This window comes from Danio rerio, chromosome 23 (genome assembly GCF_052040795.2).
Source record: "Danio rerio strain M-AB ecotype USA chromosome 23, GRCz13ab, whole genome shotgun sequence".
Taxonomy (NCBI): domain Eukaryota; kingdom Metazoa; phylum Chordata; class Actinopteri; order Cypriniformes; family Danionidae; genus Danio; species Danio rerio.
In genome coordinates this window covers 43,732,501-43,783,911 of record NC_141043.1, presented here as the reverse complement: position 1 = coordinate 43,783,911, position 51,411 = coordinate 43,732,501, and the positions used below count along the sequence as shown (strand labels likewise).

Below are 51,411 nucleotides of genomic sequence, written 5' to 3'. Positions count from 1 at the left end.
TACTGATGGAATGTGCAATCAATGAAGATTGGCCACCAGGCTGCTCAAATTTAGCCATGAATCCTCCAACACTAAATTGGCCAGTGTTTCAATGCAGTAGTGTAGACTTTGCTATCAGTATTGTAACACAAATAAAAACATAAATTTAATGATTTTAGATTTGTGGTGTGAACAGAAATTTAAACATCAACTTTAATAATAATGCTTGAATTTGCATATACAGTCTCCATGTGCTCTTAGCTTGTACTTATCTAAGATTGCACTGGATATATAAGGTAATGGGTTAAGCTTGAGTTCTGGTGTAGCTTAAGGGCACAGTTCTTGCTTAATACCCAGTTTATATAAGTACAATGATAAGTACAGAATATATAAATGTAATAACATGTACACTTAGAGTAAAAAGACAGAAGATGAGGTTGACATCCTGTTTATTTCATTCAGTCCTGTATCAGTTGATATAAATGTTTATTAAGAGGTACACTGACGTTGCAAATCACGAGAACATCCTGCGTATTTCCCATGTGAATTTAACAGTACTCGTAGAGAAAATATACAGCAGTTTTCAAACAGGATTTTAGAGCGGTCTACCACCTGTCCTGCGATTTCATAATCACAGGAAACTTCATAATGCAATATGTGTAGTGTAATGCAATATGACTTTTGCAAAAACTCAATATAAAGCTACATATATGTACACAAAGCAATACCCGGATAGACATTTAGGACGCGTGTGTGTGTACTTGTCTATGTGTATTACGAGGACACAAGTTGTATAATGACATCGGAAAGACCTAGTTGTACTCTATTAATCTGGTTTACAAGGACATACACTGTCCCCATAATTCAAAGCGCTTAAATTTAATATTTAATGAGGCCTTTTGACATTCAAACATTAATTTTCTCACTTTTCCTGTGAGGGTGGGGTTTAGGGGTAGGGTAAGGCCATATAACATGTAGTTTTTACAGTATAAAGTACATTACGTCTATGTAGAGTCCTCGTAAATCATATATACAAGTGTGTTTGTGAAACTACCTGAGTATGAAGCCGTGACACCATCATTACTGCATGCAATTTTAGCAATGCATTTGATACAAGAAATGAAATTAAACATGATCTATAAAGCCACCAAATGTTCTTTAGACTTTCTTTGGTACAATTGGATTCCCACTTTAAAAGTTGCCTATTCGTGCTAATAGTAACCAGGGCTTTTTAAACACTACTGTTTCGCTACGAATGAAGGATCAAACAGACAATAATACTAATAATTGTTTTAACAAAAACGAAATTAGAAAACAGAATTAGCGAAATAGTTTCGTATCTCGAATAACGAACATCGTTTGTTAGGATCCAAACGTGTCGAGAATTCTGACTGCCGCTGAAACAGGTGGAAAAACATCCAGACGAGCCATTTACTGAATGTAGGAATCTTTCAATAAATATAACATTAAATAAATGAAGCTAGGTTTGTGGAAAAAAGCATATGCAACTATGATTCTGTAGAAAAGTCCAACAAAGATGATAACTAAACATCGCCAAGTAATTAGCTTTCATGATTTGGAATACCATAAGGGACATTTTAGATTATAAAGATTGTCACGAGCAGCTCGATGACTTAGAAAATCACGTTGCATGTGGTTATTGTCCCAGAAATACAATCAGCATGTTTGTTTTGTTTTTACAACTACCAAACAGTCTGTAATGGTTTATCTCCATCCAAGATTCGTTTTAATCGTGCTTTCCTTTTCCTTTCTTCTGTTTCTTTCCATTTTCCGTGACCTCGGCTGTCTTGCTGGTGCCGTTGGTTGACATGGAGACGCCGTTAACTGCGGATTTGGCTGTCTTGAGACGTGGCTGGCGACGGTAGGTCTGGTAGTAAAAATTGGCGAACAGGATGATGAATGTAACGGCGTAGCCAATCAAAGCCCACTGCATCCATGCTGGGAATGGACAGCCCGTGTAGAGAGAGTGAGCAGCATGGCCAATGGTGACGTGGAACTGGATCTGAAAACAAAGCAAAATAGGTATGTAGCAGATGTGTGTGCAACTTTTCATGACTTTTACTTTTGCAATAAGTACAATACGCTGCTGTCGCTGCTTCCGGTCTGTGTGCTGTGGAAAGGCGGCTATAGTATTCGAACAAACGGTAGGAGAGAAATACATGAATGTCCTACTACTTCTGGTGAAACTCTGAAGTGTGCATCCGATGGATGCTACGCTATCCCATGGTTCCATGCGAGAGAATTCATGAATGGGGTGATGCAACTGACACGGATAGGTCAAATGATGTACGTCCGAGTTCCATTCATACTACTCACATTCATACTATATAGAACTGTCATGGTCCTGACCTGACAGTCTTGTCTGTCCTGTCAGTGTTTAATGTTTGCCTGTTTGTCCTGTCCTTATTTACATTGCTTATATTGCATGTCTTAAAGAGCCATGAAACCCCCTCGTTTCAGCAGGGTGTTTTCACACCTCTACTTTGGAAAAAGTCAGAAAAGTGGGCGTGTCCAGCTCTGTTTAGGGGGAGTGTCGGAGGAAGAAAAGTGGGATGGTGTGGGAGTGTCTATTTGGGCGCGCTGAGTTTCAGAGTCAAAATTCACACACACAGTAGAAAGTGATGGTGTTTAACCTACATGGACATCTGTAGTCGAATTATTTGCCAAATGATTAAATGGTGGACTTTAACTGCAGTTTGGCTCTTTCATTCAGGGAATTCATTCATGCCCCTCGTGACAAACGAGATATTTCATTCGAGGAACTGCTCTAAGCGTGTATTTTTCATGCAATGTTTGATACCGTACGGCGAATGAGAGAAAAAAAACCTCTGCATTTCCCAGAAACTTAGATACACACGGCAGGTAGCGTCAGAAAGCCGCGTGTGTTATTCCGGTCACTAAATGCGGTAAAACCCTACACGAGGTTAAAGTTTGGTTGTGGTGCTAACGTGTTTACACTCTGTGCAATAGTTTGTTAGATACGAACAAACTGAATAAACAAAGAGCACTGGTCGCTCACTTACCAAATCTGTAGAGACAGGACAATTACCAGCAACTAGAGCCGCGTCTTTATGAAGAGAATACTACAAGCGAATCCAGATCTCAGCGTTTGCAGATGAGAACAGCTCTCAGGTAAACAATGTTCCTCCTTAGACACGTAATTTATTGTTGTCGAGCGTCGCGTACACTGTTAATCCACACGTGACTCTGAGCTCTCACAGAGAGAAAATGAAAACGAAACTTAACTGCAGCAAACTATAAAAGCAACACTTCATGCTTGTTTTGCCAACACAACGTGGCGTCTCTGCCGTCTAAACACAGTAATGAATATTAATGAAGTTGCCCAATAGAGCGCGCTGATTGGTTTGAACCAAGCCTTACTCATGCATTAATGCATCACACTGTAAGACGTAATAAGACACACTCTGGCACAGACGTCCAGTCTGCACGCTGGAATACAACGCTATTATCTCATGACCGTGACGCAGCTTCAAAAATTCGTTTCAAACCAGAAGTACGAATTTGCTTGGAATAACGCAAAAACAACCAATTTACACTTTTTAGTGAAATATAGGTGTCCTAATAGTGTTTTTAGCAGTGTGGGACACATATACGACTGTCAACAGCTCAAAAAAATGTGTTATGGTGTTTCGTGACCCTTTAATTTGTGTTGGCCATGTGCTCCTCTTGTCTTTCCTCCTTGTTTTCAGTTACCCCGCCCTTTTATTTAGACCTTGTCATCCTGATTGTTTTCACCTGTCTCTCGTGTGCTTTGCTAATGTGCTGTGTGTTCTCATTTCTTTGCTGGTTCGTTCCATGTGAGCTTGTCTTGTCTCCTTGCAATGCATCTTCACTGAGCTTTTGGTCTTGTCTGTTCTAGTTCACTTGTCTATTTATTGTTTATTTGTAGCTACTACTTTCTTTTTTTTATCCTTAGATCCATTGTTCCATTTTCTGTAAGTCCCAGTCTTCTAAGTAGTTGATTATTAGTAATCGTTTGATTTGTTTAATTACTCTCTTTAAGATCCTCGAAGTCTTTATTCAGTTTTGTTTTTATCAGATTGCTCAAGTCAGTCTTTCTCTCTAGTATTTATATTTTATTTTATTTTTAGATTTAGTTTGATTATTTTATTGTATAATATTGCTGCTTGTTTGCTGTTTTGTCTTGTGTCTTGTAATTTTTCAGTCCTATCCCGTGTCCTGACCTCCCTGGTCTGCCAGTCTGGAGTTTATGTGGCTTGCTCCTGGATCTAGCTCTGGTTTGTTGCTCCTACTCCTGGCTGGCTGTTCATTTTAGTACCATCTTCAGTGGTCTCTACCACTGGCTTCACTGTGTTGTTACCCCTACCATTTGGACCTTGTCATCCTCTTGTGTGTCTATTTGTGCCTTACTCTGTCAATAAACCCCTTTTGTATAGTTCATTGCTGCAACTGGGTCCGTTTTCTTGCAATCATCCATGACAAGAACATAATTTTCTAAAGGTCGTGTAGTAAATTCAAATGTAGTACATACTTGAGTAGTAGGCGACTTCCGATGCAGCCTACGTGAATTTTGCCAAACAATGTTGTTATTTGGAAACTATAAAACTATAAAAACAAATGCATTTATAACCCAACAAGACCCCACCCCGTTTCGAAATGTCCACTGCCATATAATGGCTGCACGTGAAAGTATGTTGTGGGACTTCTTATATGGATTATAGATAGCGAAGATATAGATAGCATTTTTTTTCTAAAGGCTCCTACACACCGGGAAGCTTTTCGTTTGCTTTTATCTTCAGCATTTTACGAGACGTGTTTCCACATTCAAACCCAAGCGATTTTGAAAATCACTGCTTGACGTTAGATGTCGCTACACAACTTTAAGCTACTGACACCAGCTTGTAACACATAAGAAGTGGAGGAGAGGAAGTTCACACGCTTGTTGTTAAAGTTACTGGTGACTCGATCAAGTATAGATGGTTCAAGCAGCAGCTCTAGCGATGAAGAAATGATTATTGTTCACAGAGCAATAAGCAGCTAAACGTTCATATCGCCTCTGGGTATCTTCGACAATGTGCGCTCACATTGACAGTTTTGCCTCCAAGTGCTGTTTACTGTAACTTTAGCAGCTCGTTGCATTAAAACAAACAAAAAAAGAGCGTTTTTTTTTTTTAATTACGCTTTTGCGCCCGTTGTTTGGCGCGTTGGTGTGCACAATCACATTGACGCCTTTTATTCACGAGGCTTTAGATGTTGACAGAAAACGCAAGCAAAAAACGTGCAAAAACATGTGCACAGGCCTTAACTCTTTTTATAAATTTATTAAAACGTGCTTGTTTGTCGTAAAAATTCGTAATAATGCCAAAAAATACTAATTTGTGCATCTCCTGACTTCCGGGTGCAGCCATGCTGCTGTTATAGATGGTTTATTCAGGGAAATATTTGTACCCCTTGGTTTTAAGTGTGGTCCTGAAAGATCTACATTTCATGGGCTTTTTAGCCCTTCCCCTTAGCCCTATGCCTTGAAGCTAAATAGAATTAGGACACCCCTACGGATTCACGTAATGGCGCAAAACAAAGGGTAGGGTAAGTGGAAGGGCTAAAGGGTAGAATTGGGATTGGGCCGTAAATATATTTGAATGTTTCCAGACCATTGCTGTCTATGATGGATGAGAGAGCTAAAGGATTTCATCTAAAATATCTTAATTTGTGTTCCGAAGATGAACAAAGAAGATTTTAGGGTTTTAAATGACATTTAGTAATAGGGAATTTTCAAGACGTTTCTCATTTGCTTTTCATTTGATGCGATTTAGCTCAACCACTCTCACTGGCAGAGCTGTGATTAAAAACTAAACAACATTTAAAAGCTTTTTACTGTATCGTTAACCATTTTGCTGAAAATAATTAGTAAATGACTCGAACCTACGTTGCTCCTGCAGAGCTACCAACCAGGAAACTTGAACTCCCAAAAAAAAGAATTGAATTTAGCCTCTGTTGTGTCTGATAACTGCAGTTTGTGGCTATAATTTATCATCCATGTTTATTCCATATCCATGTTACAATGTAAAATGTATTTTACCTATATATTGCATTTTTAAAACATTCCTATAATTATTTATTCAAACTTCTGTACATTTCAATTTAACTGAAACAGAATAATTTGACTCGTGTATCTTGAGCTGTGTGAGCTAATAACAATAAAAATCAGTTGATTCAGCAATTTTTCCTGCAAAAATGTATTTCAGCTAGTCAGAGGTGTTTTCTGATATTCTAGTCTTATGAGCTAGTAGAGATTCATTCATTCATTCATTCATTCATTCATTCATTCATTCATTCATTCATTCATTCTCTTGTCAGCTTAGTCCCTTTATTAATCCGGGGTCGCCACAGCGGAATAAACCGCCAACTTAACCAGCAATTTTTTACGCAGTGGATGCCCTTCCAGCTGCAACCCATCTCTGGGAAACATCCACACACACATTCACACACACACTCATACACTACGAACAATTTAGCCTACCCTACCCAATTCACCTGTACCGCATATCTTTGGACTGTGGGGGAAACCGAAGCACACGGGGGAAACCGAAGCACACGGAGGAAACCCACGCGAAGGCAGGGAGAACATGCAAACTCCACACAGAAGCGCCAACTAAGCCGAGGTTCGAACCAGCAACCCAGCAACCTTCTTGCTGTGAGGCGACAGCACTACCTACTGCGCCACTGCCTCGCCCAGCTAGTAGAGATGTGTGTTGTTAATTTTACCATCTGAATAATAGTGAGGTATTTCTTCCACCACAGGTACTTCTGGATCTTCGGGCCAAACGCTGCCAGGCCGTAGTAGCCGTACATCAGCACATGAATGCCTGAGTTAATCGTTGCGCCAAAGAAAGCTGTGAAGAAAGAAGGAGATTTAATTAGATTAACATCAACAAATATGGTGGTCCAACAAGATAGTTCAAAATTAAGAAGATCATGGTATGTTTTAAGACAATGAGACTCTTTTATGAAACATGGACAACAGTCATATTTGTGTGGAGATTTATTGTAATCTTAAAAAGTTTTATGAATTACGTCAAGATGCCATTCACTTCATGCTTCATATTAATTAAAGAGACAGTTCACCCAAAAATTAAAAATGTTGTCATTAACTCACCCTTCACTTCAATTTGAGTTTCTTTATTCTGTTGAACACAAAAGAAGATACTTTGAAAAATGTTGGTTGCTAGCACCAATTGACTACCATAATAATTTTTTGTCCTACTATGGACGTCAATGGGTGCATCAACATTCTTTAAAATATCTTTTTTTGTGTTCATAAAGGATGAAAACCACATGACGGAATGAAAATGCTGAGGTAAATTTTATTTTTGGGTGAACTATCTCTGAGTCAACATGATTAAACACAGAGAAGCAAGTTTGAAATGTTTGGAAGCGTCAGCAACATTGGTTGAGACTCAGGATTACAGTTCCCCAGCCCAGTCCTCCACAGACCCATGTCAGATCATTATCCTCTGTTCACCTTTTCCTCCTTATTAACCCACTGACCATCTGTACCCAGGCAAACCTTTTGACCCCTTCCACATCCCCCTAAGCTCTTCTAACCTTTCCTCTCATTTCCTTAAATCTCCTCATCCTTTGTTTCAGGTTCTCTGCTTGGGCAGCAAAATACAGAACTCTTGTCTGTCTGTCTGTCTTTCTGTCTATCTATCCATTTATTTGTTTGTCTGTCTGTGTCGGTGTATCTATCTGGCAACCTTTTGTATCATTTTTTTCTATCTTTCATCTGTCTATCTTTTGTATCTTTTTTCTGTCTGTCTTTTGTATATTTTTTCAGTCTGTCATTCTGTCTCTTGATCATTTTTATAACCATGTCATTCTAACATATGTCTGTCTTTCATTTTCGTTCTATCTATCTATCTATCTATCTATCTATCTATCTATCTATCTATCTATCTATCTATCTATCTATCTGTCTATCTGTCTGTCTGTCTGTCTGTCTGTCGTTCTATCTATACATCTATCTGTCTAGGTTTTGTATAGTTTTTTCTATCAATCTGCCTGTCTGTATCTCTGTCTCAATCTGTCTGTCGTTCTATCTATACGTCTTATCTGTCTACCTTTTGTATCTATTTTTTTAACGGCCTATCGTTCTGCCTGTCTGTCGTTCTATTATATGTCTTTCTATCTTTTTATCATTTTTCTAACTCTCTGTCGTTCTATATATGTCTGTCTATCATTTTTTCAGTGTGTCGTTCAGTCTTTTTTAATCATTTTTCTAACTGTATGTCGTTCTATATATAATTTATCTATCTATCTATCTATCTATCTATCTATCTGTCTGTCTGTCTGTCTGTCTGTCTGTCTGTCTGTCTGTCTGTCTGTCTGTCTGTCTATCTATCTATCTATCTATCTATTTATCTGTCTGTCTGTCTTTTGTATATTTCTTCTATCTGTCATTCTGTCTATCTTTTGTGTTTTTTTGTCTGTCTGTTCTATATATGTCTGTCTATCATTTTTATCTGTCGTTCTATCTATCTATCTGTCCGTCCGTCCGTCCGTCCTTCATTCTATCTATCTATTCTTTTCCATCTGTCTGTCGATCTATTTATCTTTTGTATATATTTTTTCTAACTATCTGTCTGTCAATCTCTTAATATATATCTGTCTGTCTGCTGTTATATCTATCTGTCTGTCGTTCTATCTCTCTGTCTTTCTTTTGAATATTTTTGTGCCTGTGTTTGTCCTTCTATCCATCTTTTGTATCGTTTATCTATCTATTGTATAATTTTTTTCTATCTGTCGTTCTATCTATATATCTGTCTTGTCTGTAATTTTTATCCATTTATCTGTCTCTGTCATTCTATGGATCTGTCTATTTTTTTTTATTTTTTCTGTCTGTTGTTCTATCTCTATATCTGTCTGTCTATCTTTTTATCCATTTTTCTATCTGTTTTGTCTGTCTATTTTTTGTATTATGTCTTCTATCTGTGTCGTTCTATTTATCTGTCCCTTTGTCTGTTTTTCGGATCATTCTTTTTATATCTGTCTGTCATTCTGTCCATCTATCTGTCTGTCTTTTGTAGAATTGTTTTTCTGTCTGTGTGTCATTTTATCTATCTGTCTGTCTGTTTTTATATGTACATTGCACCTATAGGCCAAATATTTATGAACATATGTGAGCAAAATGTGGTAAAGTTAGAACCTGTAACTACTGTCGGGATTTACCAAAGACATTTCTAGAAATATTAGCAAAAATAATGCAGATTTGTGTGCTGATCTTATACCTAATGCACTTGTAGGAGTTGCTCTTCTAGATGCTAAATTATTCAGAGTATAGTATTTAAATAAATCACCTAATTGGTATTTGCTGAAAAAAGCATGTCTTAACCCATTTTGTATCTATGTTGTCAGTAGATTACATAGAGCTTATTATCTTCAGCTCTGCTTGTTAGCGACCTAATTTGCACTGGTTTATGCATCGCGTTAGACATTCTGAAAATTAGCTGCTGTGTCTGTGTGTAGCTCATTCACATATTGTCAGTGGATCTCTCACAAAAACTTTTTTTGTACTTTTAATTTGAGCTGTATAGCCAATTATTTATTTGTGACATATCAAGACACAAATCTGTGTAATGACATGACTAGGTAGTGAAATATGAGGACATGCTGATATCCTTATTTCTCAAAAAGCTTATAAACCAGACCAAACCAAAAGTAAAACCGCACACAGTTTCCTGTGGAGGTTGGTTTTAGGGTTATGGCAAGAGAAAATAGAGTTTGTACAGCATAAAAACAATGGAAACCTATGTAATGTCCCCGCAGTTCACAAAAACAAACGTGTGTGTGTCTATGTGTGTACTCACACTGTCCACCAGGAACCCACTTGATGCCGATCCACCACAGGATGAACATTGTGCAGTGGTGATAGACGTGCAGGAAGCTGACCTGATTAAACTTCTTCCTCATGATGAAGAAGACCGTGTCCAGAAACTCCACTCCCTTGGAGATGTAATACCACCACAGAGCAGATGCTATCTGCAGAAATACCAGATACATATCTATCAGTCATTATCTTAATTTCTTTTTACAGATCTGGGAACTCATTAATAAATGTGGCATATGCACAAAATGGGGGTTATATGATTATAAAAAACAAACTTGATGCAAGTAAATTTATTTAACTTAAATGTTGACTTCATTGAACCACTTTCTAGTGTTATAGCAGCATGATGTTAGCACACTGGTAAGACATGGTAGCAAAATGCCAATCTGTACATGCAGTACAAGTAGAAGCAAGTTAGCAAAATGTTTACCATGTGCTGAATTCTGTCAGAAGATTTTTAAATAGAAAGCATACAATTAAAGGGAATATGAGTTACAATTTGTTGCTAGTTTTCTTTTTATTAAGCTATGGATGATCTTCCATCGTGTGTTGTAAAAATCAAAAATCTATCTTGAATTCATTCCTTCTCTCGCTTTTCTTTTTCTTCTTCTTTTCCTTTCATACTTTTCCTTAATTTCATTCTTTTTATCTTTTCTTTTGCTTCCTTTCCATTATTTTCTTTCTTTCTTTCTTTCTTTCTTTCTTTCTTTCTTTCTTTCTTTCTTTCTGTTCCTTAATTTCTTTTTTCCTTCCTTTAATAATTTCTTTCTCTTTCTTTTTCTTGTTTTTTGTTTCGCCCTCTCCTTTTCATTATTCTTTTTCCTTTCCTTCCTTCTTTTCTTCTTTCTTTCTTTCTTTCTTTCCTTCTTCTTTTCTTTCTTTCATTCTTTCTTTCTTTTTTCTTCCTTTCTTTTTGTTCCTTAATTTCTTTTTTCCTTCCTTTAATAATTTCTTTCCCCCTTTCTCTTTCTTTTTTTTCCTCCCTCTCCTTTTCATCCTTCTTTTTCTTTTTCCTTTCCTTCCTTCATTCTTTCTTTACTTCCTTCCTTCCTTTCTTTTTGTTCTTTAATTTCTTTCTTCATTCCTTTAATAATTTCTTTCTCCCTTTCTCTTTCTTTTTTACCTTTTTCCCCTCTCCTTTTCATCCTTCCTTTTCGTTTTCCTTTCCTTAGTTCTTTCTTTACTCCTTTTCATTATTCTTTTTCCTTTCCTTCCTTCCTTTCTCTCTTTCTTTCTTTCTTTCTTTCTTTCTTTTTTTCTTTCTTTCTTTTGTTCCTTAATTTCTTTCTTCCTTCCTTTAATAATTTCTTTCTCCCTTTCTCTTTCTTTTTCTTGTTTTTTTTCTTTCTCCCTCTCCTTTTCATCCTTCTTTTTCTTTTTCCTTTCCTTCCTTCATTCTTTCTTTTCATTTTTTGATTTCCCCCTTTCTTTCTTTCTTTCTTTCTTTCTTTCTTTCTTTCTTTCTTTCTTTCTTTCTTTCTTTCTTTCTTTCTTTCTTTCTTTCTTTCAGGGTGCTTTCACACTTGGTTCAGTTGCCTAGACCAAACCCAAATTTGAATGTACCCCTTGCCACCTTCTTTATTGGTTTGTGTTCACACTATCTTTTTTCCTTCTGAACCCTGGTAGTCTTGCATCATCACGCTACTGTTTTGTGTACAACTGTTGCTAGGTGACGGCCACATTCTGCTTTTACTGAATCGTTGGGTTTTGTTACCAAAACCCAAATACAAAGATCCACTTGCGTTTGTCTGACACAAAAACATTAAAAATGTAGTTTTTGGTGGAGACAAGCAGACATTTTCACTGTTTGCACAGAGTCAGTCCCGTTTGTCACCAAGGTAGGTGATACACAGACACACACACACACACACACACACGAATGAACGTTATAAAAACTAAAGTTTGTTGTACAGTTGTCGGTCCACCTCTTTTATTTAATACGATTGCATTTATACTAGAAGTAAACCGTACCCCAGACCACCTCTTTCAGGCGGACTCGGGTACGATTGAGTTAAGAAGACACGTTCTCACTAGCTAAACATACCATACTTTGGCGTCAAATGAACCCGGGTGCGGATCAAAAGTGCTAGTGTGAAAGCACCCTTAATTTCTTTCTTCCTTTTAATTTTTTCTTTCTCCCTATTTTCTTTCTCTATTTCTCTCTCCCTTTCCTTTTCTTTCTTCTTTTTTAGTGTTGCTTACTAAAAATATTACTTCTTACCTATAAAGCTTTAAATAATCTAGCTCCTGTTTATCTAACCAACCTTCTCCCTCGCTACAGTCCAACCCACTCTAAGATCTCAAACCTCAGGGCTTCTGGTATTACCTAGAAAAGCAAAGTCTACTAAAGGAGGTTGATTCTTTTCATTTAAGGCTCCTAAACTTTAAAATGGCCTTCCTGATAATGTCCGAGGCTCAGACACACTCTCCCAATTCAAAACTAGATTAAAGACCTATCTTTTTAGTAAAGCAATGCATCACATTACAGCATGATGCATGAGTATGCTTCATGCAGGTGAGCAGGCTTAACAACCAACTGTAGGACACACTCCTCCTGTCTTAATGCATATGCTCATATGCTTTGCATGTTCGTTTATATAACTACTAGTTTCATTTATAACACTTCATTTCTGCATCTCGTTTAAATACACTGAACAGCAGCTACACTCATTTTCTTTATTCTCTTTTTCCACCTGAAGATACCCCTCCCGAGGCCCATAGAGTTTATGCAGCGCCACTGATGCGATCCCAGACCTGTGAAGAAATGATGCCAAGGTATCCATAATTCTGGACCATGATTCCTGAAAACCCCTAGTGACAGACGATTCTACGCATTGATCCTGTAGGCCAGCCTGAACACCTGCCGGTGACCTACTCAGACCTGCAGTTCTCCACGATGGATATCCAGCGTTCTCCAGCCTCCGGCATGTAGACTGCAGCTCTGCACAAGAAGTTTGGCCAGAGGAGAAATGGTCTTGCCCAACTGAGCCTGGTTTCTCTCCAGGTTTTTTCCTTCACTTTTGTCAATTTGGGGAAGTTTTGTTTCTCTCCGCTGTCACCACTGGCTTGCTTGGTTTGGGACTCGTGGAGCTGCACAGCAATGGATTTGCTCTTCAGTGTTTGGACTTTCAGCAGTGAATATTAAACCACACTGAACTGCACTAAACTGAATTTCAACTCTGAATACTGGACTGACACTGTTTCAGTTTACTATAATCTTCTATGTTAAGCTGCTTTAACACAATCCACACTGTAAAAATGCTATAGAATTAAAGATTAATTCAATTTAATTCTTTTTTCTTTCTCCCTTTCTTTTCCTCTTTCTTTCTTTCTTTCTTTCCATTTTTCTTTCTCCCTTTCCTTCCTCTTTTCCTTTCTTCCAATTTACAAAGCCGTTTCGGACATCACGTTAAGTTTTTCTCAAGCCAACAGGACAGTTTGTCCCAACAATCTGTACTATGCAGTTGCATTTAATTAGCTCTTTCCATCCATTTCCTGCAGCACCGTGAGGATGGAGGCGTGGCCTGCGGGTGGTGAGAGTCCTGACCTCATCACTGTCCTCATGCAAACCAGCCAAAACCCAGCCGGCCAATGAGGGTGAGGGTTCATGCCAACACAACAGCATGAGGAAACTCTAACCCACGTCACTGGACGCGTTTCTGGGGATTCAGCCATCCAGCCATCTGATTACAGTTAAGCCTTGATCTCAACTTTCTCCCTTTTCCTTACAGCTGTAAAATACCTGCTGAGCACTAATGGTCTTTAAGATCGTTTTAGTGAGCTAGTCTGTACAGTCATTGGAATTAGAATGTGTACAGTCTTGTTAGAGATCGCACACCCTATTGAATTTCATGATTTCCCATATTTTTTCTCAGAAAACTTATTTCTAAAGGTGCCGTTCACTTGAAACTGTTGACTTCACCAGATGTTGGTTACAACCAGAGAAATACATAAATGCAAAGAAAGCAAATCTAATTAGTTTACAAACAAAGTTGTGTAATAAAATGAAATGATGCAGGCAAAAAATATTTACCTGTATAAATATGGATATATATATATATATATATATATATATATATATATATATATATATATATATATATATATATATATATATATATGCGTGTGTGTGTGTTGGTGTGTGTGTGTGTGTGTGTGTGTGTGTGTGTGTGTATATATATATATATAGTCCTTGGCAGGTTTTAAAACCTGGAAGACTTTACTTCAGATGAACAAAATCACATCTTTCAGAGGTAAAGAGGTAAAAAAAAAAAAGAATCATAGAGTTAAATTCAATACCTTTAAAAAAAAATTAAGACTCCTTCCTAACCTCATCAACTCCAAGTTTCAGCTGGTGACATTTTAACTCGAGTATTTATTACTTAACTCTAACTGTACGAAGGCACATCTAAAGAGTCTTAAGGCTGATTTATACTTCTGCGTCAAGCGCACTCGTATGCTTTGGTGCAGCCTATGTGTGGACACATAGCCCTCGCCGTGGCCTCTCACCTCTCACAATATTTAACTACACAACGCAACGATGCGTAGTGCAAGCTCTGTGATTGGTCAGCTTGGTACTGATGGAGCGAGTGTTTACAAGTGTCGAGTCCCGTGAAGGAGCTCCAGAAGAAGACTTTTGTTTTGTGTTTACCTTATGATTTAATTTGTTGCACGTTCGCGGATTCACGCCTCAAAATGAGCAAATTTAAGCCACTTAAACATTAAGGTAGCGTTCAGAAAAAACAAAACACCAGCGAAAAAACTCGACACAGAGGAACATAAATACTTACTGCCAGCTAGTGTTTCGGAAGTGTTATTGCAGAAGAACACAAACAGCGTGCAGAAGTATAAACCAGGCTTCAGTTTCTGATAACTCCTTATCAATGCAACAAAATTCAGAATGATGGAAACAAAGAAAACTGTATATAAAGTTCTGTCATGAAACTCTGTTGGGCGTTAAGTTAAATCGAACCTCCTACTACATTACCTGACAAAAGTCTTGTCGCCTATCTAAGTTTTAGGAACAACAAATAATAACTTGACTACTAGTTAATCATTTCTCTCTCAGATGTGGTTTAAATGAAAGGCAAAGGCCTCTAGATTACACTTATTTTACTGAAATAAAATATGATCATGCCTTGATTTTTAATTAATTCATTAGGACAGTAAGTCTGACTTTGCTTAGACAAAAATCTAGTCTCTTAAAAGTAATAATGTCCAGTATAGAATATAAAGTCATGCTGCAGTGGAAACAGAATGAATATTGTGTCTGACTCCATCATGAGCTTGGAGGACTGCATCCATACATCTCTGCAATGACTCAAATCACTGATTAATAAAGTCATCTGGAATGGCAAAGAAAGCGTTTACAAGACTCCCAGAGTTCATCAAGATCCCTTGGGTTCATCTTTATTGCCTCCTCCTTCATCTTAGCTGAGTCATGCACCATAATGTTCATGTCTGGTGACTGGGCTGGCCAATCCCGGACCACCTTGACCTTCTTTGCTTTAAGGAACTTTGATGTGGAGGCTGAAGTATGAGGAGCGCTGTCCTGCTGAAGAATTTGCCCTCTCCTGTGGTTTGTAATGTAATGGGCAGCACAAATGTCTTGATGCCTCAGGCTGTTGATGTTGCCATCCACTCTGCAGATCTCTCGCACTCCCCCATACTGAATGTAACCCCAAACCATGATTTTTCCTTCACCAAACTTGACTGATTTCTATGAGAATCTCGGGTCCATGCTGGTTCCAGTAGGTGTTCTGCAGTATTTGTGATGACTGGGATGCAGATCAACAGATGATTCAGCAGAAAAATTGACCTTCTGCTACTTTTTCAAATGATCAACTAGAAGTCAAGTTATTATTTGTTGATCTTACAACTGGGATTGACGACAAGACTTGTCAGGTAGTGTATGTCATGGCTTAGGTAATTGGCTGCTGTCGCCACAAGCAGGAGTTTATCGATTAGCATCCGAATATTCTCAAAACAAGTTCTGGCAGACTTTACAATGCAACTATACATTGTATATTTAAAAATGATGTAAAATTGTAATACCTTGTAAAATTTTGGTTTTAAGTACTTTAAAAGGGCCTTTAGTTTCTCTAAATTAGTCTATCGACTTTTAATACTTTGAAAGACCCTGTAAAAGTTATGTCCTCATCCGGATAGCTAAGGGAAGACAGCATACTGTGTTTCTTACCCTGACTTCATTAACATCATTGGAGTAGTTGACAGGCTGGCAGAGGTAGCTGTATCCGGCTGCTCTGGAGCCCAGGAGCAGCTGCACAGAAAAACACACAGACATTATTCAGATGTGCTGAAGCCAAGGTTAGTCTGTCTGTGATAAAGTGGTTCATTTCACACAGTTGATCAGCTTTTGGAAAACACAATCTGTGCATTTCTATGGCCCTGTTTACACGGTCAGGTCTTGATGCCCAATTTTGATTTGTTGCCTATATCTGTTTTGTTTTTTTTCTGTCCGTTTACATGTTATTTTAATTGTGACCCATATCCTATTCATGTGTTTACTCTTGCCATACAATTTACGATGTCGCGCATACATAAAGGCTAGTTTTTAGCTCTGCGAAATATGCGAAGTGTAGTATAAGCAGTGAATGGTTTAGTTCAGATTTACCCCCACGCAGTTTATGTAATGGTATGGCCATGATGTGTGTGTGTGTGTGTAGTTGAAGATGTAGCCTTTGCCTGTGTGCGCAGCACTGGTGTTGTTAGGGAGAATAAAGTTGTTCTATGTGTAGCTTAGCCCACAGTGCGTGTATTAATAGCGACAAAAAGTTACAACACGAAGTTCGCCCCACTTTAAAATGATTTTGAGGCGGAGGAGGTAGGAAAGCGCCGTCATCGTAGCTTGCGCTTTTGGTTTGTATGCTGTATGATGTCCCCAACCATTCAGAGGAATTTGTGGGTACGAGAGAGATCTTAGGTCTGGTGGGAGCAAATTGTGGCGACTGACCACTTTCCTCCATGTTTCCTCTGTTGTTGTTTACCGCGTCGGTATCTCCACACACTCTCTTCCTTCTACGACGTACCACATTGTAGCTAGTTTAATGATGTACAGAATTGAACGCCTTAATAAATCCGATCTGCCTGTTTACATGATAGTCGCATTGTCACATATCAGATTTATATCTGATTTATTTCCACATATGAAGGAGGCCTGAAACCGATCTCTGAATATCCGAATGCATGCGTTTTTTTCTCGTGTTTACACGGTCATAGAACAGATCTGATCTGTGTCACATATGAGCAAAAAATCTGAATTGGGTCACATTTAACTGGCAGTGTAAACGGGGCCTATGTGTCTCTTCATAACTTCTGTTTGTCAACTATTTAATATAAACAGTTGTGTTGTGTGTTGTAGTATAATGTATTAGTTTTTGGGTAATTTGTTTATATTATTACTATAGTTGTTGTATTACTAATAATTATTAATTCAGGCAAAATTACTAGTCCTCTCTCTCTCTCTACATATATATATATATATATATATATATATATATATATATATATATATATATATATATATATATATATATATATATATATATATATATATATATATATATATATATATGAGCAATATCACACTTGTAGCAGTGCGATATGGCTGTATATCAGCACTGGTGGGAGGCGTGCGTTGGCACGAGGCCGCAGGCCGATATACAGCCATATCGCACTGCTACAAGTGTGATATTGCGTTTATACAACAGTTTAACGGCATAATTGTGTATATAAAAACATTATCAATCATGGAGAGTCTCAAAAACCCTTTTGTATGAGGAACTATTTTCTTCCGCGTTGGATTCAAATCATAAGCTGACAGTTGAACAGCTGAGCAAGCATCATTTAAACTTTAGATCTGTAGTGTCTGCTTTTTGCTGGCTGTATTTGGGTGGAATAATACACAAAGGGTAAAGAGGCTTTACGGGTGCTGATATTACTTAAATATATCATGGCTATCAGCCAATCAGATTCAAGAACCAGACATAACTGTTGTATATATGTGTGTGTGTGTATATATATATATATATATATATATATATATATATATATATATATATATATATATATATATATATATATATATATATATATATATATATATATATACATACACACACACATACATACATACATACACACACATATATATATAAATATATATATAAATAAATTTACATGTCCACCCCTATAATGGTTCAAATATATAGAGACAGAGACAAAGAGAGAGAGAGATCTATATCTATATTTATTTTATGCTGGACAAAAAAAATTGCAAACAATAGTAATAAGTTTACTATTAGTTGCAGACAGGGTGCGAATTCCAGGGGGGTTTGGGGAGATTGACCCCCCTAATTAATGCTTGATTCCCCTTGAAGGACATTAAAACAACATGTATAGGGGGTGTCAGCTTTAATACTGAGAAACAATTTGCTCTGCTTTGTATTTTTCTTAATAATGATAATAATAAAATTAATATAAATAATCTAATTAATAAAAATGTGTGGAAAAAAAAGAGTACACTTTAATGCATTACGACTTCTCAATTACTTGGTTCCATACATTTTTTAGTATTTTAGTCCACCTGTATTACCACTAGTATTTTCTAGTGCCACAATGCTTCTATTCAGCTACTGTATGTCTGACTGGTTTAAGTCTGAGTGGTTGAAATGGATTGACAAGAAGGAAATGAACTGACCTCTTTGCAGATGTAGAAGTTAAGCAGCACCATGCTGAAGTTGTACACAATGAGTGTTTTCCTGAGCTGGAAAGGCTCGCGGTTCTGCATGTAAAGAGGGCCGGCCCAAAGGAAGAGCAGGTACAAAACACTGATCCCCAGAGTGGGCAGAGGAGATGACATCATCGGCCATTTCTCCACACGCTTGTCTGACATTCAAACAGAGAGATGTTCAGATTGCAATTTTTACTGTTCTTACTATTTTTACTAAACTTATGGTTGCCAAGAAGTTACCTTTTAAAAAAACAGTAGAAACCATAAAAAATACAAATAAATAAATAAAAAAAAAAAAAATATATATATATATATATATATATATATATATATATATATATATATATATATATATATATATATAATTATTTTTTATGTAAATTAATGTAATGTAATTAATGTAAATTAATATGTGTGTGTATATATATATATATATATATATATATATATTTATATATATATATATACATATACACACACACACACACACACACATTAATTTACATTAATTACATTACATTACATACATTTTTATGGTAAACTACCGCATTTCGGTCGTTATTTGCCACATTTATAGGGTTATTGTTTACCAATGTTTTCAAATCCTAACATCTACACATTCCAATGCTCATCACAAACAACTCAATAATGGTAACACACATAAAACCAAGTTACGCAATAAACATTATCAAAATTAGATACACAAACATAAAAATCTAATGTACATAATTGAGGAGGGGAAAAAAAGCCTAAAAATAACCATAGTAATATCAACAAAAAAATAAATTCTGGGAAAGTTAATGTACGGTTATCCACCCTATTATTTAAAGAAACTTAAACATGATACTGATTTTTACTGTAACATCTTTACATTTTTTTAACCATTAAAATTAGTGCTGCACGATACTCGCATACAATGCGATATTACTGTTGAGTGTTGCCTTAATGATATTTCTTCCTCTATAGCTAACTTGCTAAGCTATTTTATCAACAATTTTAAACAAAAAGTATGTAATGATCAAACTAAAACAAACAGGTAGTTAGATTTTTTCTGAGAAAAAAAAAATGATGTCAAGATTCAAACATTGAGACTTTAAAACACCCTGAATTACTGACAGCTATTGGTTGTCATTTTCCTTTTTTAGCCCCTTTCACAAATACAGACCTTTCTGGAAAATTACTGCCAATTTTCCGCAAAGGTCTGTATGTGTGAACTGGCCCTTTTTGAAAACACCGGTAAATTCGTTCCGTCTATTTTCCGGAAAGAGAAGTTGTAATATTACCGGTAATTTGCCGGAATGCTGCGCTGTGTGAACGCAGATGAAATATTGCATTCACATACGCGCTGACGTAAGACATCTACTTTAGCCAATCAGAACATTCAGACACATTCACATCTGCGCTCTTTATGAAAATAAAAGCCTTTGAATATTTTTCCAGACACATTTAGCTGCTAGATGTTAGTCAGATAATGTTTTTATATTCCTTCTTAATGCCAGCTGTGTTAAAAATTATCAATAAAATGCTTACGATAAACCGCTGTTAGTTTACCTTCAAGCTCTGACATGTGTGCACGTGAAGCAGCTGGTAAGCGCCAACACACACACACACACACATATTATGTACATCTCGATATGCGAGTGTTTCTCTATATGTTTTCATCAAAGTAGTTCACAAAACTTTTCCAAACAGAGTTTGTTATGTAGTCAAGTGTTTACAAATACAAGCGCAGCTGCTTAGAGCTCATTTCTGGTTAATGATGTCAGAATTTACCGCTATTTTGGAATGGATGTGTGAATGGAAAAGTTCCGTAACGTCCTGCCTGTGTGAACAGCACTTTTTTTAATTTACCGGTAAAGTCGTTCCGGTAATTTTACGGATATTTACCGGTATCACTGTGTGAAAGGTGAAAGGGGCTTTTGTCTCCTAGCATTAGTATTTATTTTCAGCTCTAGGTTCACCTGACAGCACCTACTGGAGAGGCAGGGATCAAGATAGTAAAGGCCCATCTCACTGGTCAGATTTGGATAAACAATCTATGCATGCAGCACACAAATGCTTGGCACAATTAATTTCCTTTAACGCACTTCCCAGTGAAATGGATATTGTATATATTGTGATAACGATAGGTTTTTATAAATTGTGCAGCCCTAATTGAAATTTGCAGTGTAATGTACACTCTCCTTACCTGCTATGGTAAGGCTCCATTTGTAAAACTCTACAGAGTCATTCATCAGGTGAACGACCGTCTCCATGGCGCTAGTTCTAAGATGATTATCCTGTGAAGCAGAAAACACAACAGAAGCAGTTTTAAAAAGTGCTCGACTTAGACTCTCACTTACACACAGTGCGAAATTAATCTATCTATCTATCTATCTGTCTATCTGTCTATCTATCTATCTATCTATCTATCTATCTATCTATCTATCTATCTATCTATCTATCTATCTATCTATCTATCTATCTATCTATCTATCTATCTACCTGTCTGTCTGTCTGTCTGTCTGTCTGTCTATCTGTCTGTCTCTCTGTCTGTCTGTCTGTCTGGGTAATTGGTATGAATTTGTACAATCTCAGTTGTTCATTTTGTTATAATTTGCTCATCTCCCAATGACAGTTGGGTTGGGGGGGGGGGTTGCCTCCTTTTTAAGATTTTACATTTTCATACAATTTAATTTGTACAAATTAGCCACTTTTTTCTGCTAATATGTAAAATATTTAGATTTCTTTGTGAGGTCAGGCTGGTCTGTATTCATTTAATAGTGTAATAATTTTGTTAAATCAGTTTTCATTTAATTTAATCTTTATTTAATATAGCTGAACTATAATTAAGCAACATCGATTAAAGTTGTACTATACTAATATGCTATATATTAATATATTAAATAAGACTGACAATGACACATGTATTCTGAAAAATGTATTTCTCATAATAAATAAACTGTATATTTTTTACATGTAAGGTATATATTATATTTACATGTAAATATGTGAAATATTTGTTTCCCTGTGAGATCAGGCTGGTCTGTATTAATAATTATTATTAGTCTCTATTATTCTCAAAATCATGTAGTTTAATGTAAACTAAAATGAAGTAACAATGATTCAATGTGTTGTTAATATACCAATAAATACATATTTTATTTATTTATTATATTATTATATATATTATTTATTTTAAATACAAGTTATTTAATATATAATTATATACAAATATATTGTATGATGAATATATTCTGTAAGAAATGCATTTTTCATTGTTAATGTGAGTTAATGCATTGACAAATAACAAAACCATTGTGTTTTCAGTGTGTCATGTTTCCATATTTTATATTACACTATTTATACCTTTTCTTCCAGATTTAAAGGGACAGTTTGCCTAAAACTGACACTTACATCATTGTTTACTCACTCTTTACTAGCCACAAACTTAGTTTCTTTTTTCTGTTGAACACAAAAGAAGTTGTGTAACTATTCACTTCCATGTTTTTTTCCCCACAATGGAAATCAATGGTTACCGGTTTCTAACATTCCTCTAAACATCTTATTTTGTGTTCAATAGAAAAAAGAAACACATAAAGGCTCGGAACCACTTGAGGAGGACTAAATAGTAAGTACATTTTCAATTCATTTTTTTTGGGGCTTTTGAACAACCTCTTTATTTTGTTTAAACTTTTATTTTACTTTTTATTTTAAAATGAATCAATACAAAACACAATTCATCTAATACACCATATAAATGTACCACCAAAGCATATCCAGGCAAGATAGTGAATTATTTTTTACCATAATACACACAATATTTTATAGTAGTTTAAAACAAAATATACTCAAATTCAGAGCAACTACCATAACATCAGGAGCTAATAGATGATAAATGTAAATCTTTATTGACTGGTGACTGAAGTTTGAATTCCCTTTAATGCACCAAACAGAGACCCGACAACTCTTTGACAGATGCGTATGTTTATTCTTATGCTATTCTTTCAGCTCAGCGAGAAGCATCTCTAAAGCATATTCCACACCTGAGTGCAAGGCAAGCAGAATTAATATAAGTCAGTTCACCAGTGGCGTTGCATAATCAGCCTGTCTGAAGAGGCCCTGCTTACGTCTGTGCATTATTTAGAGGCCCTATCGTTTTGCACCGAGACAAACTTAGGAAAAACAGGACAGTTGTATGCGGGACTGGTCCCACATGTAATATGTATAATGACATAAGCTATGCTAAAGGAACTATTATAACTGATATAAGAACATTGTATGTAATTTTCGCCACTAGAGGGCGTGTATTCATAACAAACAAAGAATATTTTTTTTTATATTAATTTAATTAACAGCATTAGACACGTTGGCTCAGTGGTTAGCACTGTCGCCTCACAGCAATAAAGTTAGTGGTTTGAGGCCCGGCTGGGCCAGTTGGCTTTTCTGTGTGGAGTTTGCATGTTCTCCCCGTGTTGATGTAGGTTTCTTCCGAGTTCTCCAGTTTCCCCCACAGTCCAAACACAAGCGCTATAGGTAAATTGGATTAGCATATGCTGGAATAGTTGGCGGTTCATTCCACTGTGGCGACCCCTGATAAATAAGGGACTAAGCCCCTAAGGAAAATGAATGAATGAAAATGAATGAATGGATGAATGAACAGCATATAACGTCTTACAAACAAAAGTGTAGTTTGATGATGGAGTGGAATCAAAGGAGTTGTGGTCTTTATGAATGGGTAATTAAATATTAATGTTTTTATTGAATAGGCTGACAATAAGTACACAAAAGCAAATCAACTTGAATCGTTCTATTTCTGAAAATAGCAATATTAATTACCATGCATTGACAAATATAACCAACGCTGATCTCCTTGGTGTATTTAATAAAACCTTTTTAATAATAATCATTTTTAAAATAAAAACCAAGCTACTTTTTTGCATGAAAATAGTGTATGTGGGCTATCTTAATAGGTTTTTTTAAAGTGCTAGTTCACCCAAAAAAAGAAGATAGTTTGAAGAATGTTGGAAACCTGTAGCTATTGACTTCCATAGTATTTGTATTGTTTACTACTAAGTCAATGGTTTCATTAAGGTAAAGTTGGTCTTATATTTCCATATTCAGACTTTCTCCTTCATTCATTCATTCATTCATTTTCTTGTCGGCTTAGTCCCTTTATTAATCCAGGGTCGCCACAGCGGAATGAACTGCTAACTTATCCAGCAAGTTTTTTACACAGCAGATGCCCTTCCAGCCACAACCCATCTGGCACCTTTCTCCTTAATAATATAATTTCAGAAGCGCAAAATCATCTGCGGCCTCTGCACATGTTAAATAGTCTCGAAACATATTTGGAGCGCAAATAAGCCATCTAAATATTTTTAAATGAACTATGTAATTAAAGAATGATGTCAAAAATGACAATTCTGCTGCCATCATTTACTCACCCTTGACTTGTTCTGTTGAACACAAAAGGAGTTGTGTAACCATTCATTTCCATGTGTTTTTTTCTACAATGAAAGTGAATGGTTACCGGTTTATAACATTCCTCTAACATTTTGAAGAATGTTGGAAACCTGAAACCATTATTGAGGAAAAGTTGGTTTTAGAATTTGCACATTTATTCATATTTAACTGTGACAACTTGTGACATGGTCCCTTTATTGTACTTTGGATATTCAGTCTAAAAATCACATTTAAGTATGACTTCAAAACAATATTAATATATACAGTTGAGGTTAGAATTATTAGCCCCCCTATGATTTTTTTTTTACTCTTTTTTTTATTTTATTTTTTTATATATTTCCAAAATGATGTTTAACAGAGCAAGGACATTTTCAAAGTGTGTCTGATAATATTTTTTGTTCTGGATAAAGTCTTATTTGTTTTATTTCGACTTGAATAAAAGCAGTTTTTAAATTTTTAAAATCCATTTTAAGGACAAAATTATTAGCCCCTTTAAGATTTTTTCTTCCAACAGTCAACAGAACAAATTATTGTCCCACAATAACTTGCCTAATTACTCTAACCTGCCAAGTTAACCTAATTAACCTAGTGAAGCCTTTAAATGTCACTTTAAGCTGTATAGAAGTGTCTTGAAAAATATCTAGTCAAATATTATTTACTGTCATCATGGCAAAGATAAAATAAATCAGTTATTAGAAATGAGTTATTAAAACTATTATGTTAAGAAATGTTGAAAAAATCTGCTCTTCGTTAATCAGAAAATGGGGTAAAAAATAAACAGACGGGCTTATAATTCAGGGGGGCTAATAATTCTGACTTCAACTGTATATGTATATATTGATAAACATTGGCTGCTAATATGATTTCCCTATGTAGAATTAGCAAAGACTACTTCAGTTAGCAAAGAAAGTCTGAATGCTCTATAATATAAAAGCAACTTTACCTCAATGAAACCACTAACTTCATAGTAGGAAAAAACAAATACAATGGTTGCAGGTTTCCAACATTCTTCAAAATATCTTCTTTTTAGTTCAACAGAATAGTACAACTCAGATTGGTTTGGAAAGAGTCAAGGGTGAGTAAATGATGGCAGAATTGTCATTTTTGGCCTATTATACCTTTAATTACATAGTTAATTTAAAGATTTTTAGATGGCTTACTTGCTCTCCAAATATGTTTTGAGTCCATTTACCCTGCAAAGAGGCTGCAGATGATTTTATGCTTCTGAAATCATTAATGAGAAAGTCAGAACATGCAAATATTCAAAGGTAAACCAACTTTACCTCAATGAAACCATTGAATTAGTAAAAAAAATACAAATACTATGGACGTCAATGGTTACAGGTTTCCAACATTCTTCAAAATATCTTCTTTTGTGTTCAACAGAATAATACAACTTAAATTGGTTTGGAACAAGTCAAGGATGAATAAATGATGGCAGTACTGTCATTGTTGGCCTATTATACCTTTAATAACATAGTTAATTTAAAGATATTTAGATGGCTTATTTGCTCTCCAAATATGTTTTGAGTCTATTTAACATGTGCAAAGAGGCCACAGATGATTTTGTGCTTCTGAAATTATATTCTTCAGAAGAAAGTCTGAATATGCAAATATTAAAAACCAACTTTACCTCAATGAAACCATTGACTTAGTAAAAATACAAATACTATGGACGTCAATGGTTAAAGCTTTCCAACATTCTTCAAAATATCTTCTTTTGTGTTCAACAGAATAATACAACTCAAATTGGTTTGGAAAGAGTCAAGGGTGAGTAAATGATGGCAGAATTTTCATTTTTGACCTTTTATACATTTAATTAAGCCTACATAGTTAATTTAAAGATATTTAGATGGCTTATTTGCTCTCCAAATACGTTTCGAGTATATTTAACATGTGCAAAGAGGCCGCAGATGATTTTGTGCTTCTGAAATAATATTATTAAGGTGAAATCTGAATATGTGAATATAAAATCAACTTTATGTCAATGAAGCCATTGCATTCATAATAGAAACAAATACTACTATGGAAGTCAATGGTTACAGGTTTTCAACATTCTTCAAAATATCTTCTTTTGTTTTCAACAGACCAAAACAGCTTAGATTGGTTTGGAACAAGTCAAGGGTGAGTAAATGATGGCAAAATTGTCATTTTTGGCATATTACACCTTAAATTAGACAGTTAACGATATTTTGATGGCTTATTTGTGGTCCAAATGAGTCTATTTAACATGTGCAAAGAGGCCGCAGATGATTTTGCACATATGAAATTATATTATCAAGCAGAAAGTCAGAATATGCAAATAAAAAAACAACTTTACGTCCATGAAGCCATTGAATTTACAGTAAAAAAAAAATACTATGCAAGTCAATGGTTACAGGTTTCCAACATTCTTCAAAATATCTTAATTTGTGTCCAACAGAACAATACAACACAAATTGGTTTTGAACAAGTCAAGGGTGAGTAAATGATAGCAGAGTTGTCATTTTTTTGCCTATTATATCTTGAAATAAGCCTACATGGTTAATTTAAAGATATTTAGATGGCTTATTTGCTCTCCAAATATGTTTTGAGACTATTTAACATGTGCAAAGAGGCCACAGAAGATTTTGCGCCTCTGAAAGAATATTATTAAGGAGAAAGTCAGAAGATGCAAATATAAGAACAAATTTCCCTCAATAAAACCATTGACTTAATAATAAGAAAAAATACAAATACTATGGAAGTCAATGGTTACAGGTTTCCAACATTCTTTAAAATATCTTCATTTGTGTTCAACAGAACAATACAACTCAAATTGGTTTGGAACAAGTCACGGGTTAGTTAATGATGGCAGAATTGTAATTTCGATCCTACTATATCTTTAATTAGATAGTTATTTAAATATATTTAGATGTTTTGAGGCTATTTAACATATGCAACGAGGCCACAGATGATTTTGCAGCACAAAATGGAAGAGATGAAGCTCTGGTAAAATAAACAGCGCAAAGTTCCTGTGAGTCCCCGGTGAAGACAAAAGCCTCCGTGCGCGTGTGTCAGCAGGTTTCACCAGCATTTGTCCGTCAGGCTTTAATTCCTTTTGATCTACGAGCTTAAAGTGTAAGTACAAATGCCCATCGACCCACATCTGAGGCCGCAGCACTCAAACGGATGATCACCATCAAGGTTATCACCACCAGATGCTTCAACTATAAGATACACCAAGTTATAAAACTTTCAAAACGCTGCCCATTAGTCCACTGTATAGTCTGACAATTATGAGTGATATAAATACATTGAGCATGTATTGTAAACTGTAAAAAAATGCTGGGTTTCACGCTATTCCTTCATGTTGTCCAACACAATTAGGTTTAGACTTAACTGTTTGTACAAATTTAACTTAATTGAACATAAAACAATTAAGTTGTCCCCAAAATTATCAAAAATTGTGTTGTTTCAGTGCATATTACACACATTGTTTGAACAAAAAGCTGATTTTTTTGAATGTATGTAGATCTAAATTATAATAAACAAGAAGATCTAGTATAATTAGTCATATAATTTGCGATTCCATTGTTTTTAGTTGCAAATTAAGGTATTCCGCAGCTATTTTTCTAGCATATGTACAGATTAAAATACTTTCTTAGCAGTATCTTAAGGTTTATCTTTAAAAAATCTATTATAAATTCTATCTTAAGGTTTTAAAATAGCCTGAATATACTTTATATTGAACATTTGCTATATTAGTTACACATAATAAATAAATTACATTATTTATTGATCATTCAGTACAATAATGAAAGACACAGTAATAGTTATTATCATGCACAAACACACACACACAACTAATTATGTGTGTAATTATATAATTAAACATAAAAATTCCCTAAATTTGTATAGAATGTAATGTATTCTTTAATATAATTACTGCACGATTTTAAATAGAATAAAATACATTTATTTTAGAGCAGCATAGACACTTAAATGCCTTTAAACAAGTGGCTAATCTCCATTAAAGCGATTAAACCGGAACTGACATATTGAAGTAACATTTCAATTGCATTAAAATGCATGAGGATTTCCGAGACAAGCACATCTAGATTGAAGTAAAATGCATTAGACATATTAAACACACACGATCTTACCTTACGAGCGCGTGCCTATGTCGACATCAGGTGTGCTGCAGCCCAGGTAAAATATGCGAGTGAATAATTGTCTATATTTAAATCTACAGCGTACGTTTAAACGCATCAACCCCGCAGTTTTTTGGCAATAATAACGCGAAGGCAAACGGAGTGTAACTAACGGGACCGGAGCATATGAGGCAAACGCTTCTGAGCGGTGCGTCTGACGGTGACTGGACACCGGTCTGTCCGCAACTGAGCATGCGCAGTCGCGCCATGTGGGGCTCATGCCGGTGCGCTCGGATAACTCCTTTGTTAGAGCGTTAAAGCGTTATCTTATCCGGGGGAGACGAGAGATGCACGAGCAGCACTTATTATTTTTACATTAATGCTGGCTATTTGGGACCCATCAAAACATGTATCTCATATGACGTAATTATAGCGTATAATTAGCTAGTTTCGCGCGTTTCATTTAGGTTGGAGTTGCTGTTTTAATGTGTTTAATTGTAGGCTCCTCCATTTTGTGCATATAACAGTTTCTATCTTCAGTAATTTTATATTTAATATTTATGTTATGATACAGTGGCTGCTACATATGTTTTTTTCATGCGTTTATTAATTTTATCTTGACTTTTTAAAGCTAAAAATATATTACTTTCACATTGTTTTTATTTATGCACGTTGTAAACAAACATACATACATACAATGTTTACAATAGACAGGGTTGTCTTATTCATTCATTCATTTTCCTTTGGCTTAGTCCCTTTATTCATCAGGGGTCACCACAGTGGAATGAACCGCCAACTAATCCAGCATATGTTTTACACAGCGGATGCCCTTCCAGCTGCAACCCAGAACTGGCAAACATCCATACACACTAATTCACACACATTCATTCATTTTCTTACCGGCTTAGTCCCTTTATTAATCTAGGGTCGCCACAGTGGAATGAACCGCCAACTAATACAGCATATGTTTTACACAGCATGCCCTTCCAACTGCAAACTACTGGCAAACATCCATACACACTCAGTCACACTCATACATTTATTCATTTTTTTATCGGCTTAGTACCTTTATTAATCCGGGGTCGCCACAGTGAAATGAACCGCCAACCTATCCAGCATATGTTTTACACAGCAGATGCACTTCCAGCTGCAACCTAGTACTGGCAAACAGCCATAGACACTCATTCACACTCATACACTATGGCCAATTTCATTGATTCATTTTCTTTTTTTGCTTAGTCCCTTTATTAATCTGGGGTCGCCACAGCGGAATGAACCGCCAACTTATCCAGCATGTTTTACACGGCGGATGCCCTTCTAGCTGTAACCCAGTACTGGGAAACATCCATACACGCACATTCACACTCTGGCCAAGTTAGTTTATTTAATTCAGGCATTTCTTTCCGCTGAGCCGGAGCATTCGTAGGAAACCCATGTGAACGTGGGGAGTACATGCAAACTCCACACAGTAATCCCCAGATAAGCACTGAGCCACCGTGCTAACCAGGATTGTGTTATGTATTCAGCTCATTAGATTATATTTTACTGTAGTTTATATAATGTCTTGGACTATATATAGGCTACAATATTTTTCTACTTACAGAAATATTGTTTTTATGAAGATCTTTATTCCCAGTGATGGATTGCGACTAGAAGGGCATTCGCTGCATAAAACATATGCTGGATAAGTTGGTGGTTCATTCCGCTGTGGTGAACCCTGATTAATAAAGGGACTTAACCGAAAAGAAAATGAATGAATGTAGTTATTTATATATATTTTTCTTATTTAGTTTATTTAACTACAGCAGTTTTACATATACAGTTGAAGACAGAATTATTAGCTCCTCTTTAATTTTTCAAGTTCAAGTTCTATTTATTTATATAGCACGCTTCCAACTGCCACAGGGCTTTACAGAGAGAAAAGAAACACATGATATGAGCATAAAACAGTAAAAACAGCAATAAGCACATAATAGGAAAGAACAGAAAAATTATCAATAAAAGAGCAAAAATAAAAATAAAAAATAGTAATAATAATAAAATATTTTTTTCCTAATTAAAAGATGCTACCACAGTTGACCAACACTAAACACAATAGAGAACATGACCGTTTTGATCCCCCTCCCCACTCCCAAAAAATTTTCTCTTTTTTAAAATATTTCTTGAATGATGTTTAACAGAGCAAGGACATTTTCACAGTATGTCTGATAATATTTTTTTTCTGATAATATTAGTCTTATGTGTTTTATTCCGGCTAGAATAAAAGCAGTTTTTAATTTTTAAACACCATTTTATGGACAAAATTATTAGCCCCTTTACGCTATTTTTTTCCTCTCTCGATAGTCTACAACAGGGGTCACCAATCTCGGTCCTGGAGGGCCGGTGTCACTGCAGGGTTTAGCTCCAACTTGCCTCAACACACCTGCCTGGATGTTTCAAGTATACCTAGTAAGACCTTGATTAGCTTGTTCAGGTGTGTTTGATTAGGGTTGGAGCTAAAATCTGCAGGACACCGGCCCTCCAGGAACAAGTTTGGTGACCCCTGGTCTACGATGTCACTTTAAGCTGTATAGAAGTGTCTTGAAAAATATCTAGTCAAATATTATTTACTGTCATCATGGCAAAGATAAAATAAATCCTATTTAGTTATTAGAAATGAGATATTAAAACAATTATGTTTAGAAATGTGTTGAAAAAATCTGTCCATTAAATAGAAATTGAGAAAAAAATAAACAGGGGGGCTAATAATTCTGACTTCAACTCTAAATCTAATGTGCTATTTTTTTATTTGGTTAATATTATGTTCTTTTGCATCAATAATTAGCACGCAATGACGTTCATTAACTAATGTTATACTGTGTAACATTATTAACTGATTGACCTGTTGCTGAAATATTAAGTCTTACTGTGAGGACTCGGTGTAAACACAAGAGGGCAGCAAACCCTAAAACAACGTGAATTATTTCTTATCCGAGTCGAAATAACGTTTATGTATCAATGAAATTCATACAGTCTGTATATTTATATCCCTAAACCTTATACATTCCATTAGCCTATTTAAAAAGACTAAAAAAGTAGGCCTGCAACTTAAATGTGCTAGGACTTCCGGTTTCATATATTATGATTTGCTGTAAGTTTCAACGCTCGTTAAGCAGCTTGATTGCTTAGTTAACTTATAGCGTATAGCGCAAATAATTTATGCATTTCCTGTCATTTTATGATTATATACGGCTAATGAAATGTGTCATACATGTTACAAAATGGGAAAATACTGAATTGCCGAGCTGGCTTCCGGTTTCAGTGGAGTATACTAAATTTAGCTCCACAAAACAGGTAAGTTAGGCCTTAATGTCACTTGATATTGTTATCGTATTATTTAAAAGCTTTGTCCAACTTATGCTTACTGTGATGTAGAGTATCTAGTTTTAACCGTACCTTTCCATATTTACATTTTCCTCATGAATAAAACAGCTTAAACTAGCCTAAACTGGTTGGCTGGTTTTAGCTGGTTCACCAGCTGGTTTTGGCTATTTCCAGTCTGATTTCCAGCCTGGTCTGACCATTTCCAGCCATTCCAGCCTGGTCTGGGCTGAAAAATGACCAGCTAAAACCAACCTGACCAGCCTGGTTAAGCTGGACATTACTGGTTTTGGCTGGTCAAGCTGGTTTTAGCTGTTTTTTTTCAGTAGGGTTAATTTCGCACCAACACCACAAACAATTTTGTACGTCCATGTTGCCAAAAAGTGGATTAAAAACAAAGTCAAAACCTGTTTTAAAGCCGTATGTTAATTTGAATTGGATGAATGTAGAAACAACAATGAAATGAAAAATAATTTCCATTTTGAAAGCAGACATGATCACACATACGAGATGCACTTTCATATTTATTGAATATGTATTTATCTGTGACTTGTGTAAGAATATTTTGATGACAAAACATATTTTAATAGAATGTGTATATGATATTAGAGAACGTTTTTATTTAGGAGATATTTTAAGGGAAATGTTTGAAAAGGCGTCTTATAGAAAAATTGTAGAACATTTATCTTTAATCAAACTAATATATTGTATATGACTCTCCAATGTGTGTTTGTGAAGAAGCTGATATGACTGTTTTACAGGGTGGGCTATTTATATGGATACACTTTAATAAACTTATTTTGAATTTCACAAGAAAAACAATGGTGTGCTTGGTTTTAAACGTAACTTTATTCTTTCATGAGTCATATACAAGCCCCCTCACATATACTAATGTGCCACAAACAGGACCTTAACATCACCAGCCATTCCCATTTTATTAAGGTGTATCTATATAGATGGCCCACCCTGTATATTGTTTATTTAGCATAGGTTTTGCCATGAATATAGCCAATGCTGCTAATGTGACATTGAAAATATAAATAAAAAAAGAAGTAAAGACAGAACTGAAGACTTAAAAGCACAGTTCACCCAAAAATTTAATTTCTACCATCATTTTTAGACTTCAATGTGGCGATGTCACAGTCCCATAAACTTTCCTGCTTGTTGCCTAACTATTTCAACAATTAACACAAGGCAATTTAATCAAATCTTGATGTTAAATGGCTGCCATAACATTATTGATCAATATGTGGACTTTTTTGAATTCTTGAAGGCTTTTGCAATTAAAAATGTAACACAGGAAATACATTAGGACCATTGATATTGTTTACATCCTTCAAAATGGTCTATTTACTCTTCTGTTTCGAACCTGTTGGAGTTTCTTTCTAGGAGATAAACTGAAGAACGTTGATAAAAACAGCCACTGACTTACATAACACTTATTATTTCTCTACAATATGGCTGCTAATTTTAGCATTCTTCAGTACATCTTCCTTTATGTTCAACAGTAGAAAGAAATTTATAAACATTTTGAGTGTGCATAGATGAAGAAATTTTAATTTTTCAGTAAACAAACCCCTTTAATATTGTTAAATTGGAGCTATGTAAGCGAGTATGTCTTTATTTTAGTATGTGAATTAGTATGCATTAACAACATGTCTCATATTTGTTGTTATTACCTCGGTTTGTTGCTTTAAAGCTCAAATGTTGTATTTATGTTGCTATTTAGACTGTTTCATCAAATAATGGATAAAATAACTAGTATGACATTATGTTGGAAGGCATGGTGTCTCAGTGGTTAACACTGTCACCTCAGAGCTACAAGGTTACTGATTCGAGTCCCGGCTGGGCCAGTTGGAATTTCTGTGTTTGCATGTCTCATATTTGTTGATATTACTTCAGTTTGTTGCTTAATTTAATTATTTAAGTATTAATTTGGTTTTCTTTAAATTGAAGCTAACATGTTGTATTTATGTTGGCATTTTGACTGTGTTTCATCAAATAATGGATAAAATAATTAGTATGACATTAAGTTGAGTGGCACGGTGGCTCACAGCAAGAAGGTTGCTGCTTGAGTCCCGGCTGGGCCAGTTGGCATTTCTGTGTGGAGTTTGCATGTTCTTCCAGTGTTGGCATGGGTTTCCTCCGGGTGATTTGTCTTCCCCCACAGTCCAAAGGCATGCGCTCTTGGTGAATTAAATAAACTAAATTGTCTGAAGTGTATGTGTGTGAATCAGTGTTTAGAAAATAAACTTTTTGAGCAAGAAATAGGAAGAAAATCTGATTTATTTTTTAAGTCAAGACATAATGAGATTGCTTAAGATGCTGCATTGGACACGCAAGACTCACTTGAACATTTTTTCAAAGGAGAAGAACCCATAAAATGTCTATATTGCAACAAAAACCAAACTGTTAAACATATTCTTGTGGAATGCCCTATTTTTTAATGTTATTAGACAATTTTTATCTGGAGAGACTTTAAAAGAAATATTTTTAAATGTGAATCCTAAAATTGTAAAGTTTTTATCAAAAGGAAACCTTAAAAAATGTTTTAGATTTATAACATATTATTATTATTATTATTATTTATGCATTTTACCTTGTATATTATTCATTGCTGTTGATGACTTTTAAATGTTAGAATATTTGGCAATAATATTAACGCCCCCCCCCCCCCCCCCCTCTTTCTCTCTCTCTGTATGTGTGTGAATGAAAGAGTGTATGGGTGTTTCCCATTGTTGGGTCGCGGCTGGAAGGGCATCTGCTGAGTAAAACATATTCTAGGTAAGTCGGTGGTTTATTCCACTGTGGTGACCCCTGGTTAATCGCCTTACTGCACGATCACCTTACAGCAACAAGGTTGCTGGTTTGAGCCCTGGCTGGGCCAGTTTTCATGTTCTCCCCGTGTTGGCGTGGGTTTCCTCCGGGTGCTCCGGTTTCCCCCACAAGTCCAAAGACATGTGGTACAGGTGAATTGGATACACTAAATTACTAAATTGTATGTGTGTGAATGAGAGAGTGTATGGGTGTTTCCTAGTGTTGGGTTGCGGCTGGAAGGTCATCTGCTGTGTAAAACATATTCTGGATAAGTTGGTGGTTCATTCCACTGTGGTGACCCCTGATTAATAAAGGGACTAAGCTGAAAAGAAAATTAATGAATAAGTTAAATATGAAGGTGTCACGGTGGCGCAGTGGGTAGCACGATCACCTCACAGCAAGAAGGTTGCTGGTTTGAGCCCCGGCTGGGCCAGTCTGCATTTCTGTGTGGAGTCTTCATGTTCTCCCCGTGTTCACGTGGGTTTCCTCCAGGTGCTCTGGTTTCCCCCACAGTCCAAACACGCGTGCTATAGGTGAATTGAATGAACCAAATTGGCCGTAGTGTGTGAATGTGAGAGTGTATGGGTGTTTCCCAGTGTTGAGTAGCGGCTGGAAGGGCATCCGCTGCATGTGTAAAACATATGCTGGGTAAGTTGGTGGTTCATTCCGCTGTGGTGACCCCTGATTAATAAAGGGACTAAGCCGAAAAGACAATGAATGTATGAAGGTAAATATGTTTAGTTATTATGTTTGCTTGAGAAAGCCAACTGTTATACTACTCTGTCCTTGAAAACAAACGTATCTCCTCCTAGGGCGTTCATGCCACAAGGCCCAAATGTGGTCAAAATGTGCCTTCTGCATTCAAGATTGTTGCTATATCTCCTCATGCCTGTAAGACTTATCATTTTTTTAATGAAAAATGTTAAATATTAAATTTTTTATAATCCGGGCATATAAAAAAAAATTATACAAGCCCCAAATTTGGCCAAAAGCTGTATTTAGATGTTGTAGATTTTGTTGCTATATCTTAAGGTTTATCAGACTTATAGTTTTCCAATAAATAATTTTTAAGCATTATTTTTCTCAAAATATGGCAAGCTATTTTTGACTTAAACTCCATATTTTTTACTGATACGACAAGCCATTTTTGCATGTATCACCTTCACACTTATTAAGCATTGTATTTTCAAAACAATACAGCAAGCCATTTTTACATAATGTTCATTCCCTTAGTCCCTTTATTAATCAGGGGTCGCCACAATGGAATGAACCGCCAACTTATCCAGCATTTGTTTTACACAGCGAATGCCCTTCCAGCCGCAACCCAACACCAGGAATACTTAATGTTCAAGTCCAGTTTTTGACACTCATAAAGACTGTCATAGAAACATCGGGGTTGATTAAGATCACTCATATTGCCAAGAAGCTTTGATGTATCATCATCACTAACCTGTCAAATGTCCCCATAGCAATAAAACAGTATAACCTAGCAACCATTTAAAAATAGCAATATCTCTACATCAGAACATCGTAGGGACCTGGGCATTGGCTTGTTTGACTCATGCTAGCAAATGGGACTTCCTGTGTACTATGCATGGTAACAATGATAATGGAAGCCAAGTGCTAATAACGATTAGCTACATGCTATGAATGATTATCTAAATGCAATAACATATGCTAGAAATGCCTACTAAGTACTAGCATTTGATCAAACATGTACACGAGCATTGCCATTTAGCAACTGCTTAGCAACCACCTAACAATGCCATAAACGTTTGACTTTCTCAAGCCAACATCAAAGTTTATCAATGAACTTTAGGTTCTAGTTATAATTGGTATCAGTTAATAGAATGAATTCATGAGCAATATAGATACTCAAATGGTTTGGTATTTCTTCTAGCATTAGAGTTTACAGAAAAAAATTTAATTACTTAATTCATAACTAACTTGGCTTGAGTTCTGCTTAATATATTCAGGTTATGAGTTACAGTAACTTTTTTTTTCCATTAAGTCAAAGTAACTTTTAGTTAAACTAATATATTTCGTTAAGTGACTGATGATTTGTCGGTCCTCTTTCCACTAGTGGTATTCAGACAGCAGGCTGAAGGCTGATTGTTCGTGACGGTTAATCTCTGTGTTTTTATGTGTCTCACAGGTGTTTGGTTAACAGTGGTTCGTCCACGATCCGTCTCAGCAGGAACGCAGCGCTGCAGGAGCAGATGTGCAGACTGAGTAGCAGGAGGTGATGAAGGAGTTCAGGCTAAAACACATGATCTCACCTGTGTGTCACGCTGACGGCTGAACCACAAACACAACACTGTACTCACGGCAGAACACCATGAACAGGTTTGCTTGCTTTCCTTTTGGAACAGAACATTTGCGATTGCGTCTGTGTTTTTGCTATTCTCTTTATTTTAGAACTTGAACTGTGCATGGATACTCATAAACTACTTCAATTTTAACTAATACTGTCTGGGAGACTAATAAGGAGTCGTTCTGTATGCCTTCATTTGTAAATAATATCCACATTTGTTATTTCAAATGATAGTTCACCCAGAATAAAAACTATCATCATTTACTCACTCTACACTTCTTTAAAACCTATTTTACTTAATTTCTTCTGTTGAACTTAAAAAGCAGATATTTTGAAGAATGGTAAAAAACAGTAACTAATGACTTTCATAGTATTTGTGTTTCCTAATATGTCAGTTACAAGTTAAAGGTTTCTTGGTTTTTTTGAAGAACGCTGAAAACCGGTAACTATTGACTTTCATTGTATTTGCTTTTCCTACTATGGAAGTCAATGGTTACAGGTTTCTCGCTTATCTTGAAGAAAGCTGAAAACCAGTAACCATTGACTTCCATAGTATTTTATTTATTTTGCTATGGAAGTTAATGGTTACAGGTCTCTTGTAAACCAGTAACCATTGACTTCCATAGTATTTATTTTTCTACTATGGAAGTCAATGGTTACAGGTTTCTCACTTTTAAAAACAGGTAACCATTGACTTCCATAATATATATATATATATATATATATATATATATATATTTTTTTTTTATTACTATGGAGGTTAATGGTTACAGGTCTCTTGCTTCTCTTGAAGAACACTAAAACCAGTTACTATTGACTTCCATAGTATTTGTTTTCCTACTATGAAAGTCAATGGTTACAGGTTTCTCGCTTATCTTGAAGAAAGCTGAAAACCAGTAACCATTGACTTCCTTAGTATTTGTTTTCCTACTATGGAAGTCAATGGTTAAAGGTTTCTTGCTTATCTTGAAGAATGCTGGGAACCTGTAACCATTGACTTTCATGGTATTTATTTTCCTACTATGTAAGTCAATGGTTACAGGTTTCTTGTTTCTCTTGAAAAACACTAAAAAACAGTAACCATTGACTTCCATGGTATTTGTTTTTCCTACTATGAAAGTCTATGGTCATAGGTTTGTTGATTTGTTTAAAGAAAGCTGAAAACCTGTAATCATCAACTTCCATTGTATTTGTTTTTTGTTTTTCCAACTATGGAAGTCAATGGTTACAGGTTTCTTGCTTCTCTTGAAGAATGCTGAAAACCTATAACCATTGACGTCCATGGTATTTGTGTTTCCCACTATACAAGTCAATGGTTACAGGTTTTTTGATTCTCTTGAAGAAGGCTGAAAACCGGTAACCATTGATTTCCATAGCATTTAGTATTTGTTTTTATTATTATAGAAGTCAATGATTACAGGTGTCTTGCTTCTTTTGATGAATGCTGAAAACCTGTAACTATTGACTTCCATAGTATTTGTTTTTTGCACTATGGAAGTCAATGGTTACAGGTTTTCAGCTATATTCAAGAGAGCAAAGAAACTCATGAAGTTGGAAAACAACACAAGGGGGAATAAATAAGTATATTTTCATTTTTGGGTGAGCTATCCCTATTTTTTTAATAAAAGGAATAATAAAGTGACATTTTCAGGCTATTTTTGATACATGAACCCATATTCAATGTCTGTGGTGTAATGGTTAATTTTCAATATTTAATTTAGGTATTAGTGCATGATTTTTCATGCAACTCTCATTATAAAGTGTTGGATATGATTGAAATATGCTGTAATTCATAAGTATAGCGTTTTTTTTATTATTATTCATCGAGCACACATTTAATTGATCAAAACTGACAGAGTAAAGACTATTTTAATGCTGCAATCAGTTCAATAATAATTACTTTAATAAAAAAAAAAAATTAAAATAATAATAATAATAAAATTAGCACATTAGAATGATTTCTGAAGGATCTTGTGACACTGAAGAAGACTGGATTAATGAATCATTTATACATTTTTTATAATTAAATAACAATAGTTAATTAATTCATTCATTTTCCTTCGGCTTAGTCTCTTTATTCCTTAGGGGTCGCCACAGCGGAATAAACTTCCAACTTATCCAGCTTATGTTTTACACATCGAATGCCCTTTCAGCTGCAACCCAGTTCTGGGAAACACTCATTCTCACACTCACACACTATGGCCAATTTAGTTTATTCACTTCACCTATAGACCATGTGTATGGACTGTGGGGGAAACCAGAGCACCTGGAGGAAACCCACGCCAACACGGGGAGAATGTGTAACCTCCACACAGAAATGCCAAGTAGCCCGGCTGGGACTCGAACCAGTGACCTTCTTGCTGTGAGGTGACAGTGCTAACCACTGAGCCACAGTGCCGTCCAAAAAAATAATAACAAATGAACATTGTAATGAGCATGAGAGGCTTCTTTAATAAAAAATCAAGTAATCCTTCTGATGCCAAATATTTAAATGTTACTGCATTTCCTTGCTTCCTTATATTCCCTCGTTTTATTTCTTGTTCGGTTTCTTTTTCAGATTCATTCACTTGTTATTGTTGTCAAGTTAAATGAAGCTGTTTCCCTCTTCGTGTCTCTGTTGTGTTTGGCTCAAGCATTTGTTGAAGATAAATTCAGCATCTGTGCTGTTTTTCATCTGCAATTGTTGCTTGCTTACATTGGGACAGAAGTGCATTCTGAGTCATATAACCATAAATAAAAGCTGCACATGTACAGAGGAGGAAGCACACACGCAGAACATAGATGTTTTTGCCAATCTCGTTTCATTCAAAGTTTGGTTTTTAGCGGTTGGAATGAACTCTTATAGATAGGGTGTTGAGCTCTGTCACCCGGGAGGAGCTCTTTGAGAGAAGTCAACATAGGTGGCTCGGGCAACTGTTACGAGTGCCTCTTTGATGCCTACCCAGGGAGGTGTTCCAGGCATGTCCCACCAGGAGGAGGCCTAGTATGGAGTGTTTGCAGCAAACATGCCAGCCTGTGGTAAAAACACTACTGTGATATGTCTGTGTAAGGTTAGTACGCCTGCACAGGAACAACACTGGGAGAAGGCTATGCTGAAGAATGACTGATTATGTAGAATGACTGAATATGTAAAGCACTGATTATATATGTTAAATTCAATTCAATTCAATTCAATTCAGCTTTATTTGTATGGCGCTTTTACAATGTAGATTGTGTCAAAGCAGCTTCACATAAATGGTCATAGTAACAGTGTGGAACAGTGTGGTTCAGGTTTTAGTGTTTAAGTTCAGTTCAGTTTAGCTCAGTTCAGTGTGATTTAATCATTACTGAGAGTTCAAACACTGAAGAGCAAATTCATCAATGCGTAGCTCTACCAATCCTGAACCATGCGAGGCAGTGGCAACAGCGGAGAGGGAAAAAAACTTCACCTGATGGGAGTGAAGAAAAAAAACCTTGAGAGAACCAGACTCAGTTGGGCATACTCATATGAAGCTGTATGTGTCAGAATCTAAAGTGAGTAACATATTATCAAGTTACTGTACCATCATAACAATGGTTGTAAACCCTCAGGGCTCTATTTTAAGGTCCATGCGCAAAACGTAGGGTGCAAACGCTTTCAGGGCGTGTCAGAATCCACTTTTGCTAATTTAAGGATGGGAAAATCCGCTTTGCGCCATGGCGCATAGTCTAAAAGGGTTGAGTTTATTTTCTTAATGAGTTATAGGTGTGTTTTGAGAATAAACTAATCAGAGTCTCATCTCCCATTCCCTTTTAGAGCCAGTTGCGTCGCGACATAAGCGCATTTACTATTTACATGATGTAAAGTAAGTGTAAGTGAAAAAACTAAGCATTTCACAAGTGAGAAAACAGTTAAACAGAGCATCTACCAAGCAAGAATGAGAGATAAAGTATCTCATAATCTAGTTTCACTTTCGCTCTCGTGGATAGGGAAACCTGTATGCACAGACATCAATTAGCCTATAAATATATATTTTTTTTTTTGTTAAGCGCAAAGATTTGTTTCAAAACTATTTCTAAATCCAGTTCTAATTTGCAGCAAACGAATAAATGAACAAAAATGAAGTGTGGTCAAAAAACTGAGTCATATCCAAATACACATGCTGTGGCCCATATGGTCTAAAACCTGACAGGTGGACAAATCTAAGCTTGTTTTTAATAAAACAAATATAAATATGAATATAATAAATAATACTGCTAATAATGAAAACATACAAAAGCAAATTGAATGAACTGAAAAAGCCTCCCGAGATGAAGAAAGTATGAAGGCGGTAGTTTTTAAATTCATGTAGGCTAGAAAATAATATGTTTTGTAATATTTTAATCCTTTATATTTATATACTATTTATATATCCTTATTATATCCTATATATATCCTTAATATTTTATATCTTTTTCATATGTAAAGATGCATATTTTGCGTATTGCTCTACATCTTGTGTGTATTTAACAGTGTGTAAGCCAGGCACACTCTGCGCCAGACAATAGACCGGCTTTGTTCTGGTCTAAAGAACAGACTATTGCAGTTTCTCAAAATAGCAACGCACCAAAACATATGAGCGCAAATGCATTTGCTACTTAAAAAGCGTTAAAAAAACTAAAAATGACTCTTGCGCCGAGCTGAAAGCAGCAAATAACAATTGCGTCGCGCCTTGCACCACATCGCGTCGGGTGTATGATAGGGCCCTTAATCCTTTTGCAAAAGTTGCATCTATGGAGAGAGAACTTTGGTTTTAAAACAGTTGCTGACATAGACCTGTGACATCTCTGGTGACCGTAGCAAGCTGGCAGAGAGCCAAGAATAACAGGACCACCTAGAGTAAAAACCTATCCTAAAATGATTAAAAGTTAAAATGAGACGCATAGGGGTGTGTCAAATAACCTGTATAAAGTTTCAAGAGTTCACACTTAGCTGATGATTGATAATAAAGCTAGTTTGGCGTGCTGTCCCGGGACAGAGCCCTGAGCTTATAAGATCCTCGAGCCCTGGGCTCCCTCCCGTTGCAAGGCGAGAGGGGAGTTTGAGCTCAGGTAGATCTCGATGACTCCCCCTCTTGGTTGTTGTAGCTAAGTCTCAGATATGGATGCTGAAAGGTGTACTCAGAGTTTAGCTAAAGTATTTTGTATTAATTGTTTAGAGTGCTTGTTTTTGAACTGTGGGAGGAAACCGGAGGACCCGGGGAAAACCCACGCGACCACGGGGAGAACGAGCAAACTCCGCACAGAAATGCCATCTGGTTTGGAAAGGAATTAAACCAGGTGCATTCTTGCTGTGAGGCAACAGCGCTAATCGCTTGCCACCGTGACACCCGTTTGAAAGGAGGGAAAGTAGGGTTGGGTGGGGGGGTTTCTTCAAGGCGAAGATATTGAGATGAGAAAAGTCTGGTTATTTATAGTGAGTTAAGGATCATCTTATAGGATAATCAGTCGTTAGCTAAAGTTGGAACAGCTGTGAACAATCATAAGCACGTGATCCTCTCGAAATTTGTTTATAAATAAACTTCACTTGTGGAAAACACAGAGACATTAGAAAGAGGAGAAAAAGAAAAGGAGAAAGAGAAAAGTCTGCTCTGTTCTTTCTCGGCTTTATTATGGAGAATAAGGTCTATTTTCTGATTTTCAAAACCTCCTGTCTGATAATTTCTAATTGATAAGAAGTTGGTATACGACACTATGTCTCTCGGCTGGCCTGGGAATGCCTCGGGTTGCCGCCCTGGCGACCCGGCCCAAGATATGCGGAAGAAAGCGAATGAATGACTGTTAACTCTTTTGCAGATTCTGTTTTAACAGTATGTCCTTCCAACTGCAACCTAGTACAAGGAAAAACCCATACACTCTCACATTCCTACACTAAGGAGAATTTCTGTTTACCCAATTCACCTATAGCCGGAGCTCTGTCACCTGAGAGGAGCTCGGAGTAGAGTTGCTGCCCCTCCACATCGAGAGAAGTCAGCTGAGATGGCTCCTGTTTCGGATGCCTCCTGGACACCTACCTAAGGAGGTGTTCCATGCATGTCCCACCGGGAGAAGTGGACGATCCAGAACACACTGGAGGGACTATGTCTCTTGGCTGATCTGGAAACATCTCGGGATCCCCCTGGAAGAGCTGGAGGAAGTGTCTGGGGAGAGGGAAGTCTGGGATTATCTCTTGAGACTGCTGCCCCTGCGACCCGGCCCCAGATAAGCGGATGAAAATGAATGAATGACTGTAAAGTCTTTTGCAGATTCTATTTTAATGTTATGCCCTTCAAGCTGCAACCTAGTACTGGGAAATACCCATGCACTTTCACATTCCTACACTATGGACAATTTTTAATAACATAAAAACATGCAAATTCCACACAGAAATGCAAACTGAGCCAGCCGGGACTTGAGCCAGCGACCTTGCCGTGAGGCGACAGTGCTCATCATTGAACCACCGTGCCACCTTTTACAGAGTTAAATTATTATTATTTTTTTACATAACACACCTGCAGGTTATTTTGGAGGTACTATTTCATGGCTATAGTTTACATTTGTGTAACTTCATCCAGACAAAGAGTCTTTCCTGAGTGTGAATATTAAGCTCCGTCTGTCTGCGGCCTGCTTCTCATTCTCAAACTCTACTCATTTTGTATCTCTGAGGTCTTTTCACTCTCCGTTTCATAAAGCTTCACCAAGATCATCCAAACAAACTTGAAGGATTCTCTCTTTTCAGCTTGTGGGAGTTTAATGCACTTCTGTTGTTTTTGAGTGAGATGAAAAGAGAACGGGCCTGTTCTCTATTATAAAGCGTAGAGGTGATGAGTCTCCTGAAAGCAATGCTGATTTGTTTAGTGTGTGCACTTCATTAAATTTAAGCTGTTCTGCTTGTGTCCTGATCCAGATTTCCCTCTGACACTGACAAATGGAACTGGAGAAACACCCTGGATGGCATGAAGAAAGAAGCAAAGAAAAAAGGAGTGATTGATAGCGAGAAAAAGACTTTCATTGTGAGAGAGCTCAGTTTATAGCCACATAAAAATATGAATCTAGTTCATGAGTACTGTACATTGCCAGCTGATCATCGTTTTTATTTTATTTTCAATTTAAAAAATGTTTCTTCGTCTCAATTATGGCAATAATTTTACCAGAAATACAGTAACATAGTGAAAATATTATTACAAAACTATTATTCATTCATTCTCATTCATCCTCTTATCAGTTGTCACCACAGCGAAATGAACCACCAACTATTCCAGCATATGTTTCATGTAGCAAATGCCCTTCTAGCCGCAACCCAGTACTGTGAAACACCCACATACTCTCATTCACACACACTCATACACTACAGCCAGTTTAATTTATTCAGTTCACCTAAAGAGCATGCAGGAATCACAGGGCTGATTTTTCTAATCCCCATAGACCAGTGGTTCTCAAACTGTGGTACTTGTACAACTAGTGGGACGCGGACTTACTTCTAGTGGTATGTGGAGGAATCACTGAGTAATGAAAGAAAAAATGAATGCAATTTTAATCATTTGATGCTTACGAGAACACCAATGTGATCAGCATTGGCTGTTCCCTAAAGCCTACGATCAAAGCGATGTGTTTAAAATGTTTACTTTAGTGTAGAGGTCTGCATTCCTGCGGCTGTCCCGCGGTAGCAGCGTCACCTGAACAGATTTAATCGGCGCGGGAATAAATTTCTGAATCAATCACGGGAACGGTCGGTAACTGGTTTAATTTTGGACAGGAGCGGGCCGTTTAGCAATATCACTCCCTGCTCCCGAGCTAGCGAGCTGGGTATGTATGTGTGTGAACGAGACTGTGTGATGCTTGTTTGTTGCTCTGTGTGTGTGTGTGTGTGTGCGTGTGTGGGCATGTGCGTGTGTGCGTGCTCACGAATGAGAGCTTTGTGTGTGTGTGTGTGTGTGTGTTTACACAGACAGCTTGTTAAAGGCTGTCTGGACTCTGTAAAACTGGGTGGTTTTCGGTTTTGTTCTCCCCCGCTCTTTAGTGGGATTAGGTGCCGCGGGTAGAAAACGGGGCGGGTCAGGCAGCGGTACAAATGCTGAATATAAGCGGGAGTGGTCGGGTTCGGGCTAAAACCTGGCGGGAGCGGGTGTCAAAATTTAGTCCCGCGCAGATGTCTACTTTAGTGCATCACGTTATCAGCTGGTAGAAATCAATTAAATTGGGGCAGAACTAGAGAAAGAGGTGCGTGGTGCTTGCAGAGCAGATACATGCTAGAGCAGTGGTCCCCAACCCCCGGGCCACAGACCGGCACCGGTCTAAAGATCAATTGGTAGCCGGCCGCACAAAAAAATCATGAATTTCCGTTTTTTTTGTTACATCTCGGTCTCTTGAGTGCCAAAATTTAACCCACAGGCTAGGAAAATGAGTAAGAACTGCAGCGCGACGCGCTTGTGTATTCCAGGCATGCGCAGTTGAAAACATCTTAAATTTTCAGAATGCTGCACCGCGAATCACGTGATGATAACCGACTGAGCGGCTTCATATTTTGTACGGAATATAATTTCGTTGAATGAATATGACTCTGCCTGGTTTTCGAACTGCGCAGTGCTGTAGCTGCTTAATTTTGCCAACTACACTACATTATTTTAATACTGTTGATTATGGTGGTACTTGGAGAGACATTTTTTTTCTGAGGTGGTACTTGGTGAAAATAGTTTGAGAACCACTGCCATAGACAATAAAAAATTATGTAGTGACTGCAGGTTGAAGGAAAGTAGTGGAGTAAAAGTACCAATATATGTACAAAATATATAGTATGAAGTTTTACATAAAAGTGAAATCCTCAAGAATATGACCGACTCCCTTGGTGTTTAATACTAGCGCAGCTCAGTTTTGGTTAATGATGTCAAAACTTACCAGTACATATGAATGGATGTGTAAACATAAACATAAAAAGCATGTATTTGAATTTACTGGTAAAGTTTTTCGGATATTCATCGGTATCACTGTGTGAAAGGAGCAATTGAATTATGATGGTTTGTTCTGTAGCCAATCTGAAAAAATATTGCTTAAAGAGGCTAATAATATTGACCTTAAAATAGTTTTTTTTTAAATTAAAAGCTGCTTTTATTCTAGCCGAAATAAAACAAATAAGACTTTCTCCAGAAGAAAAAATATTATAGGAAATACTGTGAAAAATTCTTTGCTCTCTTAAACATCATTTAGAAAATATTTTAAAAAAGAAAAGAAAATTAACCGGAGGGCTAATCATTTAGTGTGTTTGAGACTGGAACAGAGACCATGAACTGTTTGAAACTGGTCGGTGAGTAAATGTGAATGGCTGCATGCGTGTCTGTCTTCTCATTGTGGTCTCCAGCTCTTTGTTATTTCAGCTGGAACGAGAGCTGTTTTTCTCCAGAGGTTTTTCTGGGTTGTAAAAGCACATGAGTGTGTGTAAGGGAGTGAATGCAGGTCAGATGAAGGGTGAAACTGCTGTTGCACACATGCTGCAGAAGCGCTCGCTCGAGTCCTCAGATGAACTCTCGGAAAACACACTCCCTCAGACAGACAGGCTGAAACACGGACCAGAGACTCGCTGTTTATTCAACCCGTCTGTCTCTTTCTCTCTTTCCCCCAGTTTCTTTCCGTCTCCAAACTCAATTTGGGTCGCATTTGTTGAGTTTCCATGAGAAACGGTTGCGTTTGAATGACTAAAGCATTTACAGCGGAGTGAATAGAAAAAAATCTTTACTAATAATAATCCAAAACAAATTATGAAATAGGGAGGCTCAGTGACGTCACCTCACAGCAAGAAGGTCACTGGTTTGAGTGCCGGCTGGGTCAGTTGGCATTTCTGTGTGGAGTTTGCATGTTCTCTCCGTGTTGGCGTAGGTTTCCTCTGGGTGTTCGGGTCAATGTAACTATCGTTATTAGTAAGCAAACAAAAAAACACAATATAATTCATTTATTTCCTTCAAATTCTCCACACAATAACCCATAATGACATTGTGAAAAAAGATTTCTTGAAATTGTTGCAAATTTATTACAAATAAAAAACCTGAATGTACATGAACATCAGTATTTTGCTCAATACCTCAAGTCTTTTTGAATATGATGCCACAAGCTTGGCACGCCTGTCATTGGGAATTTTTGACCATTCCTCTTTGCAGTACCTCTCAAGTTCTATCAGGTTGGATGGGAAGCGACGGTGTACAGCCGTTTTCAGATCTCTCCAGAGATGTATAGTAAGATTTAGGTCTGGGCTCCGGCTGGGCCACTCAGGGACATTCAATGAGTTGTTGTGAAGCCACTCCATTGATATTTTGTCATTGTGCTTAGGGTCATTGTCCTGCTGGAAGATGAACCGTCGCCCCAGTCTGAGGTCAAGAGCACTCTGAAGCAGGTTTTCATTCAGGATGTCTCTGTACATTGCTGCATTTATCTTTCCCTCTATTCTGACTAGTCTTCCAGTTCCTGCTGCTAAGAAACATCGCCACAGCATGATGCTGCCACCACCATGCTTCACTGTAGGGATGGTATTAGTCTGGTGATGAGCGGTTCCTCGGTTTCTCCAAAAGTAGTGCCTGGCATTCACTCCAAAGAGTTTAATTTTAGTCTCATCAGAGCAAAGAATTTAGTTTCTTATGGTCTGAGAGTCCTTCAGATGCCTTTTGGCAAATTCCAGGTGGGGAATGGCTTTTATCTGGCCACTCTACCATACAGGCCTGATTGGTGGATTGCTGCACAGATGGTTGTCCTTCTGTAAGGTTCTCCTCTCTCCACAGAAGAACGCTGGAGCTCAGACAGAGTGACCATCGGGTTATTGATCACCTCCCTGACTAAGGGTACTTCTCCCCTGATCACTCAGCTTCGATAGCCAGCCAGCTCTAATAAGAGTCCTGGTGGTTCCAAACATCTTTCACTTATGGATGATGGAGACCACTGTGCTTATTGGGACTTTCAGTGCAGCAGGAATGTTTCTGTAACCTTCCCCAGCCTTGTGCCTCGAGACAATCCTGTCTTGGAGGTCTACAGACAGTTCCTTTGTCTTCATGCTTGGTTTGTGCTTTGACATGCACTGTCAACCCTTAGACCTTCTATAGGCAAGTGTATATCTTTTCAAATCATGTCCAATCAACTGAAATTGTCACAGGTGAACTCCAATTAAGCTGCTGAAACATCTCAAGAATGATCAGTGGAAACAGAGTGTACCTGAGCTCAATTTAAAGCTTCACGCCAAAGGTTGTGAATACTTCTGTACATGTGATTTTTCAGCTTTTTTATTTTTAATAAATTTGCAACAGTAAAAAAAAAGGAGGAAATAAATACATTTAATGCATTTTGGAATAAGACTGTAACATAAAAAATTTTGAAAAAAGTGAAGCGCTGTGAATACTTTCCGGATGCACTGAATATACAATAAGAATGTATGGTTAGCTATTTTATTATTAATTGAAATGTAGATTATTTCAATTAATAAAAAAATAGCTAACCATACATAATTTTTTTTATTTTGCATTACTTTAATCAAATCATTCATCATTTTCATTCATGTTAATTTATCAGGGAGAGTAATTATGACAGCCTCTTGGTCTCTGTGTGTGTGTTGTGTTGCAGTGATGTTTTCAGTCTGTGGGTGAGCTGTTGTCTGTGGCCCTTGCCTTCATAACACATTCTCAGAAACTAATTATTATATTCATGATAGTCAGACCTGCTGTAAAGGTCGTTGCCGTGTCCACAGGCCCTGGCTGCATAATCTAGAGGAGGCGTGATGACCTTTTTGTTTCATGTAAAGTGATCCGGCGTGGAAAAGCGGCGTGCGTTCGCTGTTTTATCTTTCAATCGCAGCCCAGTTGATTAAACGTCTGGGTTAATCAGCGTAATGCACACCGCTGAAAGTCCGACTCGTGTTGTTATGGAAAAAACTCAAGCGACCTCTTCCAGACCAATACCGTATGAACCGGTAAATCACACACTGATCCTCTGATCCTCGGCTGTCACAATAAACCCTCTTCTTTGCTTTCTATAAAAGCAAATAAAGTGAAATGTTCTTGGTTGGTTTCTCTAGGATTTCTTGATCTTAAAGGAACACTCCACTTTATTTTTTTAAATACATTTATTTTATTACTCCCCTATAGAGGCAAGCAGTTGAGTTTTACCATTTTTTAATCCATTCAGCCAATCTCCAGCTCTGGCACTTTTAGCTTAGCTTAGCTTAATTTATTGAATCGGATTAGACCATTAGCATCTCACTCGAAAATGACAAGTTTTGATCATTTTCACATCAGACTTGCTGGAAATAATGAAAGCTACTAAGATTACATGTCAGCGACTAAGAGGCATTATAAATGTGGAGTTTCAGGATGCACAAATAAGCATCATACTTCCCTTGAGCTAACGTCGTGTTTTAAATCTGCCTCTATGCTGATCCGTTGGCATTTGTAGCTCCGCCTTCTTTTGAAAAGAGCACTTTATTTTATTTGAACATTTTATTACTCCCCTGAAGTTAAACTGTTGAGTTTTACCATTGTTTTAATCCATTCAGCTAATCTCCGGGTCTGGGACTTTTAGCTTTGCATAATTCATTGAATCAGATTAGACCGTTAGCATCTCGCTCGGAAATGGCACGTTTCAATAATATTTACAATATACATGCTGGAGATAATGTCAGCGACTAAGAGGCATTACAACTGTGGAGTTTTAGTTGCAGAAATGAACACTTTATTTATCATACTAACTTATTCTGAGCCACTTCTTTTAGCATTTTAGCCTTGTTTTTGAATCTGCCATTATGCTGACACATTGGCGTTTGTAGCAGACCACTTTATTTTATTTAACCATTTTATAAACTCCTGAAGTTAAAGAGGTGAGTTTTACCATTTTTAAATCCATTTAGATGATCTCCTCGTCTGGCACTTTAAGCTTTGCTTAGCATAATTCTTTATATTGGATAAGACCGTTAGCATCTTGCTCTGAAATGACACATTTTGACAATTTTCACATCGGACCTGCTGAAGATTATGTCAGCGAGTAAGAGGCATTATAAATGTAAACTTTTAGTTGCACAAATGAACGATTTAGTTTCTATTGGCTAACTTCTTCTGAACCACTTCTTTTGGCATTTTTCAGTTTTTCATATACGTTAATCTTGTTTTTAAAACTGCCTCTATGCTGACATGTTGGCATTTGTAGCTTCACCCTCTTTTGAAAAGAGCACTTTATTTTATCTTAACTATTTTATATCTCAGTTAGGGTTAAACTGTTGAGTTTTATCATTTTTAATCCATTTGGAAGATCTCTGGGTCTGGCACTTTTAGCTTAGCTTAGCATAATTCATTGAATCGGATTAGACTGTTAGCATCTTGCTCTGAAATGACAAGTTTCAACAATTTTTACACTGTATATGCTGAAGATTGGCAGCAACTTAGAGGCCCTATAAATGTAAACTTTTAATTTCACAAATGAACACTGTAGTCTCCATGGATTAACTTCTTTTAGCATTTTCAGTTTTTTACAGAGATGACATTAGTCGTGTTTTAAATCTGCCGCTATGCTGACACGTTGACATCCGCGACCGGCCAATCGGCTGACCCACCCTCCTCCTTCCCTGAATCCAACCAATTTTACTGATTGACCCGCCCGCCCGCTCACTTCCCTAAAACCAAGCAACAATTTAGAGAAGCCGTCTAGAAAAAGAAAAACCCTTGTCTGTTTTTTTTTTTTACCACGTTTTTGGATTTCACCACGTTCTCACCCTGTTATGAACTCGTTCGATTTATTTTTTAGATTCTGTTTTTGTCTTACCTGGTTTCTGGAACCGCTCTTCCCCGGACTCGAACCTGGACGCCTTTGTCAACTCCTCCTCTCTGCATCTAAAGTCTGCCGACGCACACGATGAGCTGACCGGACAAACTGACTGCGGCAGGAAAGCCCTCCACATGTAGGTAAGCGGTCAGCCGGCAAGCGCGAAAGGGAACGGCGTCACACCGCCCCGTAGCGTTCGTTTAAAAAAAATTAAATGCAGCCATACGTACCTCCCGGGACGTATTTCGCGGTCTCCAGAAACGTCCACGGGACTACGTTTTCAGAATGAGCTTGGGTTGGGTTTCAGAATGAGCTTGGGTCTGCCTCTATGCTGACACATAGGCGTTTGTAGTTCCACCTTCTTTTGAAAACAGCACTTTATTTTTTTTTTAACAATTTCATTACTCCCCTATAGAGTTAAACTGTTGAGTTTTATCATTTTTTAATCCATCCAGATGGTCTTTGGGTCTGACACTTTTTTTAGCTTAGCTTAATTCATTGAATCGGATTAGACCATTAGCATCTTGCATGAAAATGATAAGTTTTGATAATTTTTCTACTTAAAAAAAAATGGTAGCACCTTCCAGTTCATGCGGACTTTAAATGTTAAAGGTTCTAAATGGAATCTTTATAAAATAATATTTTTAAGTATGAAGTTAACTTATGAGGAAACAGAATATTCAGTTCAATTCAGTTCTTGTCTGTTCCAAGATATAAAGCTTCAGCCAGAATTTCTAGAATTCATTCATTTTCTTGTCGGCTTAGTCCCTTTATTAATCCAGGGTCGCCACAGCGGAATGAACCGCCAACTTATCCAGCATGTTTTTACCCAGTGGATGCCCTTCCAGCCGCAACCCATCTCTGGGAAACATCCACACACACATTCACACACACACTACGGACAATTTAGCCTACCCAATTCACCTGTACCACGTCTTTGGACTGTGGGGGAAACCGGAGCACCCGGAGGAAACCCACGCGAAGG

General features: G+C 36.8%; 2 protein-coding genes across 10 annotated transcripts in view; one reads left to right on the top strand and one right to left on the bottom strand.

Moving 5' to 3' along the window:
• Positions 1-410: 410 nt before the first annotated feature.
• elovl4b (ELOVL fatty acid elongase 4b) lies at positions 411-28,346 on the bottom strand. Its single transcript, NM_199972.1, is given in 7 exon segments — positions 411-2,002; positions 6,748-6,875; positions 9,849-10,020; positions 16,068-16,148; positions 18,588-18,775; positions 20,809-20,899; positions 28,190-28,346. Coding segments are annotated over 6 exon segments (912 nt in total). The 5' UTR covers positions 20,876-20,899; positions 28,190-28,346; the 3' UTR covers positions 411-1,726.
• A 3,104-nt stretch (positions 28,347-31,450) lies between these two features.
• tgm1l3 (transglutaminase 1 like 3) overlaps positions 31,451-51,411 on the top strand; it is a 183,408-nt gene continuing 163,447 nt past the window's right edge. For 6 of the 9 annotated variants that reach the window (XM_087307723.1, XM_087307695.1, XM_087307697.1 and 3 more), the window contains exons 1-2: positions 31,451-31,510; positions 36,510-36,700. The gene's annotated coding sequence lies outside the window, so the exon portion shown is untranslated. Of the gene's footprint in view, positions 31,511-34,253; positions 34,322-36,509; positions 36,701-50,408; positions 50,567-51,411 lie in introns of all 9 variants that reach the window. The other 3 variants (XM_087307721.1, XM_087307690.1, XM_087307691.1) reach the window with 2 other exon arrangements.